This window comes from Glandiceps talaboti, chromosome 7, assembly GCF_964340395.1.
Source record: "Glandiceps talaboti chromosome 7, keGlaTala1.1, whole genome shotgun sequence".
Taxonomy (NCBI): Eukaryota; Metazoa; Hemichordata; class Enteropneusta; family Spengelidae; genus Glandiceps; species Glandiceps talaboti.
This window is the reverse complement of record NC_135555.1, coordinates 2,017,135-2,089,223: the sequence shown is the minus strand read 5'-3', so window position 1 is coordinate 2,089,223 and position 72,089 is coordinate 2,017,135. Positions and strand designations below refer to the sequence as shown.

Here is a 72,089-nt window from a genome sequence, read left to right as displayed (position 1 = left end):
AATAATGCACTCACAGCGAGACTGTCTTGTCACAAATCTGAATTATGTGTACAAAGTAAATCAATATCTGATCAACATCTTAAGCTGCCATAGCGTATACACATACACATTACAAACGATCCCAAGTTTCTACATAAATATAATTTCACTGATGTCGTATTGTGTATACTCTGTAGACAAACGAGTTTTTTGACAGCCCTTTTTCATTCACTGTATCTTACAATGCATGTTTTGGAATTAAGTGGTGGCTTTACATGGACTGAGGTCGATACTAACATTAGGAGAACGTCATATATGAAATTACATTATTTTTAAACAATTTTTATTATTAAAAAAATCAACACTCAAACTAGAATTAACAGCTCTTTGTGGTGTATATTCTCTGACAAGTCACGCTTTTCTTGAAATCTTAGAATTAGTGACAGTCAAGATTGTATTAATAGATGCCGTGCTACAGATATACATGCACTGCATTAGTAATGTTCATCTAACAGATATACATGTTCATCTAACAGATATTATTATGTCACTTGCTACAACATGATTAAATTCGTACTATTGTATTGGTGCTTAATTTTGGCTGGATTTTACTTTCATTGATTGTTCAAATGAAATTGATTAGACAAAAGAAAGATTTACTGCTCCATAAAAGTATTGGTGAAACTTACTTTTAGTAAATATACGAAACTGTGACCATCATATCTATGACGTAATACGAAACAGTGACATCATACCTATGACGTAATACGAAACTGTGACTATCATACCTATGACGTAATACGAAACAGTGACATCATACCTTTGACGGATGTAACTGTCAAAAGAAATCCAATTTCTCTAAAAACGGATGTCGTAGGAACGGCTTGAAATATCGGAAAGAAAGTTTTAGCGCCCACAAAATAAAGGACTGTAAATAAATCGGACTTTTTAAAATTAGACACATACATACTCCGAACTTAAAACACCTTGACGATCGACAATATGAGTAGACCACCCCTTTAAAATATAATGGTATGGCCCGTATGGTATACATATCTCTGATAGACGTTCACAACATATCGTTGACATTCAAGTTCAGCTGTATTGACGGAATGTTAAAACACACACCTTGTGTGTACATTCAAACTAAATATATTTGATACAATGATTTACTACATAATTCACCATGATGCTATAACTATACGATTGCACTGACAGCAGATAGAATTGTTTTATGAGATACAATAAGTACATTTTGTAGTTATAGCCCCTCATACAGTGTGGTAGTTTGAAGGACACGGAGGAAATGATGGATGACTAATAGGTATTTGTTTTGATTCATTATCATTGCATCATTCCGTGTCATCATAGTGTACTGTGTCGATGACAATAATGTATCGTTATCTTTGGAAGATTAAAATAACACAAGTTGAATGTATAAGTGTGTGAATCTACTTTCATAAACCTATTCTAGTATAACCAATGTCAATCTGATTAAAATCCGATGTAGATGTCGGCTAATCGTTCATTGCTATTTTAGTACGTAGAGGAGGCGATCAGGCTAAACAATGTAAACATGTACCAAGAAGGTCAATTCAGGCAAAATAACGAAGGTAAAATAGCAATGAACGATTAGCCGACGTCTACATCGGATTTTAATCAGATTGAACCAATGTATAAGTGTGTGAATCTACTTTCATAAACCTATTCTAGTATAACCAATAATGTTCATCAGCTTGATAGACCAAAGGATGCATGGTTAGCTGTGACAATGGAATATGTCATTCTGATGAGGATCGTCGACCAAGACAGATCGAAAGTTCAATGCTAAAAAAACCGTTGAACTGCTTGTGCGTTAAAACCCGTGTAAATCATTCCAGTATAATATTGCTTTCGGTAAATACCCCTGATGACATTAAAATCTTCTTATGTAGTTAGTACATTTAATGGCATGATAGCAACAAACAAACAAACAAACATACATACATACATACATGCATACATACATACATACATACATACATACATACATACATACATACATACATAAATACATACATACATACATACATACATACATACATACATACATACATACAAATAAATAAATAAATAAATAAATAAATAAATAAATAAATAAATATAAACAAACTAACTAACAAATAAACATTCTTTAGAGAGACACGCTCTGCAACTGTATTTTGTTGTTGTTGATATTATTTTACATTGCGATATACTAAAAATAACAAGTTGAACCATATGTGCAGCAACTGATACTGTAATCATCAGAAACTCATACATATTTATACACTGCATATAAATATGACTTATGACATTGATTTCAAATGTCAATATATTAAAATAATATCACATTCTCTGGTATAAAGCCTCATATTTAACCACTGCGTCGCTTTAGATTTGTTTCTAAAAGTGTTTTATTTTGTGTTTCATAGCAGTCATTTATAACAGATGGCAGAGCTGCAATTGGAAGGTTTTTTGAAAACTGTTCTGTTAGATGTTACAATGACTTATTCATAATATTGTACACCCTGCACAGTATTGAATCACCTGTGGGTAAATGTGTATGCGTAGCTGTACACATAGTATGGTGCAATATATCAAATCAGCTTGATTTTTGGGTCCGCACACAAAAATCAGAGCCCTCAATGAATCATGAATTCAGCTTATTACTCTTAGTACTACTTATAGACAAAACAGACCAATTGACATATATGGTGTCTAAATATTGGCATTTTAACGACTTTTTCAGTGAATATTGTTGATTGTCTAATCGAAAAAATAAATACCCCAGTTACAGCTAATGCAGCTTGAAATCGTCTTGGTATGTTTAGAGGTTCATGATCTGTAAATATTTGTTTATTTGTACTGTTTAGAGTGCACTATGTATCACATTTGTGCATTTTGTTGTTGACAATGACACGTCCATTACAGACTGGCATTTTAATGTCTCTGTATCAGCTGAGTTAGTGATGTATAATAAAGTACTAATCAATTAACGTAGATGTATATTCCCTTAGCACTTGATGGTAATCAATTAAGTTATTTAGTCTGTAATCAAAGGTAGTTTATCACTTTTCTTATAGATTGTCATGGTATTCATTTGAGGCCTGCTGAAAGGACATTACACGACGATCTATTTTCAAATTACGATAAACATCTCCGTCCTGTTGGAAACTACACAGACGTTGTTGAGGTTAAAATCAACCTATCTCTCACTCAGATTCTAGACGTGGTGAGTAGTAACCTGGCCTTCAATAAAATAATACACGTTCTCTCGCCCCAAATATGTCATGTTAAATAATATTATAGAAATAATAATTTTGATAATAATAATCAAGTTTATTTGCATATAATCCTCCCTACCTGGAGTACTTTGTTATGCTGAGTTCAAAAAGTAGTCGTTTGAGGAAGATCCGTTGCCATGGTAAATCACGATATTATGTGGATTATTTTCCAAAATTTGACATAAAATGTAAACAAAATAAATTGGCAAAATCTTTCCTAATTTTTAACATATATGAGTCGATGCTATCCGTTGGAGCATAAATTATGCACAAAAAGATATAAGTGTGTACATCGATGAGCGTTTGTTTGATGTGATAATCTTCAAGAAGATAAGAGATAAAGCAATTGTCGCTGTAACTGGTCCCCTGGTAATTATAAGATTAGGGTTGTTTTATTTAGATAAGATGTTTTTATTTAGTCAATAGAGAGATAATTATATACAGCTGAAAGTTGTATGTTTCATTTCACCCAAAAATTAATCATTCAACCAAATAATCAACCAATCTATCGATCAATCAATTGATGACATTCTCGCTGTCCCCTGTGCGCTATCCTACCAGGTCCCTAAATATACAGCTGGGTTGACTGAGGCACAGTCGTGGTTCAAATCTTGCCCCGTATAGACTTTAGCCATTCTGAAACAAATGGCAGCGACGGGCGGGGGCTCAAACCTGCAACCTGTATACAGTATTTCAAACCGGCCATGCAGGCACGCTAACCATTCGACCACCATAACTCCATTTAAACCCATTGAATTGTCACACACACACACCAATTATTATACCGATAAATTATTCAATCAGTACTGGGATTTAATTTTCTCTTTTTTGCAATTTACTGAGTCAGAGTTACAAACATGGATTTGATATATATTGTTTAACGTTCTTTTTCCAAGTAGGAAAACATAGTAAAGTTATTTTATGAATAAACAAAATCTAAAATAAATACTTATACCCATTTGTCATTCATATGGTTACTTTTTAACCAAACATCCTGTTCTTGCATAACCGACTAAATCATTGAAGATAAATACATTTATTCGAATATGCAGAAACTAGACATAGTTTGAATTTGAGTGAAAGTCAGTTCAGGTCACATCCATCCGTTCATAGAAGTTTGTAAATAATTGCTTGTGTGCTATGACGTCATTATTTTATTTCAGGATGAAAAGAATCAAATTATGACGACAAGTTGTTGGGTTCAACAGGTAAGTTCAAATGCTGACGTCATCATCCACCTTCTGTCGTTTATGACTCGCCGAAACATGTTTTTTTTTTCGAATTGTCTTCAATTTTGAGAATTGGATTCTTGTATGTAAAGAATGTAGAATTTTCAATCGTAACATAATTTTGAAATAAATTTGTAGTTTTAGCCGAAAGCTTCAGTACAGTGTTTCATCAAAAGACAAACTCCCTAAAATGAATTAAAGTAAATAATAATATGTACCATTTACTGCAAACAGACATTTTGTCGTCGGTACATTGTCATAACAACACGCAATTTCTCTTTTTGTCTGATGTATGTCATTATTTGAAATAAAGTGTTGTTTTGAAAACGTTAAAGAAACACGGGTACAACATATATACGTATTATATAAATATAACTATGTTTCTCAAGATATTGTCCAACCTGATGAAACTATTCACGCATATACGTACATATACAAATATACACATTCTTTGTAGTGAATTGAAACTATGCTACTTGACTGGTTTTTGATGGTACGTACTAGCAGTGTTCAACAATGAAGAGTAAATATAGCATTGTGAGGCATAGGCGAGTAGAATACAAAGGACAGTTCATGGAAATGATATTTCACAAACAGAGTCAATGAATAGATAAACAACGCATTTACAAATGTTGATCACTGAGAGCATTAATTCTGACATAATGCCCAACCATAGTTACCACATAATTATTCATCTAATCATTCATCAGAACTTCATCCTGTGTTTTATTAGAATTTATGATTTTAGTCTAAAGAACGACATCGAGCAATAACACAATTGTTTTTCATTATGGAAATACAGCAAAAATAGATTGAATGATTCAGATCAGTAACGTGTGCATTGTACAGAAACTGTCCAACCACGATTTTGATGTCTGCGTCCAATTGTCTAACCTATCAGTGAAGTCGACAAACATATACTGGTGCGAAAAAAACATCACCACAGTGACTGTCAGACAATCTTTTGAGGTTATGTTGTTTGTTTGTTTGTTTGTTTGTTTGTTTGTTCGTTCGTTTGAAAAGTAATGACGTCATCACGACATTTCCTGACGGTCGAATATACACAGTATATGGCAGCCATCTTGGTTTCTAACTAGGGTTTATTGATATCATTTTGTCCTCAATTTAAAGTTTTTGCAGGATGACATCAAATCAACTGAAAATGGGTTGGAGTCTTCTTGAATTAAGTCACATGGTTTTTACCCCAATAATTTGTTCCCTTGATAGTAAAGTTGTAGTATTCACAATGGAGGTTGTTTTTTTACCTAAATTGGAGCTTTACGATATAATTATTGTTACCATACAAGTAAAAGAAGGTATGAATTAGAAAGCGGTAAAGCAAGGGAAGAATCATTCATTTCCCCCTTTTTTTCTGCAGATATGTATCTACGATTGCATTTTGGAGGATAATATATTAATTTTGTTTTGTCAAGCAATATTGCATTTTCAAGAAACCCATGCCTGTAAGAAAGAATGAGACATTTTTTACCACCATAACTCTCCAGATTGCCAATTATATAGAGTTGTAAGATTAGATATATTTAAATGATTTAACCGACATTTCATTTCTATTAACATGGACATTTGAAGTCCAAGTATGCTTTTAACGATCATGGCCAACTGAAGTCCAAGTATGCTTTTAAAGATCATGTTAGATTAGGATTAAAATTTTGGTGACAGGAATAGTTGTTTTACGAAGCTAGAGAAAAAAAGTTGGTCCTGAACAAAAGAATGATCCATATCGAATCATTAATGTTCCACTGACTTAGGGATGAATCTTGGGCCGCCAATCTTTCTATCTTTCTATTTTTTCATAGGATACCCTCATTAACATTAAGTTATATCTGTTTCAGGCATGGCAGGACTACCAACTAATGTGGGATCCCGCTGATTATTTTAATATTTCTTATGTGATAGTGCCTTACGACTGGGTTTGGAGACCAGATGTAGTTGTAGACAACAGGTAGGTCATCACATGGTAGTCACGTGATATCATAGAGCCTTACGACTGGGTTTGGAGACCAGATATAGTTGTAGATAACAGGTAGGTCATCACATGGTAGTCACGTGATATCATAGAGCCTTACGACTAGGTTTGGAGACCAGATATAGTTGTAGATAACAGGTAGGTCATCACATGGTAGTCACGTGATATAGAGCCTTACGACTGGGTTTGGAGACCAGATATAGTTGTAGATAACAGGTAGGTCATCACATGGTAGTCACGTGATATAGAGCCTTACGACTGGGTTTGGAGACCAGATATAGTTGTAGATAACAGGAAGGTCATCACATGGTAGTCACGTGATATCATAGATCCTTACGACTGGGTTTGGAGACCAGATATAGTTGTAGATAACAGGTAGGTCATCACATGGTAGTCACGTGATATCATAGATCCTTACGACTGGTTGTAGATAACACGTGATATCATTGTCGTTTGGCAGTACAACACTGTAATTACAGTATACTTTGATATACCATGGAGGTATATGGTCTCCCCTTATATCTCTATGGATGGATATACCAAGTTACCAACTATATATCGTTATAAACTTGGAGATACTCTCATTTGGATTAGTGGAGTAAGTTAAAGCCGGATGAGACTAGATGTCTCTATTTACCCGGTGTACCATTTGGAATTTATTTTCACGATAGTGATTTTCCGTTAAAATAAAGTCCCCCCCCTTGAAAATACTGTTTACTCATAGTAACTAAGCATACCTTCCGAAATAAGTGAAAATTAGGTCCAGGGAGAACAGCCAATTTATTTTTTCAGTTAAAATTGAATAGTATTTGACAAGTAATAATATTTCTAATTTGAATATTATGTGTAACTTTAAGCATTGCAAGTCACACATTTCTATGTTTACATGCCTAAATGTTCACATTTTAATTCAATTTCTATTTTTCAGTGCCAATGGCAAATACCAAATTCCGCCATCGCAGTACCTGACAGTGGAATTTGATGGGTGGGTATATTATACACCACCTGCTATTATAGTTACTCCATGTACTATGGATATTGAGTATTTTCCCTCGGACGTTCAGCATTGTGAGATAACATTTGGACCCTGGGAGTACACCGATGAACAAGTTATTCTACTGGCTGGTAACCATAAAATCAACAAGGAGAAGTACACAAACAATACAGAATGGGATTTTATTTATTCTAATGTATTTATGGATCAAGAAAGTTCGGAATGTTGTCCTGGTGAAATTTATAGTCTTCTCCGATGTGAAGTCACAATCAAAAGGCGCCCTCTATACTACACGGTTAACATCATTGTTCCTTGCTGTATGATGTCGGCTTTAACTTTACTTGTTTTCTGCTTGCCGCCAGATTCTGGGGAGAAAATATCATTCAGTATGTCATTGTTGATTGCGTCATCTGTGTTTAATCTAATGGTGGCAGACATCATGCCGGCTACCTCGGACACCGTACCGATGTTGATCCGTTATCTTCTTTTCAATACATCCCTTGTAGCTTTATCTATTCTTGTCAGTGTTGTTGTTCTACGATTGCACCATCGACCACCTTACAATAGACGCCTGAGTGGCTGGAAAAGAAAGTTTTTCCTCAAAATTTTACCTAAAATATTGTATATGAAAGAAAGAAAAATTCTCGAGCACGAACCACTACCTGAGAGTGCATTCGACGAGGACTCACCGAAGGAAAACGGTACTCATTGCAATTTTACGTATGCCAAAGATGGGGATATTATTCTACAGAAAAGGAAACATCTTTATAGAAAGAGGACTGAATCAGACGGATATATAGGCCGATCTCGGTCGTATTCATCAAATTTGAACAGCAGCCAAGTTGGACTTTCAGAAACTACTAAACATATGCAAGAGTTATCAAAGAGTTTCCGATATTTTATAAAGAAACTTGCCAGAGAACGGTTTGAAAAAAATGTAAGTATTCATTACAGTGTTTGTTTGTTTGTTTGTTTGTTTTACATTTTACAAAACAGTTTTAAATACTTTTAGGATCACGTTTTACAGACTCGAAACGAGGTTTATATAATTCCAAAGTTTTGTCTTTTGAAATTTACATTTTGTCTTTGTTCAGCTGGCTACATTGTGAAAACCAAAGTTATTATCTATTTATCACGAAATAGCATCATTTTTCTGCACCTTGACAATTTGTGTTGTTTTAATGCTTTCAGTGACTAGACGATATAAGAGGCCTTGAAACTAGACTAAAACTAACTGTAACCATTAAATGCTTAGTCTGTCATATAATAGAGTTTGCAACAGCTGAAGGCCTTTGATGACATAAACGTGTAATACAACTATACTGTCATAAATGATCTCATTCTTGCCCGAACAACTCAGCAGATATCGTCTTGTTAACAGTCTGAGTAGTCTCGCTCAACTCAACAGGCATCCTCCTGGTAATTATAACATATAGCAACTTGAAGACAGCAAAACAAAAACGAATATGTGATAGACAATGAATACATGCCGTATACAATACTGTACATTTGGTATTATAATGTTCATACCACCTGTTGTGTGACCTTTGACATCCAGACTATCAATATTGAGTGCATTAACTATTTACGTAGGATTATTTGCTATGAATTATTGTATTTAATGGATGTAATCGAGTAATGACGTTCTATATCAAATAACGCTGTGTCCGGGACTTTAACAAAGGCATAATGCGACCTAAATTTGTATCCGGTATTATAACGTTATTTGATATGATATGATATGATATGATATATATTTTATTACCCGATCAAAAATAAGTACAATACAAACGTTCGGATAACAGGAGTCAGAAAATAGCTATGCTAATCGTGTCTGACTCCTGTCCAAAGTAAATAATGGTACAAGTTTAGAGTGCAAATAAATATACAAAAAGTAGCTCTACCCTTAACCCTCTCCCCTCACCACCCCCCTATATATACGAGTGTCACAATGAAAAGAAGTCATATATTACATTAGAACTATACAATGTTATATTACATACTCTTTTAGTAAATCTTTACATAGTGATGACTTGAATCGCTGCCTTCGTGGTTCATTTCTTGTGCTGTGTTGTATTGAATTCCATGTAACTGCACCTGTGTATGTCATTGACTGTTTATTGTGTGGAACGGAACCGTAATATGTGAATCATTTATCATTATCATTAACAAATGTATCACTAGATTCATATGGAATTGGGCCAGGTGTGATGATCTGTCAGCAATGCCCCTTCAGAGAACCATAGACAGTGGAGTTCCCCCTCCACTGTCTCTTATAGAACTGAGTGAAACAAAAAACATGAACATCTATAAAGGATGTTGTCTTATGTGTCCGGGACTTTAACGAAAGCATAATACGAGCTAAAGTTTTGTATAGGGTATAGCACTATTGTGAATAGAACTATACTGTAAGTTCTAAATGAAGATAGAGTTCTTTTTGGTGCGAGTGTCTTTTAGATCTTTCCTCGCCTATTTTACCTTTTATAAGAACTTGTGTGACGTTCTACTCCGTAAAATTTAGTCAGGTGATGACCTACTATATCTTGCCTTGATATCCTATGAGGAAGAATAATTATAGATTCGAAACGTACGTCAGGATTTAATTCAATTATCAGGACTGTCATTACGTTTGCACTCCGACGGTTCGTATATATATATATATATATATATATATATATATATATATATATATATATATATATATATATATATATATATATATATATATATATATATATATATATATATATATATATATATATATGGGTGAGTGTGTGTGTGTGTGTGTGTGTGTGTGTGTATGTGTGTGTGTGTGTGTGTGTGTGTGTGTGTGTGCGCACGCACTGGTGTAACGTTATCATAACTGTGACTTTCCATAAATGATTTTTGTACTATAAGCTTGAAGTCTTGGTTTTACCCATGCGATGCGATGTACACTTTAAAAAAAGTAATTTAGTTGGGTTCATCCACCGAAAAGTTGTATAATTAGCTGAAATTGTTGGTATCCACGACAATACTAGTACTGTATTATTTTTGTTAATTTTGACGCTTGACTTTACAAATACAGATGTTTTACTTTCAGCATACGTACTTATATAATTCTATCTTTTTCCCTCTTCAGTTTATAGAGGAATGGAAGTACTTCGCCACAGTGGTTGATAGAATATTCGTGTGGTTAGCTTTGATAGCATTTGTTGTTGCAGCTTCCACCTTCTTGACTCAAACAGACCCACACTTAAACATGTGATCTGCAGATGCCGCGGGACTCATCGTGAGGCTGTTAAAAATTTAAATAGACAAATACCCACCTATATGGAATGTCAGAGTTATTGTGACAAACGTTGATGTCCGATAATGATAAAGTTCTACTCATTTTGAACCTTTTTCAATGACAACAAAATACAATGCATTCTACTACAAGTATTACTATGTCAAGAACAAGGGTGCGTAGACTGTTATATTATTGGAGAAGGTTTTCATCGTTATTTAGTAGCTTACAACGTTGGTGGCGCTAGTCAAGTCACTAAGAATTACTATGGTAAGTTGTTTGGGGTTGACGGCACCGTATACAGTTCCTGAAGTTCAAGTTATTACTGACCGGGAATCTGTGTGTCAAAGATGAACAAATATAACACTATTGTGCATATGTGCATCCGTCTACAGAAAACATGGTCATAAAAAATGGAAGAATGTGTGGTGTACTATATACACGAATCTTGAAGTGTCAAAACTGTTTATTATCCTGTATGGTATTTTGGGTAATTGTTAGTACAAAATATTACAAATACGGGCTTTACTCACCCAAAGTAAATAAACGAGATGACGGGTGCGTAAACATTTACAAAAAAAGTCATTTCTCCAAAGAATATTGACTGTTTAAATACCTCATAGTACAGGATAAATTTGATAAAGTTCACTTACAAATCAGATTATTTGGATCATTAGGTTATCAAACCATTGAACTTTGAACTTTGACATTGATATTTGACCTACAGCGATCCTGAAGTCCAGATTAGCACAAACCGAATGTTTTATTACGCTTATTTCGCATTCCCTTGATTTTACCACATATTTTCAAATAAAACAGAAAGTAGATCTAATAAAATAATCAATGTATTTAAAGAAAAGTGATGAAATCTCTGACATAAATATTAACTAGCACACAATCCAAACACGAAAATACTTCCTTTGGAAATGTGTAGATTTATTTTCAAACCCGTGATTTTAGATGAATTTATAAGTCTAAGGGAGAAAAAGATGAGAAAGGTGTACAATACCGGGGTCGTCCTTATCATGAGAAGAGTGTCCTAACGACATATCTTTCACTCTAGAATCTATACCAAGGTGTCTTTGTATGTATTATTTATTCGCTATAGAGAAGTACTTAAGCTTGTTGACAAATGAAGTAAAATAATCCGTGACATGATATACTGCGTCGATCCCATTGACTACTATGAAATGACGTCACAATAGTCGAAAGGGTGGGCGCAATATATCACGAAGTAATGGAACTGCCAACATTCAATATATACCCGTGACAAAAAAAATTGTTTTGGTGAAGTGGGTATCACATGGAATCGTTAGTCATTAGGCCTAAACAAACAAAAATAGTTTGGTTCCGGTTACCTGACCCCCATCTAGTTTTTCACGCCGATCCTAAACTTTTTTTTACGTACATGTATTCGAGGAAAAAATGATAAAATCGCGAAAATTGTGAAGTCCCGCAAGAAATCGTGGATGAAGAAACTGACATCAACTTTAAAAAGACAATATTATACAACTGTTCTGGCAATCTCTACTGGCTGTACGTACATCTGATGGGAAGAAACCAATGACACAGAGACCAAATGGAAAACAACGGAAAACATAACCATTTAAACTAGACACTCACATATGAAAAATATGCAATGCATATATAAAAAATAAAAAATAAACTTACCCCACCTATTCTAAAATTGAGGCGTAATCGGAACCACACAATTTTTTTGTTAGACCTTATGACGTATTTAAGACTTTGTTCTTTATACAATAAAAACCTTAAAACTACTTAATACTTTGCATTAAAATGGCCAAGATGTGACATTTCCTTACTATAACTACGTAAGTAATGTAAGAAGTATTTTCGTAGACGGCAAAATGATTAGTCGGTGTGCTTTCGATGTCTAACAACTTTATTTTAACTCTTATCGCCATGCAATGACAGTGTTACCACTTTCTTCTACTTTGTTTATTTCTCTCTCTCTCTCTCTCTCTATCTATCTATCTATCTATCTATCTATCTATCTATCTATCTATCTATCTATCTATCTATCTATCTATCTATCTATCTATCTATCCATCCATCCATCCATCCATCCATCCATCCATCCATCCATCCATCCATCCATCCATGGCCATCCATCCATCCATCCATCCATCCATCCATCCATCCATCCATCCAGATGTGCAAGCTCGCTCACACGTACACGTGTATAAACACTCACATGATGCTCGCACAATACTCACGCCTCCCCAAGCACGCGTACGCACGCGCGCGCGCGCACACACACACACACACACACACACACAAACAAACGTACACACAGACGCGCGTGCATACATCACACACATACTTTGGATCGTATATACACGCATGCACACACACTCATACACTCATACACACAGACACGTTCGTATATACTAGTATATACACATGTAAAGACATGCACACTACAATTTCATCTTAGCTATTTTTATTATTATAGGATTTCCAACAATCCTGCATAGCACGACCTTTCTAAAACACAGTTATCAACATTAACAAACTTAGCATAGAAGGTTCCTCCTGTACACTTGTGTCACGGTGAGTTGAATAAGTTAGGAACTTCCCTCAGTACGGACCCAAAAATCAGTACATCCATATCAATCAATAGAACACTATGAATTTGCCCCACCATACGTAATCATTTTACGAAACACTGAAATAATACATGATGATCACTATAACAATTTGTGCGACCTATAGCTACCATGTGTCTTGATATTGAATATTTGATTAGCATTGCCATACATGTATATAGGTATTTTGAGGCAAGTCAAACTAACAAGGAGCCGGATTTAAAGCTTTCGCTCAAGATAGGCTAGTGTCGATACAATACCTAGGGATAAAATTGACTGCTAATTAACATGTATAATGTCTTTTTATAAGTAATTGACCACTGTTTAGCTAATACTATTTTGGACACTGTCCTTGTTACAGCTACTACAAATAGTAATATGCTATAATGTGTGTTATCAAATGTAGTGGGGCATAACCCATATGAAAACATGCATTCAGGTAACTCCATCAAACAAATTAGCAGAAGTAGTCGCCTTGCATGGTATACCATAAATTTTATGATATTGGCTAGATAGCAGGAACTAATTATAACCATAAATATAAAGTGATTAAATTTCTAAAATAACAAGTATCCATCGATAAATGGCGGTATCCATATCTATGGTCTGGGGATGGTCATCTAGTAATCAATTAAAGTATGAAAAATATGGCGATTGATTGCTTTGTAAAAGAGAATACCAATTATCGTTTATACCAGCATATATTCCACCCCTACCAATTATAATACATCGGGTTTTGGCGAACGTGGAAACATCGTTGCGTGTTCCTCCCTGATAGCGTGTTTTAAAAAAAATAAAGTAGTACATACTAGTATTTTGTCGGTACTTAAACAGTCCATGAAATATTTCAATACGTGTTCATTACATCAACAGATACAGTTAAACAAGACACCACAATTTGTGGTAATTTGTAAATACATTGAACCATGACGTCATGTATTTTCTTATGGTCTCTATGGCAACAGATTGGGAGGAGCTTGTTTAATAGATCAACCCAACACAGTAGAAATTTACTAGAATAATGAATAACTGATCTTATTCGACGAGTATCGCCTACTATCTCCATAATTTGCTGTACCCATCTGAATTGTGGCATAGTTGACTTTATTGTCTTTCGGAAAAGATTGCATACACACCGTATATGTACGAAGACTTGTGTAAATACTGTATTGCTGTGTTTTACCGGGTGGTGTGACTGCTTCAGGCGAATACTGGTACTAGAAATGTAAATATTGATTGTATCGAATGTACAAAAGAGATCAGCTCCATATCTGTTTGACATCCTTGAGTTGGACAAACACAACTTTAAAAGCGAAATACTTGCCATGAATACCAGGATATGAATAGTTTACCATACGACGTGCGTATCTCTAAATACATGTAGGATACCCCTGGCGTTTCACTTTTATCATATATTATATGGTATGTTGGAAAAGCTGCAAATGCTGAAAATGTGGATAACCTTTCTATTACTATCAACGTGTTTAATAATTTCAAGGAACTTCGTTGGTGAGTGATTTCGCTTTTGTTGATTACACTCTAACATTTGATATTGTTATAATTATGAACTGGCGTGGACCATTTTGTTTATCTCATGGACTTGATGGTTTGATTTCATGTTAGCTTGACCAACCGTCTTACAACGACATTTACATTTGACCAGGGTGTATACACATTGCGATATTATGTCGAAATACTATCATGTCACGATTAACAGTGATAAAAGGTTTTATCATGGACAACCTTTTATACACATGAACTATAGCGCTCAAAGTTACCGGAGAGATGAGACTCTGTTCATTTGGGTTCTAAACAATGCTTTGCACGATGACAATTTCAGATAACTCTGATAATAGGCTCGTAAAAATTCTTTACCTATAGGAGTGAATGGTAGTGACGCAGAGAAGCGGTTGTTTAGGTATCTCTTTGATGACAACACCTACCAAAAAGAAGTACGACCTGTTGAAAATGTTACTGATACATTACACTTGGACTTTGCATTAGTAGTTCTACAAATACTGGACGTGGTGAGTAACAGTCGCAAAGTCAGAATTTTGTTTGAATTTACTTTTTCACAAATACGTCATTACCATGATGGATCAGCCATTTTTGTTGACAATCCCATATGGAGTACTCCTGAGTTTAGTTATATGATTAGTATACCATGTACATAATGTAAATGGATATCAATACACCATGTAAGCAATCAATATCCAGTATATTTCATGCTTCCATTTCACCCGGTTTTATAGAGTACAAATAGATACATATTTTACCTGGCAGCTTGAGTTAACATGTACCGTATGTAATGACCATAATCTGTCTCTAGCTATAAGTGACACAAGCTGAGGTTATAAGCGTTTCCACCCTCCTGGAAATATGTACGTAAAACACGAAATAAGCATAATATCATACATAAAAATGTATATACATACATACATACATACATACATACATACATACATACATACATACATACATACATACATACATACATACATACATACATACATACATACATACATACATACATGCATGCATGCATACATACATACATACATACATACATACATACATACATACATACATACATACATACATACATACATACATACATACATACATACATATATACATATGTCACCAAATCGTTTATGTATTGTACCTACATATCAGGTTTGGATTCTCCTAACCGTTATATATATATATATATATATATATATATATATATATATATATATATATATATATATATATATATATATATATATATATATATATATATATATATATATATATATATATAAGTGATGGTTAAGTATTCTTCAGCAAGTAGCATAGCCATAGGTAGATTTTGATAGAAATACGTTCTGTCGATCAAGCATATATACCCCTTTAATGTCCACAAGCTATTTCTTGACATATATGCCATGTCTTATCAATTTCTATGACGGCCAAGGTCATCGTGATGTCATAATTTTAATTCCTTATAATACTTAATCACTATCAAAACCCTATCGACAATCTCTTTATATTGTATATTTTAAAATATCTCGACAAGTTTAGAAGCTTTGTGACTTCTACCATTCCTAAGGGGATTTTTTTAGCACTATGCATTGGCCTTTTATAACATATTGGATATTAATGTTATTTCTACGTTTTTTTTTCTTAGGATGAGAAGCAACAAACCCTCAAACTTGCTTCGTGGGCAGAACATGTACGTGAATTTACATATTGTCTACACAGTACTAGTACAATAGTATAACTATTTATGATTTGACATTTAAATATCGTCCGTTTGCTCTATCACACCCTAACGTCCTGTATCAATCTCTCTCGTTTAAAGTATCGACAGATGCAAATTCAGTAAGTCAGTAATCTCAATGTACTTAGCCAAATTCATGCATACAAAGTTATATTAGTTATAGAGACCTACCATTTGCTAATAGAATTCACATTTACACTTTCTTTAATTTGTAGGTATGGGTTGATATCTACCTGCGATGGGACCCAGCAAACTTCAGCGGCATTGAGTCTATAGTGGCTCCATATACCAAAGTTTGGAAACCAGATATAATTCTTGACAACAGGTAGGTAGGTTGTATATATATATATGTCTGTCTGTCTGTCTGTCTGTCTGTCTGTCTGTCTGTCTGTCTGTCTGTCTGTCTGTCTGTCTGTCTGTCTGTCTGTCTGTCTGTCTGTCTGTCTGTCTGTCTGTCTGTCTGTCTGTCTGTCTGTCTGTCTGTCTATCTATCTATCTATCTATCTATCTATCTATCTATCTATCTATCTATCTATCTATCTCCATCCGTTTGTGTCGTGAGCCCCCCCCCCCCCTCCAACCAAACACACATTCAATTCTCTTTCTAGGAAAAGACGAGTGTCACACTATTTTCCTATGTTAATTATTCATCTTTATAGATATGAAAATTGCAGCCCTACTTTAATTGACCCTTTTAATTAATGTCAAACCTATGATCGATAGCAGTTCTACACTGGCTAAAACTTATTTGCAATACCCCTGTTAATATGTTAATCATATTTTTAATATCCTATTGTTCAAAACTCACTTAGTAGTTTTACCATTGTACATGTACAAGTACTTCGGATCCATCAAACCAATCATCCAACTCAATTTAATAATAGGATTAATGTTCTATTTAAGTAATTAAAACCCGTCACGGTTGAATAATATACCATCGATAATGCATACAGCAATCATAGTCACATGTTCTCATGGTGATTTATAAACGAGTAAATACCAGGACTCCTTCAACACCATATATGTGATATTATTGTCGGATGTATAGTAGATGTGAAGGAAACTTATTTCGACGAGTTAGCTATGTCTTACTTAAATATAATCACGTTTTAATCAAAAAAGAAACAAGAATAGAATCAGTGTATTCAATTTGAACTTTTGTTCCAAACACAACTTGAAAATTTACCTGAAATTTTCGACTGCACACTCCAGTCTTTGTCAACAGATTGACCCGCTATTCAGTACACGTGACGTTGCGGACAGCCGGACACGTGAGCCTATAAGGGGTCATAGGTGGCTGGAAGTTTATATCGCCGTCCGTCTCAAGAATAGCATCAGTGATTTATCTCACTTAAAATAAAACCTAGGCAGAAAAATAATACGTTAAATTGAGAGAAATACATGATTTTTGCTGGGGCTTCTTTACCTCTATAGATTTAGTGTTTTATCAATGGTCAAACCTTGTTGATACTTGGTTCAATCTAATACGATTTCTTTTGTTGTCATTATTTTTAGCATAAGTGGTAGCTACAGAATCCCAACTCTTGACACCGTTACAATCGAGTACGATGGAACTGTCTATTACACGCCACCCGCCGTATTCAAAACGCCATGCACAATGAATATACGATACTTTCCCTTTGATATCCAGAGATGTAAATTGAACTTCGGACCATGGGAGTTGACGACAGACAAACTCCTCATGCATGCCATATATGATGATGTTAAGCAAGAAAAATACACAGATAATACGGAATGGCGTTTTCTCAACTCATCTGTCGGGGTAGAAGGAGAAGAATTCTCTTCGTATCCCGATGAAGAATACAGTCTACTTGTTTATACGTTGGTTCTTAAACGGAGACCCCTGTATTACCTGATTAACATTCTTTTGCCATGTTTAATACTGGCTGTGTTAACACTAATGGTACTGAGTCTGCCCCCTGAATCTGGGGAGAAAATGTCGTTTGGAGTATCGTTATTGATCGCGCTCTCTGTATTCAACCTCATGGTGGCGGAAATCATCCCTCCGAGTTCAGACAGCGTGCCAATGTTGGTACAATTTCTCATATTTAATTTAGCACTGGTGCAATCATCAATCATTGTTAGTGTAGTGGTCCTACGACTCCATCATCGACAACCATATCACCTTAAAATGTCGTCATGCATTCGGGTTTTATTCATGAAGATTCTACCTAAACTTTTGTTCATGTTTCCCTTTAAAGGACAACAAGCCGTACCGTCAAATAAAGTGGAAACCGTTGTGTCTGAGAGTCACATAAATAAGGCCTTTGAGCCGATAAACGGATTACGGAGGAGCACGCGTGAGCTCGCTAACGGCCATGGAGTACGGTCAGCATCAGGTAGAATGCAAAACGTTGATGCTAGTTATAACGCAAGAACTTTGAGGTCCATCGAGAATATTTTAGAAGAGTTGAGACATCTGAGGAAAAATGTGGATTCAAAGGAGGAAGAGGAATTTGTAAGTTAAATTAGTCATTTCATTTCTTTGAAGTAACGGTTGTTCTTGGAAATCATGAAGAATCTTTTTTTTACTGACGGCAACCGCTTATAATTTCAGGATCAGCGAAAACTGTTCCTGAAAGGAATGTAACAATATTAGAAATACATAGAATTGAAGTAAATTTCAATTTGCTTGTCACCTTTAAAAAGCCAGTTTCCATGGGAATAAGATTGTTGATTGACGGCTTCACAGACGTCATTATATGAATAATTTAGTAGTTACCATGGCAATCATGGCATAGCTCATTAAACATTTTTTAAATCATGATGATGTTATACGTCCTCCTATGTTATTTCCCAGGGGTACTTCTCTGTCAACTGTTTTATTAAATATATGTGTATGTACCTTCATCACACTTTCTTCTTTCTTATAGATGCTGGCACAGTGGCATTACGTTGCCAAGGTAGTGGATCGTTTGTCTATGCACTTGGCCATAATTGCCTATGTTATTGGAGGTGTGTTTCTATACACCGATCCCGAACTTAGGTTTGACCTCTGAAGATGCATTTCTATAATTATGGATCATGGCCTTATATTTGGATTCTGGAACTGTATATTATATGGATCCCCACTTAGATTTGACCTTTGAAAGTGTATTTCTATAAGTGTGGATCCTGGCCTAAGAATTCACCTTCAGTTTGGAGGCGTATTTCTATATATGGATCCCCATTTTAGATTTGACCTTTGAAAGCGTACTATGTCTATATATGAGTCATGACCTTTAGATTTGGTACATTTGACATTGGCACTCAACGTCCCTGGATTTAATATTTATAAGTGATACCAGTGACAGCAAACCAAACGTTCCAACGACAAACTAGTACGTACCTTAATTACAAAATTAGTCTTTATAATTTAGTTAAATGACACATTGTAATTTTGCTCTTCAAAATTACGACTTTCCAATCACATTGGTCGAAGTCATACGTTGGTTATTCAGTAATCACTCCCTCTAATAATTTACGGCTTTTAACACATTCGGACACGTATGACCCACGTAATATCTCAAAGGGACTGCCATATTATTATTCTTTATTTTATCAATAATATCCCAAGCCTTAAAAAGCATAATACATTTAAGATGATGCACCAAAGATAACCCACTTCATTTTTTACTGCACCAAAGAAGGCTATCAGAAATATTAATTTTACCATTAATACCATATTACTTTGTGTATGAGGTAGATTTCTCCGTCGAAAGTGATAATTTTATTGTCTATAATATAGTCGTGAACTATGTGAGATATGTATGTATGTATGTATGTATGTATGTATGTATGTATGTATGTATGTATGTATGTATGTATGTATGTATGTAATAATTATGTATTTGATATCAATTATTCGAACATTTATCAATTAAATAATCCTGTATATACATTATCTTTTTTGAGAACTTGGTACAATATATCTTTAAAAAACGTTTACGGAAATACAGTGAAGTGTTTGGTTGGCTGAATTAATCAATTTATAAAAGTCGAGTATTACGTTGTAAACCCTAGATCTGACAGAGGTGAATTTAAACGTTGCGCGGCAAACTAAACTGTTTACGTTGTTTTGAGTTTAACAAAGTTTGAATGAAATATGTTCATTCTGTGAAATGTTAAGCCCACTTTTTGCTATTTGAAATAAATGTCTAAGTGTTTGATGTGTTATAGTCTAAGTTTGGGAATTAATGTTGCGTTGCTAGGAGACCGCTAACGATTTGTGCAATGTGTCATTCAACTCTCATAGGACATCAGTTGTGATTAAATAATCCCAATAGTGCGATCGTTTTAGTGATAAATGTAAAAACATAATGAATACCAAATAATTGCAGACAATGAGTACAAAAACCACATAATATATTTATATTATTATTGAACAACACAAAGATTAGCTCCCATCTCTCTACATAATCAACGTTCAGTAAATGATGGTTAAAAAATACATTAAAGTTCTGCCTTTGAAGTTCCAGAATGTTGGTATTTGACGCAGAATTTGAATCGTGATCTCATTCTCATTTAAAACATTTTTAACAACCAATAGTGGAACGAAATGATTACCCAGCTCTATTTTGAATGAAGAACAGACTATAGTGCACAGAAATTCATTATAATACAAACACCATCGAAGTATGGTATTACATGATTAGCTGAAGAGAACCTTTGAAGATGAACCAAACTATATATATTTTAAATGAAGGAAAATAAAAAGACTTCTAGGAACATTTTCACTCGCTTGGCTAATTCGAGGTACAGAGATCGAAAGCTGTGGCGTTATTTCTACAACAGTACTTGTTTTCTATTGTTAGAGTATAGAAAAAAAAACTTTTCCTGGTGAGAATACGCCTGAACAAGGACATAATAATTTAGAGTCTAAAGACAAATCGGGGTAAAATGACACTGGAATGGAAAAGATAGATTGATGACAATATCAGGAAAGTCATTTAGAGATTGCCATCACGTAAATCCATTTGACAAATATCGGACCAATAAAAAGTAGTTTTAACCAATGTGCACTCCAAATTGAATGTTTATTATTTCATTAAATTAGATTAATCTTATCCACTTTATCAAATTACATACATAGATACGCTTTTCAATACATTAACTATTTAAAAAATAAGACATACTAACAACCGACAAAAACATTCAAATACTAACACAGTATAGATATGCTTACGAACGAACGCACTTGTAAATTTGTAGTCGTGTAGTGTAGTGTAGTCTGTGTGTCAACAAACACTAACATGGCTATACGGATGTATGTATGTATGTTTTAGCAATAGCATGGTTACTGTAGCTGACAACCTAAAAGTATAAAAAATACACCCATGAAAGATTTCTAAGTAAATTCACTGAAGTACTGTACCGATTGTATTATACGAGATTTTAAAAGGAGAAAAATTGTTTCAATTAGTTAAATAAAGTAGAGAACGGAAAAAAGTTATGTCAAAGTTCAACTCAGAGTCTAAGTTCATCATTAGTGCCATATACATTACTTCTGATCATCTTAGTAACGAGTAGTAATGACTAGGTTCGGTCTTTACTTTGCTCAGATCACGGACTGCATGAAATGTCACAGTCATCGTAAATGAACCCCCACCCCTCCCTCCGCTACATGACATTGTCCATCCTAAATGTCCAAGCCCACTAAATGAAGCCCACCCAACCCCTCCCCTACATAACATATAGTCCATCCTAAATGTCCAAGCCCACTAAATGAAGCCCACCCAACCCCTCCCCTATATAACATAGTCCATCCTAAATGTCCAAGCCCACTAAATGAAGCCCACCCAACCCTTCCACTACATAACATAGTCCATCCTAAGCGTCCAAGCCCACTAAATGAAGCCCACCCAACCCCTCCCCTACATAACATAGTCCATCCTAAGCGTCCAAGCCCACTAAATGAAGCCCACCCAACCCTTCCACTACATAACATAGTCCATCCTAAGCGTCCAAGCCCACTAAATGAAGCCCACCCAACCCTTCCACTACATAACATAGTCCATCCTAAGCGTCCAAGCCCACTGACATGGTAATTTGTAAAATGGAATATTCGACATATTGATCGTCAAACCCTGTGGTTCTTCTGGTTTCCAAGACAATGGCGTTTCATACCCTAACATGCTTATTGTCGTCTCAGTGGAAGTTTTAGGTGTCTCAAGGTACAGCATGCCATCGACTGGCCAATCAATAATAATTGCATAAACCACTAGGATGCTACCAGTCTGTTTACTTGTGTACCTACGGATATATAACAGAACAGAGAATGTGTTGGCATATATATCACAGTATTGTGTTAGCATGTGTTGGAGTACTTTTCCCATGACAAATTCATGTACATCATAAGCGTACATGCATGTTTATATATGTTTTAACTTTCCAAAAAGTAATGAAAATGTTATCACGTTAAATTATTCTCTACGCCCAAACGATTTACGTTCTCAAAACAACCACAATGACAATAAAAGAACAAATAAAATTGTATATGCGACGATGACTAAATGGAATGCAGTTGATGAAAGCATTACAGAACTAGTGAAGTCGACACTTGTAGCAATATATATATATCAAGCAAGATACTAAGGGGTCGCAATCTGATCAAAATCTGAAGTGGTAAAAGCGGCCTTTATTTACCTCTATATGTACATCGTTTTGTGTTGTTTGTCTTGTTCCAAGTAAAGTGATCGCTGCCATCCCAAGAAGGACGTTCGTGGGAAGGCGGCGATCACTCGGACAAAACAAACGACACAAAACGATGGAAATAGAGGTAAATAAAGGCATCTAGCCGCTTTCACCACATCAGATTTTATTCAGATTGTAAGGGGTCGTTACACAATGTTTCACGCGCCAGTGCGATCATCAGACGACTGACGGTATTTTTCTGTGAAGTTCCAAATTCAAAGTTCAAAAATTCCATATCACGTGATATCGTTGCCAAAGTGGAAATACATTTATAAATGTAAAAAATAAAAACATTATCAAACGGCAAACAATCACGTATACTACAATATTAGTTTTTTTTTTACATTGTTGTACGTACCAAATATTTAGGTTAGTCTTTTCCCGCCTTAACCGCCATGGTTTACTACCGTAGATGGCGTCTCCGTTCACCTTCAGCCAATTGCCCATTTGTCTTAATCTCTCCTCGTATATCAGTGGAATCATACCGTCGGCACTTGGACCAATATTCATAAGTAAATTACCACCGCCACTGGTAAATTAATCACAAAAATAAAATAATCCCTAAGACTCACAATCTATGAATTGACATTTTGTTCAAGAGCTTCAAACATTATCAATTGAAGACTGGAAATGTATAATAGGAAACCATGGTAACCATATGTTTTGATTTAATAGGACGTATTCCACTTTTAGTCACAAATTATGATAAAGTAATTTTCATCAGCTGATATTACAAATCAGTTACATAAATTTCATAGAATGAAACAACAGAAACGTTTTGAAACAAAACTTTGCTGGAATAAAAAGTGCCATTGAACTAGATCGTGTTCAACATCATACTTCACAAAATAGAGGGCGTGCGATAGCGGGAATGAATGCCTTCATCAACGCTCGATAGTTCTCCCAATGAACCAGTTATTCTTTGCCTTCATCATAAACAAAACACATGTGTTCTCAAAGGTTAGAGCTCAAATGTTGATGCGAATAATGGCATGCCTTTATTAAAATGTCCACCAAAATCTAAAGATTGTTCGTTGTAAATCTGTCCGCAGAGTTTCATCTACATCCATAGATACCCTGCTAACAGTCAAATCATAGACCCTAAATGAGTGTAGGGTATGTGGTCAGAGAGACTAAGCAGACACACAGACATTAAATCACAGATGTTTCCTAACTGATAATAGTGTACGTAGATGACACCATTGTGGCATGATATTATAATACGTGTACATCCATGTAATGATAGCACAACCTTACCTGACGGTTTCTACCAATATTCGTATCAATTCATCAATATTCATGTAATCTTCGAGATTAGCTTGTCGTCGGTAACCCCAAGATTTTCTATCAATGGTCATACAATTTTCCCATTTATGATTCGGTAAGACGTCTGAAACCAAAGTTATTTTTTTAATGATTATTATAAATTTGGATCATTCTGTCAGATCCAGTTAGACACTGAAGGACAAGTGATTTGTTTGAAACATGTCTGTTTTTCAATCAAAATTGGCAGACGAGAACTTGTGTATGAAAGTCATTGTACATTACTCCGAGTGATAACGGTTTTGTTGGTGTAATTCGATGAACTCGTGTGTTTCCATATAACTGTATTTTTATATTGTTACTATTTACTTAGGCTATCTCGTGGTAACAGATGCTACGGCTTAACCGTAAAGGAGAGGTAATCCATACCAAATGCATTCATACCTGGAATAGATCTGGTTTTGCCTGTATAGAAATCCCCATGCACATTACGGGCATCTTTTCCCCATCGATCATTGACGACGACCGTATCCTTTACTGGGCTACAAAATGATGAAAAAAATCAAACTTATTTTATTGTATGCACACTGGACGTTTTAATAAAAATGTAGTTCAAATTTCAAGTATTTTCACTAATCATTCATTGATAATTCTCGGCAGTTCGTGTATGATAAGTATCGCCTAAGGTTAAAGGGTAAATAACGTAGGTGTATATCTGAATATGTTATTTATATATTTGAAAATGATCAACAGTAAAGATTGAAAACTCTATTCACTTACATCATACAATTTAAAATTTTCTATAAAAATAGTACTAATATTATTTTAGAATGTAAAGTATCCTGGCACCAGCTGTCTCTCCAGTCTAACCGAAATCTGATGTGGTACGGCTCGATTTCTTTTCATACTTACCCATATTTCCGTTTGTTTTCGATATTGTTGTTCTGGAAGGAGGGGATCACTCCCAGAACAACAAAATCGAAAGCAAGCGACACTAAACGAAGAAAATAGGTAAATAAAGAAATCGAGTCGTACCACATCAGATTTTACTCCCTCGGGAGATTTTTTTACAGTCTCATAGTCTTCACATTTTTGAGATTCTCAATTTTTAGTTTAAATGTCCAACTCCCCCCCCCCCCGGTCACTAGTAGTCTCCCAGGGCTTAGTGTTCACCTAAATGTTTGCAATGACTCACTCAGGTCACTATTTCACGTGTCACAAAGAACACCTGTAAAAAATATTCAAGTAAGGAATGGAAAAAGGTCTAGAGACTTGAGCAAGTCAAAATGTAAAGCTAACCTTTTCTTACATATTTGAATCACATGACGTAATAACATTAAAAAACCAACAATAAGCCTTACCTTTCGTTGTATAGCCATGCCAAGAAATCTGTACTATTCCAGTAACTGGACGATGCATCCCAATCACCGTCACCCCATAGTATTTCTGGTTCATAAGTCGTTATTAAGTCTAACAGTTCTGGCATCATTTTCCTCTACATAGTTTATGGGTGAAGTAAACTTTGTTAGACTTACTAAATATTTTTGTTAAGTGTTAGACAACTAATCGTAGACTAAATTAGTTTACGTTTGCGTAGAATAAGAACATGATCAAGTGTTTTGAATTAATTAATCAAATTAATGCCAGTTAGTATATTTTGAAGCAAATATGAAAGAAAGTCGTAAGTTATTTCTACACATATCGTTACATTTTTGTCAGCGAAAGAAACTGCTGTTTGTTCTGTCGAGAACTTATTACTACATGCACTACAGAGGTGAATAACATGTCGAACATAAGACAATATAAACGAAGTGTTGTTTTAATTGGAAACTAGTCTTAGTACGTAATGTCTGTAAACTTACCCATATGTAGGACTGACTTTGAAAGTCATCCATTTTATCGTCTATGTACAGTGGGTTGAACCATTCATACAAAGAATAATACAGACCAAACTTTATATCTGTCGAACGAACTTCTCTTGCCAATTCTCCTGTCGGCAAATTACAATTATATACCTTTAATGTTACCTAGGCTAACAATCCTGTCTTAAGTGTTCATTCGACTATTTGCTCCAAAGCAAAAAACCAAACTATAGTTTTAAAGATTCTGTAATGGCCCTACGCGTACAGGGATTAAGATGGAATTCATGGATGTGGGATTAACACTCACGGATATGATTGCCGTAAAAGGGTCAGCGATACCGGGAGACAGTACAGCTTGGTACCTATAACCTCATTTAGTTGGTTATATTTCTATTTAGTAATGGTTATAGAATGTAAAGGATTGATTCTGCAAAACAAAGTTAAAATGATGTCGATTACAAGAATGTGGTGACAGTCTGTTTACAATACACTGAACTACATGTTGATTTAACGACCTCCATGATACACCACTTTTTGCGTCAGTCGAGTCATTTGACTGTCAGAGTGCAGGACATAATTCTCATACATATAGTCGTATAGGACTAAATGACTGACATACCAACTAGATCTCTGTGTGGTCCAGCGTCCACCGAGTTCCAGTTCCAGGAATATTTTGAAGGCCAATTGGTCCAGCCCTCGTGGTGTTTACTAGTCAACACTACATATCTATAAACCAGATTTTTATAATTTAGGTATATAACCCGTCAACAGGCTGACAATAAAGAGTCGATAAAACAACTCAGAATTCAGTTAAACAAATACCCAGCACCAAAAGAAAACAAAGAACATGACTAAATTGTACCACTTTTCAAAACCGGTTATTTTGTTACACAATACTTTAACTTTTACACAATACTATAAGTTATATAACTTATAGTATATAACTTACGTCAGTATTTTATTTTAGTAACTTATGTCTTATGGCATATAGATGCTCTATTATGTGACAATTTGGCAACAGTCTTGGAATCATTAAAAAACTGCACAGACTCATTAGCCCACCCCACCCCCTCCCAAGATCTCTTTACAAACGGTCAGCTGTCATCAGTTCAAACCCATCCATGCTTACCTTGCACCAGAAGCTTGAAAAAGATCCGTCCAAGAGTGTGGATCAAAGAATTCTGCCGTAAACTGGTTGGCGAAATCCTGATATCGGAAACCTTTCTTAAAATGTTGATTCATAAATGTCACACTTTCAGGGTCATTTTGTCCTTGCCATTTCCACCAAAACCACTCTTGACTGAAGGCTGGTACAGTAAAAAGACCCCAGTGTATAAAGATGCCAAATTTGGCTTCATCATACCACGACGGAAGGGGACGTGCATCCAGGGATTCCCATGTATAATTGTATCTATAGATAAATTCAGATTATGTTACACCACAATAAAACACAGGCCACTAATTTACAGTTGTCTGACAACAAACGTATAGTAAGCTTAATATGTAATCCCAATCGAACTTTATTCATGTGTAGTTGTGGTATATTGTATCATCACTATTTCCGACATAAATTGCATATTTGTTTTGGCCGATCTTACCCATCGTCGCAAAAACACACGGCCCCAATCAACCAACCAATCAACCAACCAACCAATCAATCAATCAATCAATCAATCAATCAATCAATCAATCAATCAATCAATCAATCAATCAATCAATCAATCAATCAATCAATCAATCAATCAATCAATCAATCAATCAATCAATCAATCAATCAATCAATCAATCAATCAATCAATCAATCAATCAATCAATCAATCAATCAGCCAGCCAGCCAGCCAGCCAGCCAGCCAGTCAGTCAGTCAGTCAGTCAGTCAGTCAGTCAGTCAGACAGTCAGCCAATCAGTCAACCAACCAACCAACCAACCAACCAACCAACAAACCAACCAAACAATGTAAATAATATGTAATGCGTCGTGTTTCCAGCTTCTTTTATGACCAGAGGGAGAGATTGCAAAAATTTGGGAGAACAGGCGCGACCGCCATATGCATTGTCCCAGTATGTTGTGGAAAAAAGTAGACTCAGGCTCTTGTTAGCTTTAATAACAAAGAAAACGCCGTGGTGTGTAAATCTTGAGAAAGTTAAAGTGGGCAGAGCTTTGTCATTGAGAGGCGTGCATGTAAAATGGATATCCTTGTCATGAATTTGAAATTTGACAGGCGTAAGCAACAGGACTCCGAGGTGTAGGTTTCGAGGGATTTTTATATGTGAGTGAATTTGATTGGACAAGGTGTTATACCATAAGTTAATGCAAGACTGACATATAATTACATGATATGATACCCAAATCATAGCTTTCCCATTATTAGACCCCTCGTTCAATAAACTTACTTATATAGTTGTTGTTGTTGTTGTTGTCCTTCATTTGCCCCTTGTATGTTGAATACATTTTGTTTGACGTTCTTGTCGCCTAACAGTTTGCTCCGTGTAGGCAATGGTACAAATCCCGATTGTATTGACTGGATGTACCAAAATAGCGTAACGTTTGTTGCAAGTGACAATGCTAGAAATGCCAATATCAAGTCACGCACAGTTCTCCGTGATCGCATTGTTATTAACAACTCCATCACTATATGACTTCCTCTGTACGTGCGTTCAACTTAGGTATTACGTTATCCTTGGTAAACACACATTAAAATCAACAGGTCGCCAGTCACAGCAAACAAACTTCTCTCAGCCCAGACAGACTCATCAAAAGAGAGCTTCCGTGCATATAAGATACCCTAATGGGATATTATGCTTGAAACAGTCGAGCATTTGCATCGTTAAATATGTATTACGTACAATATATAAGAATTGCTTAACCTTTTACCTTTGACCACTATGACAGTTGATTGGTGGCGCTGTTTATTGTGAATTTACAGACGTGCAAAGACCAAATGTGAGTTAGGACTGCTTTCTTTATAGATAGGTGATATCATATGAATTGGGTATCATACCGAATGTTATCAAGCACTGACGAAAGTTAGTCTTACTCTGTTAATCCTGTTATTGGCCCGGGTAGAATGTGCTCGGGGATCAATTTTCCTGAAAATCATCCAAGGTCTTAGAATCTTTCGAAACTTTGCCATGTGAAAGAATCGTGGTCATTTTGAAAAAAATTGTTACCACAGTATTCGACGGCATATTGGATTCTAGTGTACATACATACATACATACATACATACATACATACATACATACATACATACATACATACATACATACATACATGCATGCATGCATGCATGCATGCATGCATGCTTGCATGTATGCATGCACGCGCACGCACGCACGCACGCACACACACACACGCATACACACACACACACACATCACCCTAACTGGATCATTGTCCAGTGACGTCATGATAAATGAAAAATATGTAGTTGTGCAATACATCTCATTACCTATGTTCACTGACAACTTGTCATCAATGCGAAAAAAAAAACCCGATAGAGTAACATTTTTGGATAAATTAATGTTTTATTTTACTCATCTTCACAGAACAATAAACAATGTACACAGAAAAAGTACGAAAATAATGAACGACACATGTATATTTCTCACGTATTTATTCAACCGATGACGCGCACGTGGCTAGCGCTGATCCAAATGTTAAGGCCACGATTTATAACAATGTTGGTGTAGGGGTGGCTTCTATAACGCCAACACAAGCCAAACATTCATCAGCACATTCTGGAGGAAAATGACATTGGAAATATAGTCAACACACAATACAAATTCAACAGACATGTTTACCACCAAACAAACTAACCATCTGTCAATTATAATATGCTAATTCACTGTTAAATGATTTACATATACTACATACTACGTACATATACTAACCGTAATAAACAGCCACTGATTTACATACAATGTAAACACATTTGACCATTGGTCAACCTAAAGACAATATCCATTTTAGTATACTTTACTATAAAACATTTGTGACAATCAATACTGGTATTCAAAATATCGGGAAGAGCTGGCATTCCTCAGTTTTGACAGCAAAACAATCATTGTGCGGAATATTAGGACTTTGAGACAGAGATATTGACAAAGTTGATGTGATTTGTATTTACTTACCGATGAACTCACAGATGTAACCTTTTGGACGGTAGGAACAATAATCATCATCCCACATGTAATTCCTCTTTTTCCTGTGGAATAGATTAAATGAAGTGATAAAAGAATAGCGCCCTCTACGTATATTTTTTATAGTGCTAATACGATGAGGTTTCGTATCTCTTAGACTAAATGAACCAATCCACCGCTAATCAGAAAGAAAGGAAATAACCACTGAGTGCAGCTTAAACTAAACGCGAACTGTAATCTCGATTCATTAATTAACAATGACAGGAAATATACATATGACAATATATATGTATATATATATATGTATATCAAAATATTTTTTTTTCAATTTAATACTCTGTGCTGTTATCGAATTCCGAAATCATAAACGGTCTTGAGCTTGTTAAAATGCAAACTTGTGGAAGTTAGAGATAGGTCTGGTTTGAGTTAGATAGTTACAGTGAAAATAAAGCAGAATGTATATGTTGACCAACAATACCGTGATATGCATAATATCAAAGCCAGAGTCCAATTTATTGACAGCATGGTGCTGAGTTCCGGTAAAATCCATCTTGGAGAACACTGCTGATTCAACATGGGAGAGATAATGAAGGACGAGTGAGTGATGCTTACCAGAGTTGAACACAATCTTGTCCAGATGCCGATTTCTTTATGTTGTTGTTGGGCTCTCCAGGCTTCCAGTTGGAGTAACTACCACATTCCAATAGTTTCTCCTCGTCTGGCCATTTAAACGTATCCTCTGTGTGGCTGTCGTGTAAACCAATCCAAAACCCTGTCTTTACTTCATCACCAATATTGAAATCTTTAAGGTAATCTCGGATCAGTTCATCTGTTTCTCTGTCAGCAATCTTTGCCAGTTCTCCTAACATCGACTGACACGACGCCTGTGCCTCGTCCCAGAACAATTCATCGGTGAAAACTCTGTAATGTTTACAACTACATAGTGGACCATACTCTGTTGAAACAACAACGATTTGTGAGAAAAAACATCAGCTGACCTAAATTTGATCACAAATACATCAGACGACAAAAACCAATAGTTCGCTAAATAAGGTAGGCTCGGAATATTTTGCAAAGTCCTTTCGTCGTTTTCATAACACGACCAGACAAAGCTTTACTAATATTAGGAGAGGGGAAATTTTTCTCTCTTAAAAACATTTTTTTTTATTTTAGTAATCTGGGGTTGTATTTTTCTAAGGAACGCTGACTGCGACCCAGCGATAGTCTTCTGTTATACAGTATTTCAACGCAAGAGTGAGACATACGGTGGAGTGTATTCCTGTCATTTCCTACCTACTTTGATTCGACGTTTCCGTTAAATGTCCTACGAGGAGAAAACGCTAGTCTATCTGCTAGACCTCGGATGTTCTAAGAAAGAAAAAAGAAAATGCAAGATGGCATAGTAGCCCCTAGTCTTGCTGCTAGACGCTCGGGCTATCTTTCGATACTATAAGCGAACGAAGTTCGCAGTGAGGGCTTGCCCGATGTTCCATCCTCGATAGCGATGTTCGGTCGTGTGTCGTATTCTATCGGAAGAACATCCGAGGTCTAACAGATAGACTAAGTAGCCCCGAGAGAACTTAAAGAACTTAAAACTACATTGACAACTAGCTATGTGAAAAACTACACGGACAAATTAAAATATTGGAAATGAATTCTAATTGTATCAAAAGAAATAAGTTGAAGACATTCATGGCGCTACATTCCAGAAAGGTTATTATGTCAACTTACCAGTACTTTCAACGACGACCATGAGAGATAATGCAACCAAAGCAGCAATCATCTTGATAAAGGATGTCTTGAGTATGCTACTGAAAACCAAAAAGTCAAAAGTAAGATTGCGAGAACAGTAAAGGGAAGACTCGTATACACAAAAGGGGGTGAACTAGCCAGCTCGACACAGACACTCATAAAGCAACACACAGACCAACGAAAGGGGGAGGAAGGAAAACAAGCAGCAAATAAAACTATCAGAAACAACACGAAAAGGAAGGACGAAATGGCTCATTACTTGTACAAATCGAAGTGAAAATCTCCACGTTTAGTGTGACCAACCGCCGAGAGGAAATGTAATAAAGTACTGAAGACGGCATTTTATAGGGCCAGATATTAATCATCAATACTAACATATGTTTTCACTTTTTGATAATTACACGTAATTATTAAGCGGATTATCAAAATAATTAATTACCATATGCGTACTAGTATTGGTAAGATGACAATTTCATTCAAAACTCTAGCTCTTTGCCATACGTTTCTAGTATTTAACGACAGAGTTACAGCAACAGTAAAATAGAGAACAGAAACAAGTTGAATATTGAGAATATTCGTATTACGTCTGAATAATCCTTCTATATCCATCTATACGTAATTCTTCTTTATCTATATAGTCCACTTTATGACTCTAAAAAAGAAATTTGGGAGTCCGTATGTGGAAGACAACTTTTGAATGTTATGCTATAATTATGCTATAATAACAACGTTCAAGCAGGCTTTTTAATTTGTGCGTACGTATGTATACGTTTGTTTGTTGTTGTTGTTGTTGTTGTTATTATCATTACTGTTGTGTGTGTCTGCGTGCGTGTGTGTATGTGTGTGTGTGTGTGTGTGTGTGTGTGCGCGCGCGTGCGAGTGCGCGCGTGTATGTGTGTCTATCTGGTTGTCATCCAGAAGGACGGAAGTTTTCAACCTCGGAGAGAGAGTGACAGACAGACAGACAGACAGACAGACAGACAGACAGACAGGCAGACAGACAGACAAACAGGCAGGCAGACAGACAGACAGACAAACAGGCATGCAGACAGACAGACAGACAGACAGACAGACAGACAGACAGACAGACAGACAGAGACAGAGGGACGTAGAGCAAAGGCAGCGACCTATCAAGAGATACAGTACAGAGACAGAGAGATGACAGTGAGGGGGTGTACAGTATGTACATATGTGTGCGTGCGTTTTTGTCAGTTAACTAAAATACCATGTACTACGTAAATGTAGATGGACGTACAATATTCTATTTCACACGTAAATAAGTATAACATGTGATCATATCCATGGCACGTATTGAGAAATGTCTACGCCCATACTAGTACTGTTAGTTAAGAATCACGATAAGGCTGTCATGTTTAATTCATTATATTAAAGGGGTACAGTACTACTCCGAATGTTTTTCTGTATTATTTTTTTTCATGTGAAGAATTAGTTACATTATTGTACATGTACTTACCGATAACCATATGTAGCCTTCACTAGAAACCGGGGGATTTGTAGAATCGAATTTGACAAACTACGAGTAATTCGAAAACATAGTTTGAGGTGTACCAAATTGTCTGTGACAACAGAACGATATTGAAATTGTACATGTATAACCCTGTCATCAACAGAATACTACAGGGTCGACTTTTACATATTTTGCACGGCATTTATTGTGTGCAGTATTCAATTATAAGTCCACATAGTAAATAAACAAGGCCATATCATATCAAACAAATATACAAACATCAAAGTACAAACAAAATGAAGACCAGGCAGATGAAAATTAATTATCTGTTCGTATTGTTCAACTAATAAATTGTTTTCTATTCTGACTGCCTGTAATGATCGTGTGATTTTTCACGTGTCTTTATAGAAAGGAAACTGAACATACGTGTCTTATTGAAAAGCCCATACCATATGTTAGTTTTAGGCCCGTGTGGTAGATGACGAGTGATTGCCAACACCCATTTTTGTTTATCAATGTGTAACGATCTTGTTTCACGAAGCATTAATCAAATGATAAAGTAATAGAGCCATACGTTGTATTACAAGTACAGAACGATAACAAGTATTGAATAAAACAACACATTTTGTCTTAATTCGAAATAGCGAAAGTAATTAGCGACAATATGGAACCTAACGAGAAACTATGAATATGACGTCACTGTCCAATATGGCGTTATTCTATCCAATATGGCGTTATTCTATCCAATATGGCGTTATTCTATCTAGCCAATATGGTCCAAAATTATGAAGGTGTTACGGCAAGGTATAAATACTCGTTTCATAAACATTCCTTGCCAGATCTCAAGAGGAGCTTGAGTACCATTACTGGCACTTATTGTTGGTGACTTTGGAGGTAAGTATATTATTCTATCACCTTTTTGATTAAGAAATGTCATAGAACTTGTTGGTAGTGGCTCAGCACATCAGTGTCGTCAACTTGAATACACACCATTGTCGTCAACTTGAATACACACCATTGTCGTCAACTTGAATACACACCATTGTCGTCAACTTGAATACACACCATTGTCGTCAACTTGAATACACACCATTGTCGTCAACTTGAATACACACCATTGTCGTCAACTTGAATACACACATTGGTATTATCAATTTTAGTATTGAGATTTACAAATTACAAAAAAATATTATGCAAGTCTGTTTTGTCGATGAACTCGCAGCCTCCGATATTATTGATCAGTTGATGCTTATAAAAGTTTTATATGTGCACGTCGTTTTGACTTTGGGGTAACTTGATTCAGCAGTGTTGCTTCGTCAAATGAGTTTACTCCACGGTACATTTGTGAATTGCATTAGAGTGGTTTTTGTTAATTTCAATTTGTTTACTATAATAATAGTTATCATGTTTCATTTAAAATTGTTTTTAGCAGAAACTGTGTACCAAACTTTGGCATTTGACATATTTTCATGTAAATCAACTTGAATTCACGTTAGATTAGATTAGATTAGATTAGATTAGATTAGATTAGATTAGATATAACTTTATTACAACCGTATAGAAAATTGACAATTCTGTTTGGGTACAAAAGTGTAATAAAGATATTAAAGAACACAACAATTTTCATGATTAAATATTTTTACATGAGTTTCGATACAGAGAGCAATTATAATCTCTTGTTGTTTTGATTGCATAAGAAATTCAAATTGCTCTTTCTTTTCTATCCTATTGAAATCTGAATTGATATTATTATTATTAATTGATATTATGGTATATACAGAACATGATGTTTTCATTTGTGTAGACCTATGAAAGTTAAACTCTGTACATGTAAAAACCAATGTCACGTCTCTGCCTTAGCGCCTGAAATTCACAAAAAACGTCTTTTTAAAGCCATGTTTAAACGTCTCTATTTTTGCAGGGTGCTAAATGAAAATTTTATGACGTCAGAAGATGTTGATTCCGGTAATTCTAGTAGTCCACGTGACTCTCTTGTCTTTGAGCCAAGCAGCAGGTAAGTTGTGGTGTCATAAATTAGAACCCTGGTAGTAATAAATGAACCATTTTTCACATTATTGTTGTTCTTAATTTTGAATTATTGATATAACGTACTGTATGCTCACATAGTTATTAAACATTTACGCTTTGTTGACAAACGATTACATTGTCTGAACGGTTCTTAGTTTTGTTTACACACGGACATCAGTTTACGTAGCGCCTTCAACGGCTATTATTGGCATGTTTAAACTCAACCCATATAAAGATTAAATAGTTTCCAAAAAATCTGTTAATAACGGAAAAGAGTAAAATGTTTCAGCTCGGGGACTTCAAATTAGATCAAGTTTAGCTCAGCAGCCTAACCTGGCCTATAGTTTAGTTTCGCTTAGTTTATAGCTCAGTTCACTTCACTTCGGTTCACTTCAGTTTAGTTCAGTTTAGTGCACTGTCATCTTCCTCACATGATGATTACAAATCAATTAAACTTTCGACCACAGAATTTGCTTGAATCATCATTATTCGTTTCTAAATTATCGTCAAGAATTCATCTAACCTCCATTTTATGTCGTGATAACTTACGATAACTTGAAGGATGACGATATTGTGATATACAACACATTATCTAAGAGAGTCGCATATCAGAAATCTATATTCGTACCCTAGGTATTAAATGTTACATTCTCGAATAACAAATGTTACATTATCAAGTGTCAAAGGTCACACATATGAAATATAAACTTTGCAGAGTATGGGCCTCTCTGTAACTGTCGACGCTTTAAAGTGTACACCGATCAAGTGATGTGGCCGGAGGCGGACCAAATATGTAAGGACAAGGGAGGACGACTTGCCAAGTTGGCGAACAAAGAACACGACGGATTAATACATCACTACATTATTGATTTTGGTATTGGAGATGAGGTCTCCTCTGGATTCTGGATAGGGCTGAGTGATATTGATACTGAGGACACATTCCGATGGCTTGATGGTGATAGGCTTGGTGTTTGTAATATGTATTCCAACTGGGCACCAAGGGAACCCAATAACAATCTGAAGAGAAATCCTAACGGACAAGATTGTGTTCAGTTGAGGTAAGTGACTTTCTCAAGTTTTATTGTAATAATTTCGTACGATCTTTGTCATCACTTTGATCCATGCATGTACGTAATATTTACTTGTTAGTCGATTTGTGAAGTAATTTAAGGGGAGGGGAGGAGGGAGGAGGGGAGGGGGAGAGAGTGGAGGGGAAAGAGATAGAGTGTGTGTGACACTACGCGCATAGACTGTGTGTGACACTGTGTACGTGCATAGAGTGTGTGTGACACTGTGTACGCGCACAGTGTGTGTGACAAAAAGACTTTATGTACAACCACTTGTCAGTAACGTCAACCATTTACACCCTCTCCAGTAAGGCATCTCAATCTATTTTCCATTGACACCCTTTCCAGTAAGGCATCTGAAATCTATTTTCAATCTATACCCTTTCCAGCAAGGCAACCCACATCTATTTTCCATTGACACCCTCTCCAGTATGCCTATAGCATCTCACATTTATTTTCAATCTATATCCTTTCAAGTAAGACATATAATTTCAAGTTCAATCTCATGATTTCTTAACAGTAAGAGAAAGTGGTATCGCTGGGATGATGAATATTGTGACTTTCGCCCAAAAGGATACGTCTGTGAATTCTTAGGTAAGTTTACAGTGTTAATTGTTATATTCTAGCTTAATATACAAGCAAATCGTCTGTACAAAGTGATTTCTATATTGTTTTAAAGTTATACCTAGGTATGGGGTACGTGTAGAACAGTTTCAACTAATTATATGGAGGAAAACCATGGGCAACATGCCAAAGAAAGGATCAAGTTCAATCAACCATGAACGGGGTGGGGGTAGGTGGCTGTGGGCCGGGGGGGGGGGTGCGATAGATGGTTACCGATCATTTCCAATCTATACTAGTCTGTTTTCACTCAGACCACTGGTCTGAGGTTTTCGTTATAATTAAGTTTGTATTCAGTCGAGATGTTTATATCACATTTCCTTCTTTATACGATATTCTATGCTTATGTTTTGTTGTTGTAACTGAATAAACACACACGCAAATTACTTTTTATTTGTCAATATATTATATAAAATCGTGTAATATTGCAGAGTTGGTGTTATGCTTTTTAAAGATACATGAATAACAATGTTATATGAACTGTTCATACTAGTATTTTTTTTTTCGCTTATAATTTCTAAAATATCGAACAAGCTCTTGAGATATAAAGTTTTCATCCGTATCAGTTCAAAGTCAAAAAAGGTGTAACTTTGATTATTTAAGAGTACAATTCCCATCTTGATCAGAACTACTTCAAATAATTTCAAACCTTTACCTCCTCTCTCATCTTACATCTCTTCCATTTGTAGACCATGAAGGATGTTGCCAGCGACATGCATCGCATACTCTATTTGGAGATGAGGTGGAAGAGGAGCTGCGCAAATAGTGTAACCATGACAACGTGCAACATGGACAAAGCCGGTAGTGACTGAATATGGACATTTCCTATGACAATTTTATACAATGTACACAGGAAAAGAATTTTATATGGACGACACACCTCTCACGTTTAAATATTAATTCAATTTTAAATGTTAATTAAATACATTCTTAAAAGCTAATCTTTAGTCTACGTATGTTTTCATTATTTTAGTGTTATCCGTACTCGCTATAGGTCAGTGGATGTCATTGTACAATAATGAGTGTATCCTGCATATCAGCTCAGACAATTCGCACTGCTTTAGTTTAGTGGTATGGAATATCACACTTCTAAGGGTGATCACATTAATTTGTCTCACGTGGTCTGGATATGGTCTTCGTTATTTGCTTCGAACAAGAAAATAGCAAAGTAATAGTGTTCGACCCATCGATAACAAAGTAATAGTGTTCGACCCATCGATAACAGAACAAGACAATAGCAAAGTAATAGTGTTTCACCCATCGATAACAGAATTAGAAAAAAAGGCGAAGTGTTTAAAGCTACGGGGGAGAGCGGTCTTAAATTGCGACTAAAATAACGTTTAATATTATCATGGTTTTTACCAAGTTCTATCTGGATTCCAGATACTGGGGGTAAATAACTTTTTTGCATTCCCATCTCTAGAAAACTCATAGCTCTATCCTCCTCTGCTCTGGACATCTCTCTCATCAAAATGAAAGGTAACTGAAGTGATGTCATATCAAGTTCGCATTCGAACGAAGTTTAAGGCAATACGTCAGCGGGACAAAAATATGAAAGACCTGTTTCCCTGTATGGTAAAAATGACAAACATATTTATATGTTGTGAAAGAAGACACACACTCAGTGCAATTGGTGTATAATTATCAATTATTTCATTCGTACAATTACCGTCCAAGTGATCCAAACCAAAAGAATGATCTTATAATGAGCATTATGCTCGCATTAGCTTCCGTATTACATCTTTACATTTATTTTCTTGATTTCGTTTATTTTTCGATTCTTTGTCTATGTGATACGACGAACAGGATTTAGATGTTACATCTGATATGTATTTGAAGCTACGTCCCAAGCCCAGTGAACAGCTCTTTTAGTTCTTCCACCTGAATTTTTCTCCCCGAGATTCTTATCAGATGACGTTTTCTTTCGTGCACCTTGACTCATTGAGCTGCTCTTCTTATCCATCATCTTCTTCAAAGCTGGACGTGGTTTAACAGAAGGAGAATGGCAGTGATACATATCAACCTCCGTGTACATCTTCTGGTCTTCAGGAAGATACTCTCCCATTCCAAGAAGCGTCTTCAACAATTCCTTCTTAGCTGCTTTCTCAGCAGCAGCAGCTGCAGCATCGGCATCATTAGAATCCATGGAAACATATGCCGTGTCGTCACAGCGTTTGTCATCACACTCCAACTTCATTACGTCATTCTGATCATTTTTATCGGCTGTGGCGAATTCATCTGGATGTCCCTCTCTGTATGCATCTAACAGTTCCCTTAGTAACAGTCTCTTTCTCTGTGGTGGTTTCTTTTCATCAGTCACCCCCTTTGATTCAGATTCAGAATCAGCTTTGGAATCTCTGTTGACTTTGGTCTCAACTCTGTCTGAACATTGTTGTGTCATCAGATCATTTTCACCAACTTCCGAGTTCTTTGGTTCAAAGTTATTTTTCCTGGCATAGTCATTGAGGACATCCCTCAAAAGCATCCGAGGTTTTGGCCTGTTGCCATCCTGACTTGTAAGTTCTTGGTAACTTTGAGCCTTATTGGAGGAAATTTCATGGCCTTGCAATTTGGGTGATCTTTGTATCTTATTTGTGTCCACCTCAGGGTGTCGAGCATAGGGATAGGGGAGTTTCCCTGGCAGGACAGCACTGACGGATCTCTTTCCTATGGCTGTAGTGTTGTCTTTCACAGGGATTACCTTTCCTGATTCTTGTATGTTTTTGTACTCAGTAAATTTACCAATACAGTCTTGTGTGTGTTCCTCTCCACTCTCTGCACCTGTGTTATAACTCAATCCAAACGGTATAGACATGTTTGGTTTATGATCATTTGCATATCGACTGTCTTTGTATCCGATGGTCTTGGGTTTGAAAGGCTTCTTTGCTGGCATCCTATCATGACAGTCATTCATTAAATGAGGCGTGATATTCTTAGACAACAAGGCATACACTGGTTTATTTCTGATACCTTGGTTAGACAAGATGTCGTCACTGTGATCAAGTGTGTCATGGTCATCCTCATTTAATTCAGCATCCATTACCTTTTTATTTGTCTTCTCTGGAATATACTGAGAAAACTGTTTTCTATCTGTATTTTTCATCCTGGTATCTTCAGTTTTACTGTGGGGAGGAGTCATTCCCCAGTTTTCATCTCCACTTGCATGATATGCAAAGATTTCCTGGTTGACATTGCACTGGCCTAATCCAAAATGATCTACCGTATTATTTCCAAAGTTGTCCAAAGTGTGACTATATGCATAAGGTACATCATATCTAGTTTTAAGTCGTGGTTTTACGCTGGCTTGCTGTTTTGTGTTGTCATCCATGTTTGGGCTTGGCTTTTTCATTTGCACATCAGAGAATCCTTCGACATCCTTGATATTGTTGACTCTGGTTTCAGTAACTGTGACTGGTTTATCTCGGCCAAAGGTCCCATCCCCTTTGATTTTAGACATCGCATCACCATCATTTGGATCTGTAATCATGGATTTAACAGCCAAAGATCTTGAAGGATCCTTAACCTCTTTATCCTCTGTTCCCTTGATTACAGAGAAGTGTGTGTTATCCATACAATCCTGGCTGTCATTATCAGGGATTGATGATGTTACAAGTTTCTTCACAACGAACCTGTCCTTGTATTTGTCACTTGTTGTTATCTTGTCGATGGCCATAAAGTTACCTGGATAGTACCCATTATCATTCTCATAATCATTCATTCCATTAGCCTCTATACAATCATTTTCCTCACCGTGGACATCATTGGCACCTAAGGTTTGATCGACCTGTTTGGTTTTCATTTCAAAATCACTACCACGCAATCCAATCTTGGAAGATACCTTGTATCTGAGCCCAAATACACTTGGTCGAACGGCAATTATGACGGGGCAGGCTTCATCGGAATCATCTATGATTGGTAATGTCTTGACCATCTTTCGTTTCTCAGATTCCCTACGTCTTGGCATGCCTATGTCTGATTCTGACTCTTCTCCTTTCTCTTCCTCGTCACTTTCCTTTCCTTTGTCAACCTCAGTCAGATCTAGAGAAGTATCATCACCATCAGTGGGGACAACTCTGTCAGCATTCCCAACAACAAAGTTCAGTCCCAAAGTGTCTATCTTGACATCCTTCTTCCAATCATCATTGTGTTTGAATGTTTCAGGAGAGATTTGCTTTCCATCCATATTGTGGTTTTTGTCGTCAGCGACATCATCAGGAGACTTGTTATTATCAGAGGGCGCACTTGAAGGCTCTAGGTCTGTGTTATTTACATATAAGTCATCGGAGTTTGACTTTTTCAGTTCGACACTAGACTTACGTTTCAATCGTCCTGGGATCTTACTGGGAACTAATATGCTTTTCTGAAAAATGACATCTTCTTCATCATCATCAACCGTGAATTTCATAACAGTAGAAGGCATGTCAGTAAGTTTATTTCTAATATTGTCCGTCTTCATCTCAATATCAATTATTTCAATTTCTCCACTTAGAGCATTTGTAGGAGACATAAGAGTGATGGAGATGTTGTCAGTATTTTCTTCATTCCCGGACTGTTTTCCGATTATCTTGGCATCTTCCTCTTTGGTATTGTTTCCAGATTTTGCATTTAACATTTTTAGGTCATAAAATTTAGGTTTGCATTTCATAACACGTGGTGTCAATTCTGTATAAATATCATTACCATCATCTTTGGGGTCAGAGTCTTCTGTGATATTTTCAAAGCTTTCATTATCCAGTACCCTTCCTACAGCTATCCCGCATCGCGAAATGATGTCATCAATAGAAGATCCGTCAGTGGTGATGGAACTATATGTTCCACTTATCATTACGTCACTGTTTAAAGGGCTATTTTTAGTTTCGCGATCAGAGATGACAAAATTTCTTTTGCGGACATTCAGAATGCAACTCTTTTTCGTTGTTAAGTCGCTTGGTTTGGTGCACATTTTATCACGATCAAAGCGGGTTGGTGTCACCTTATCAAAGTCCATCATATTGTCAGAATCTCCATTATCAAGAACTCGTCCAACCACTACGACAGATTTCACACTGATGGATTCAAGAGAAACGTCTCTGCTAGTGAAAGGAGTTTGCTGTCCATTCATTCTGACGTCATCATTTAAAGATTTTACCTTGGTCGGTACGACAAAGTTTTTCATTCGGTAATTCAAAAAACTGCTCTTTTTTGAAGCTAAATCACTTGGTTTGGTGCAGACCTTGGTGTCGATGCTGGGACCACTATGAACAACAGACGGGTACTTCTTTACCATTGCAGGAACTGTGAAAAGAATATATTTCATAATTATATATAAATAAATTCAAAGTCTTTCCGACATTATTGGATTTATTGAAGTTGCTTTTAGCGAAATTAAGTCAAAACTATTGAATCACTACTGCATACAATCGAATACAATAAGAAAAATCAGGTTGGTATCAAAATGTACGCAGTGAACCCCCTTAACCCGGTATAATGATAACACCAAGTTGTATGACCAAGTTGATATTTTTCCATTGTGCTTTGAATACCAATATGTAACTAGAAGGCTATGATAGGCAATTAGTACAATAGTTTATTGATCAAATAAATGAACAAGAGACCAAAAAACCAATGTAACAGTTCCTTTTATCCCCACTAGTTACAACTTTGAATATTTTTTCAAAAGTTTTAAAAATTATAGTTTCTTATTTTTATGTTGACGTGTACTTCTGAGGTACGTAAGATCACTTTGTTTTAATACACACACACACGAACGCCAAATCAAAGTACATTACAACATAGTGCATCAACGACGATCCAAACCATTTCAGCCGCCTCACACATATTTCACATATTGTGCAGACTTGTATATGTTCGTACTGTTTACACACGCACACATATAGCCATTCTACATGACATCAATAAGTTGACAGATATCACAGATATCACAGCTGATCAGGACCAACAATAGCAGGTTGGTGAATTTGTCGAGCCATGGTAAAATAACAAGGCGAAACATGGCAAAGGGGATACATAATTTCTCCTTGAATGTAAGACTCAAAGTTGGGGGCGCTCATCATTCTAATTTCACCAAAACGCAGTTGTAATGCCGATCGTCAACATTCCATTGGTGATTGATAACATCACCTACTGCGCGTAAACGTTCCAATTGATGACGTCATAGCCATCGTAAGAAATGATCCGTGTATATTTGCATATGCAAATATAAGATACAGTGAACTATCAAATAAATGATGAAATAGTAATCTTAATAATATGAAGTATTATTTTTGCAAAACGTCAGTGTTAAAGTTATAAAATGAAAAAAACTTTTGTCGTAGATTATCCTATGGTACATATCATTAGATTTCAATTGCTAAAACTCTAACATATGTAAATGATTCATGAATAACTTACCTCTTTGTTTTGGGTCTGACTCGGACTTTTGTATTGACACCTGCAATGTAATGTAAACATGAATGATGACGGAATTGTTATTATCAATCCAAACTTACAAAACCTTTCATTTTGAGTTCAATGTTTTCAAATCAATAATACTATCATTATTTAATCAATATACTGGGTCAGACATTTGAAAAGAAACCATTGGTGTCCTCTTACACATACACATACACATACACATACACATACACATACACATACACATACACATACAGACATTGACATACACATACACACGCACGCACGCGCACGCACACACACACACACACACACACACACACACACACACACACACAGGGTCGGATGGACGGGTACGGACACACATTAAAATTAAGAAATACTTATATATTTTTTTCAAGTTAATGCTTACCTTACGATTTGGAATACGGCTAATACAACCAGGACTTAACATTTCCTTCATGGCGATGTTTCCACGGGTTAGGAACGATTTCTGAGATGATATCTGCAACAAATAAATATTAACTGAATGAAATCTTAGCGGATAATACTTTGCTATGTTCATACAGAACTCACAAATCGTAATATAACTGTATCAGTTCTTGCTATTGACTATGGGTGATTTTCGTTTCCGTGTCAAGTACGCATCGGAAATGAAAAGTTAACACACAAGTTGTCGACATGCTAAATGAATCCCCTATTGTTAACGAAAACAGCAAATGGTGAAATATGTATACAACAATGAAGATATTATAATAATACAGGTGACAATGGCGATATTCGGAGGTCACTGAAGGTAAACATGATAATAACTTAGTCCCTAAGTTTCTTGAAATTGATAGTTTGTCTTAACGATAGATATGAGAGTTTTAAGCATGAGTACGATGTAGAACGTGAAGAGACTGAGAGAAACTATTCCTTTGAAACATTGTCCTACCTGTCGAGGCCGAATCACTTTGCTTCTACTTGGCTTGGAAGTTATAAACGATCTAGTAACAGGTCTACCCATTCCTTTACGAGTAGGATAGGTGGAAGAATTCTGCCACGACTCACTGGCCGGGACAGAACGCAAATCCTACAAGAAACGAATAAGCAGTGAAAAGGTCGAGTGGTGTAAGCTTGTGAAAAGGTCGAGTGGTGTAAGCTTATATACATACCACAATGATGTTGCTCTTACTTTAAAATCACGTATATACTATACTCCTTTGAATATCTTACTCTTGTTTTGAATTTTGGAGTTGTTGGAGAACATCTAAAAGTGACTAAGAAAGTAGATTCAATATAAAATTTCCCCTACGCGTAGCCAGTCTTTCACCTTTTCGTTAACATCTTCAACATATAACTCGCTCGTACTACGCACTTCAAAGTTCACACTATCTGTATCAGTACTTGACAATGTCTCAATTACTGCGATATGAAGCTTCAACAAATATTGGAACTCACCTGTTTTAGTCTATACATCTTACGAATCTTACTAGATCATGTTGTTGTTGTTTTTGCATAAGAATACAAATAGACACCGACTGGTTATTTCACAAAGCGACTGATCCAAGAAGTTACATGCTAGTGATTTTCTTGCATAGGGCCGAACAATCGCTTATTGGAACGTGAAACCGACGATGGTCGATGAGGGCGCAATAACATGCGCCATTTCATTCGAACGCGCATTCGATCCAGGCTTTCACGTATTGTTGCAATTTTGTTGTTACTGTAGGGTTGTCTCAGAGTAGCTGTACCGATCATATTGTGATTTTTCGTTCTTTCTAAATCATTTTATATGTTTAGTGTTTGTTACAATTTCAATTGTAAATGTATGTACTATCTTAGAACTTAGTACTACAATCTGTACGTCTATATTGATACATGTACCTGTATTAACCAATCATCTGGCCGACAAGGTATAGTGTTAGTCAAGAAAAAATCATTTACTTCAGTATCTTGACCATCGAAATTTTTAATAAGAAGTCTACATGAGCAATATTTATTTTCTTTTGACCAATAGTGTATTCTAGGTCAGTGAAGAGTACATTTGAGTTATTTTTCTCCATGTCTCATCTTTGAAGCTACAATTACAAACTGCACACAGTTTTACGCCACATTCACCTGGGCCAAATCATTTGCTCTAGCTAAAATCTCCCCATACTCAGGTAACAGCAATAGATTTCCACATATTGAGAATAAATGTATTTATAGTACACATTTTACAATGACAGTCTTGTCGTATACTACTTGGCATGAGCCCTAATATAGCTTGTTGAGTACTGTACTGACACATGACAACACGTCGCACTTTGAATAACTTATTTTTAACCTCCCCATAATGGGAGGTTATGTTATGCTTTTGTTTGTTTGTTTGTTTGTTTGTGTGTGTGTGTGTGTGTGTGTGTGTGTGTGTCTGTCTGTTTGTCTGTCTGTCTACGGACACAATATCTAAAAAATAGCGCAAATATTGCGTTGCCGCACAACTTCATGTTCAGGGCAATGATAGATACATAATTTTTTGAAGATTTAAAGTTGTAACCAAAACAAAATTTTCATACCTAATTTCCATCATCATAATCCAGCCATCCTATGTTGGAAGTGTACAAGACAAGTATAGCAACATCCTAATCAAACTTTAAAGGGATGTGTCTACAAGGTTTTGTACTTCTTTATTTTTTAAAATCAATTTGGAACCAAGTCATACCAATGTAACAGGTTTATCTTTCTTGGTTGTCTTATTGTAATATTGTAAAAGCCAGCTACATTCAGTTTATATGGGTAGGTGATGAAACAGCTGTCTTACAATATATTACATAATCCAGTCATAAACCAAACTGGCCATGCTACAGGCTTTACCACCAGAGGAAATAGTAAAGTAAACATTATAGTTAATTAACAATGTACTGTTCTCACTGTGTCAGCTATTAATGAGGACAAATCTACACATTCTCAACAAAGTTAAGCTCAATCTACTGGGTAATTTCAGAGTTGAAGATTTTTGAGGAAAAGCAATGACAAAGAATAACACTTCTAGAAACATCTCACCAAGTTTCAAACTCATTCACTTAGTATTTTTTGAGATATAAGTTTTTGACCAAAATTCACATGTTTACACCTTAATTCCATATCACTCATGGAATCATGGTATGCTTAACATATCTTCGTCCATACATCCCTAAATGCATTTCCATTAAATTTCAGCCCAATCTGCTAAGTAGTTTTGGAATTATAGATTTTTAACCAAAAAGACACATTTTCAGCCCTAATTTGCATATCACTGATGGAATCATCATGTCATGAACAAATCTTACTTTACACCCCCTAAAGAATGTTCCCACCAAATTTCGCACTAATTTGCCCAGTAGTTTCTGAGTTTAAGTTTTTTGACCAAAAATCACATTTTTTGACCCAAATCACACACCTGTGATGCGATCATTTTGATTTGAACAATTTCCCAACTAGACACCCAAGGTAATGGCCCCACCAAATATCATGGCAATCGGTTCAGCAGTTTTTGACTTTAAGTTGTTTACACACATACACACACACACACACACACACAGACAGACAGACACTTTGCCATGCCTATAGCACTACTGAACCTTCAGTTCAGTTGTGCTAAAAATTACTGCGATTCTACTGATACTTGCTACACATCTTCCATATGGTAATGATAAGAACTGATTAGATTTAGCTACTCTACTCTACTCTACTCTTCTTTACATCTACATTCAGCTTGTTGACGTGGCTTATAATCATAATGGTTAATTTGCATAATTAATGATTTTTTGATAACTGGGCAATATGTTAATGATGCAAGCTCCAAATTTCAGAGTTTCATATAATTAATTTTCCAATTAAGGGGTACATGTATAATATCTACAGTTCAGAATTTTGCATTCCAACAATGTGTGTAGGACTAAAACATTATGTTTAAATCTGGTTTTATTTCAAATACATGTACATGCATCCTTTTAAAAAAACTTGAAACAATGTCCATGTGGTATGCATAACATTGTAAAATACAGACTCAACATAACAAAAGCATGACAAATGTTAGCTACATATCCACACTATGGGTGTGAAGAAATAAGTTGATAATTATCATACTAAAAGTGTACATGGCACTATAGCACACACAAACAGGCAAGAATGTACAGATACAATATCTGAACACGAGAGGGCGCTATTCAAACTCTAAAATACAACTTAGACTGCAGACAAAGCAAGTTAGGAAGAGAATGTGAAAAACTACAAATGTTCATCTATATTAACTATGCTGTGATACTTGTTATAATTTATTAATGAAATACAAGTCTAAACGGAATAAATTCTACTTTATGTACACAATATCTAGTTTTTATTTTCTATATTAGACTACAGTAAAGAGAGTATACGTTTCATATTCTTGACACACAGAGAGAAAAATACAACACATGTATATCTAGATAACAAAGAGACAACACTGGTATTAACAATCACCATATTTGATGTAGAATGCATGACTGGTTATCCTTTGAGCTGCAGTGCTTCAAAATAACAACATGATTTACATTTGTACTTTGACTTGTAATTCTAAAGCTAGATCGTTGCAGTATTTGTGTTAAAAGTTCACATGAATTTCTAGTCCACCTAACTAAATGTTCTGAATAATGTGATAAGACAGTACAAACTGATGTGTAGCTTTTCAAAGAAACAATTTGGTCCTACAGCAGTTCAGAATTTCCTAAAAGTCATAACAAATGTATATAAAATTTGACAGCAAAATTTTGGCACAAAATATTTTTGGAATGAAATGGCAGAAAAAATGAAGTATATACCACAGAATAATATCATGGGAAGTGCTCATTGTAATATTTTGGTTAAATCTTCTAATTTTTCTACTTAGTACATTTTTCATGATTGTGTTAATTTCTTTCATGATATCCGTAGTATAGTTATGACCATATTTCAAAATGGTGTCCTTAGTATACGCTAACTCTAAGCTTTATAGTTCATGCTCCTCCTTAAGGTATTTTTATAGTTCATACACATCTTTAAGATAGTATAAATATGCAGGATTTTGACTCAAATTTCTATCATCTTTTGCAACCATGACAACTGATATCCTACAGTAATTCAGAAAATTTCATGTAATGTTTGTTTTGATTAAAATTGCATAAACGTTGTGTAGCATTTCTCATATATTTGCTTTACATGTAAAGTGGCCATATGGATGAGGATTAGGTATTGATTTTGAATTTTTTTATGCAATTTTACTTGAAAATTCAATGTGAACCAACATTGACCAAGTCTGTGTTTGTAACTCTGTACACTTCAAAAAAGGTATTTAAAATAAAATGTTTATTATTGTATGTACAATAATAATATTTTACACATTTATTGATCTTCTGCAATTTAGTGAGTTTAACAGGGACTTGGCATATGTGGTTTCACATTGATTTTTCAAGTAGGAAGCCATGATAAAATTGTTTTACAAATTAAAAAATCCAAAATAAATACCCAATCCTCATCCATATGACCACGTCAATACAAGCCAAAATGGACTTCAGACTAAATTTCTGGAAGACATTTGTTGTCCTTTCTGGCTAAATATATTGGTTAATGATAACTCTTGGATACAGTGTGTAATTGTACCATAGTTTTCATATCAAGTTCAAAATAATTTTAGGTATATACCTAATATTCACCTTTGTTATATGACAATGGTACTGACTGCATTCAAGGCAGGAACACATATTTTTGTTGCCATTATAATGTATCAATGAATCAAAGTCACATTTCTGCTGAAAAGAACAAATTTTAAATAAGTGTTTTGATTGACTTTCACATGCAAATATTACTGCTACAGTGGATGTAATCACTGTTTACAATTCAGTGGAAATCATAGTAGAAATCAAAGTTGTCAGGTTCTGGTGGAATTGGAGGTGGACTGGCAGGAATGGGAACGTTTTCTGTGTCTAGTAGTCGAAGTCGGATCTCCATCCCTAGCAGTGTTTCCATGTCATTCTTGGCATCTTCACTTGTCATTGGTTGCCCTAGCAATGCATTGATACCATCGGTCCAAATATTGAACTGCAAGAGATAAGAGTAATGTATGAATACACAGAGTAACACAGTATTTTGGTATAAGCTTTTTACCGTACATTAAAACAAAGAATGTTTGCTTACTGAAACAGTATTTTACAGAGTACTAAGGGGTTAAAATCATAGAATATTGAACATCACCATGGGTAAATGTTGACAAGTTTACAGTTCGCATATTATATCCGGCAGCCATAGTTACTTACTATCAGAATCACAGATTATATTTTGGTTCAGAATTGAAGCTTTCTGGAAATATAATCATACTATTTTTCCTCTGTATATTTTGAAAATCTGACAAATTATATAAATATTCACAAAACTGAACATACTATTACCCTAAATAGTTGTCTATATTATCTTCTGCCACCTAGTCAACTGCAAGTGTCCAGGACAGGTGTGATTTTTATCACTCAACTAGGTAGTCCATGTATATTTCAGTTACAAAGAATTGTAGGGGTTTATATTGAATTTGATATAGGTTGTATTACATGTACAATACTCACCACATGAGTGGTGATTTTTATCACTCAACTAGGTAGTCCATGTATATTTCAGTTACAAAGAATTGTGGGGGTTTATATTGAATTTGATATAGGTTGTATTACATGTATAATACTCACCACATGAGTGTCACGTGCAACAAAATTTAATGCTTCTAAATCTGATACTGGATCATGCATGATGGAGAAAGCAAGAGCTACACCCTGGCCCTACAAACAAATCAGAATTTTAGTGAGTGATAATTCAGAATTTTCATGGCAATAGCTTTGTATTTGACATTATTTGTAAATCATCTATAAAATACAAGACAGCTGTCTTTTTTTTCGTTCTCGTCACTGAGCCTTGCAAAAATCATATCATTTCAAGTTATCAAAATTCTTATCAAAGAAAATTATGAACTCAATGGATTTACAATCAGTATCTGAAAACATCTGAGTGGTTGGTGGGTTGTGGGGTGGAGAGGCTGGGTTGTGGGGTGGAGGGGCTGGGTTGTGGGGTGGAGGTGGGTTGTGGGTGGGTTGTGGGGTGGAGGTGGGTTGTGGGGTGGAAGGGGTGGGTTGTGGGGTGCAAGAAGTTAAGCCTTGGATTGGAGTATAATAGTACAGGAGTGATAGTTACATAGAGATTCTTCTTACCCTTTTAGAATCCTTCATGTGAGGGCAGTCTTTGCCAGTCACCAATGACCTAATGTCAGACACTTGCACTGGAGGAGAAGAAGTGTAAGACAACATACAGGATAGTTAATTTGGTCACATGTAGCACATATTATGAACAAGCCATTGAGAATGACATAGTCCCCGCTATGATTGGGTTTTAAGGAATTAGCACTACTCTGATCACGCAACAACACTTGTGAACCTAAATCAAACAGACTTAGATATGTTGTGTCTGCTTGTCGGACATGGAACATGCCTACAACAATAAAGGATTGGTCGGGTATGGGGGATCATATCAATATGAAAATGGATATGTAAATGTATGTCATAGAACACTGTCCTAATACCAACTCTGAATGAGATCTGTTCAAGCATGTCTGAGTTATGGCTTTGGACATGGAAAATTCACAAACAAAATGGCTGCCAGGCAGCCATATTGGATCGTATCATGACGAAAATGGATATGCACATGTATGTCATAGAACACTGTCCTAATACCAACTTCGAATGAGATCTGTTCAAGCATGTCTGAGTTATGGCTTTGGACATGGAAAATTTGCAAACAAAATGGCTGCCAGGCAGCCATATTGGATCGTATCACAATGAAAATGGATATGCACATGTATGTCATAGAACACTGTCCTAATGCCAACTTTGAATGAGATCTGTTCAAGCATGTCTGAGTTATGGCTTTGGACATGGAAAATTTGCAAACAAAATGGCTGCCAGGCAGCCATATTGGATCGTATCACAATGAAAATGGATATGCACATGTATGTCATAGAACACTGTCCTAATACCAACTTTGAATGAGATCTGTTCAAGCATGTCTAAGTTATGGCTTTGGACATGAAAATTCACAAACAAAATGGCTGCCAGGCGGCCATATTGGATCGTATCATGACAACAATGAATATGCACATATATGCCATAGAACACTGTCCTAATACCAACTCTGAATGAGATCTGTGTGGCATGTCTGAGTTATGGCTTTAGACAGGGAAAATTCGCAAACAAAATGGCTGCTAGGCGGCCATATTGGATCGTATCATAAAACAAATTGACGTGCATATGTATGCCATAGCATGTTGCCCCTGTACCAAGTTTGAAAAAAATCGGTACAGGCATCTCCAAGAAATGGCTGCGGGCGGACGGACGGACGGACGGACGCAAGGATGCACGGACGCACGGACAGACGGAACCTAATCCATAAGTCCCCGTTCCGGACTTCGTCCGCGGGGACTAACAACATTACTAGCATTCTCATTACCATATTGAGTGAATAATGCATATTGATGAAATGTTTATATATGTGTGTATATGTATATGATGCATTGCATTGGTACAGTCCATCTAAATCTATACTAATTCCAATATAAGAAATATATTAGTAGAACACAACATATAAAACTTGGAAGAAATGATCATTGGTTGTAAGGATGAGTGTCAGTTTTTTTCTAAATTATAGCTGACTTACGTTTATTTGGCAGTGCCTCTATCGGTGGTTGTTGGTTGCCTTCTATATCCCCATAGTGTAAAAGTTTATGATTTGGTGCTAATCTGCAATACCAGTATTTGTCTGAAATATGAATACAAACCAGAATGATGAGTTTACGTACAGCCTACAAACACAATCAAATACAAGTGTGGTTTACCTACCCTGACTAAACTTACTTTTTCCATGGAAAACCTGAACAGCATTATGCATGTATTATTTGAACATTTTTGTTTTGGACACAAAAGTAAAATGTTACATCATCATGTAGGAATTCATGTCATGACAACAATTCCTGCTCAAAAACTAATGATAAATAGCAAATAGTGACAAGATCTTTAATTATTATTAGACTGGTTCAGTAATGGTGTTCAAACATGGCATCTCCCTCACCCATTTTAAGGAGGTTATTATAAGTTGATATTTGAATGGTATGTACATACATACATATTTGTATCTATGGATATATATATACAACAGGGATGAAGACATCGGTCGGTAAACGGTAAAAACAACTGGCTATTCTGCAATGTTTTGTCAACTACTTTGAAGGAATTTGTGTTTAGAATTCATTGCTTCAACCACTACATATTCATTGGTATCCATCATAGGTATTACTACTACCTATTTTTCCAAACTGACCTGCTACTCTTAAATTAGCCACACCCCTGTATGGTGTGAACAAAGCACACATGTTGATTTACCTTTGACTCGGCCTTTGACACCAAATTTATTAAATTGTGTTCCATCAACAAGGCAGGCCAACCTATGTTGTTTTATTAAATCTATAATGGATGGCTTGAGTTGCTCTCTGAGTTCTCTGTGAAAATGAAATAATAATAGTATGAAACACGATAAAACAAGTCTTTATAGAAGACACATAACCCCTCAAACACTTTACCTCTGTGTAACGTATAAAAGAATGAATAAATGAATGAAAGAATGAATGAAATGCATATGTGTATTTCCCTTGTTCTGTATTTAACGTCACCTCTGTGCCAGGTTTGAATGAAATTTGGTATTGTTGTTCAGAGAAATGATCTATTACCAATGGACAGACGGACAGACTTAGCCCATTGTAAAGGGCTACAAAAAAACCCACATTATGTTTCAAGCAATATTAATATCAAGGTGTGTGTGTGTGTGTGTACTATGTATGTATGTATGTATGTATGTATGTATGTATGTGTATGTGTGTGTACTATGTATGTATGTATGTATGTATGTATGTATGTATGTATGTATGTATGTATGTATGTGTATGTGTGTGTACTATGTATGTATGTATGTATGTATGTATGTATGTATGTATGTATGTATGTATGTATGTATGTATGTATGTATGTATGTATGTATGTATGTATGTATGTGTGTATGTATGAATGTATGCATGTATGTATGTGTATTCCTTAAAAATATTTCTCACCAAACCATTGTTTCTATATTCTATATACTTACAAAACTGGGGTTGCCTGTGAGTCCCATTCTGCCTTCTCACTTCTCTCTTGTTCACGTAGTTGCACAATTTTATTGTAACTGAGGCTGAAAATTTTATTTCTAAATCCATCTAAATTTGTAGGTCTTTCATTTAGAGTTCTTGTTATTTGTTCCTTCACTGTAGTCATCACCTGTACACAAACAATTATATGAAAATTATTCCTATCTTAATTTATGACGTGCAAATAATGTATTTCTGATATGATACTGCACAATCTAAGGCATGACTGACATGTAGAGGGGGGGGGGGGTTGAAATTGTTATAATGATCATATAACTGAAGTTCCCTACCGATGCCTGTTTAATTTCTCATCAATGACAGCTCTGTGAAGTGAATAAAACAATTTCTTAATACTCAATTCATCTTGTTTAGTATCCCAAATTTTGATGAAATTAGTGAATTCACAATTGCAAGGTATCCCTTCTCTTTCATAGGACTGACCTTTTTTTGGGGAGTTGAAATGTAATTGTGCTGTAGAGGGGGGTCTATGAAATGAGTTTTAACATATAAAGCATGTATCCTAAATGAGATTAGACTTACCAAAAGAAAATCTTCTGACGTAGCCCTTGCTCTCATTTCTTTCCATGTTTTATTGAGTAGTTGTACACAGCAACAGAAAAACTCTTCAAAAGCATTGTCAATAGCAAAGAACATTGGATAGAAATCTTGACCAGTCTCTGTGGCTACAATCAAGTTTGGTGAAGAAATAAACACAAATTGAAACAAAGTAGCAGGTTATGATTTATGATATTTAAACCAGTACATGACGAGAAAATAGCCTTTGTGTTTCATTTGGTGTTCTAAGTAGAGTGGAATACTCTTGATATTGGCACCATAAGTGTTTTCTTTATTTCATCTGTAGAGATGCATTTCACTTTTGACATACGAAAGAAATTTTTGGGAAAAGAAATTTGACCTTTGACATTGTGTGTGGGAAATCCAAAATGGCTGCCACGTTGTTCACTACATGTCCTCACAGACATACACTTTGTTATTTTGGTGTACTTACGTTGTTCTCCTACTTTTAGAATCTCACACAACATTTTGGTTAGTTCAATACAGGTTTTCACAAATGGACAAGCGTGTTCATCAGCCCGACATGAGTTTTCCAAAACTGTCTGCAGATGTAAAAATAAACAGATCATGAGATACGATAGAAATGCTGAACCTACTTGTTAGACAATAATCAAATAATACTTTATACTAATACAATGGTAAACATCATAGCTTTGCCACGTGATACAATGAACAAAACAAAATATAAATATATCTGGCCCTACTTTCATGGAATTTTGCAGTTTTGATTTTTGTGTGGCTGTATCTACTGTTTGTAAATTTGTGGTCTTACCTTTGTATAGTTCTCTGTATGATTCCTGGCAAAGTATATCATATTATCTAAGACTGACATACCAGGAGGTAACTCTCTAAAATCATTACAAGGATTACTGGTGTCCTGTAAATAACAACAATAATAAATAAATATCAAATCTTGGATAATATTTCTAGTATCAGCAAAAAAGACAGTGTCTGTGAATATTACAGAAAAGTAACAACTTTACTAAGAAGATGTAAAATTGACCATTTGTTGTTGTTGAGAAAGTGACTGACTTTTGTGGAAATTTACAGTTTTGATGTGTTGAACTCTTTGTTTGTTGTTTTCTAAATCTGACTCTGCTTCAAAAAGAATTAGAAATTGATAACTAATTGTTGACTTACAGTAAATCCTAATTTTTTGTAGTCTTCAGAATACTTCTCTGCAGGTCGTCCTTTAGCTGGTTGTACATCATACTCATCAAATGCTAACTTTCGTAAATCACTCACACAGTTTATTACTTGGTTTCTATTCTGTAACAACATAAAAATATAGATATAAAATTTCATTTTTGTTTGGTTTTGGTTAGAAAAAATTACAATGAAAAGAAAAAATTACAACGACATCTTTGATACAAGTCATGGAAAGGTTCAATCAAAGATAAGTTATTTTTGGTAAAGAGTAAAAATTACAGAATATTTTGAATAAAAGAGAAACTTGTTACCGAATCATCCATTTTTGTCATCAATCTTGCTTCCAAAAGGTTAAAGGTCAATTGCTGGAAGACATACAGTTGATGTGCCATCTCACTGCCAATATTGCGAGCCCTCACCACTTTCTGTAAAGTAATGACTTTAAAATTGAATATTCACTGAATATACTCATGTGTGTTAAAATTTACATAGACAGTATGATGTTTATTTCACAACATTTTAGCTGATTGAAATATAATTGACCTAAGGGGTCTTGACCTTACCTTGACATTCATGTCATAGGTCAAAATTAAGATGACAAGTATTGGCATGATGTTGTGGGTTAAAAATTTCATAATGTATAAAGAACAAAATATCTAGAACTAATAGGTTAGGTGTTAATTATGAAGGCTAAATTGAAATTTGAGGAAACCGTAAAGAAATTATCCATCACATAGTTTTAACACTGACAACATAGATGTGTTGTACATATAGCAAATCATAACTCTCTGGCACTCATAACAGAGAAAGAATACCCTTTGCCACGTGTTACAAATAAAGAATACTTTTTTCTTACCTCCAAAAGAACAACTCGGACTTCCCTTGAGGATAACTGCTCATTCAGTTTCTGTGAGAAAAAAGTTTTTGCAAGTCATGGACTGGAATAACACACACCATCATTTAAATCATGTATATGCAGGTGCGAAACTATGGAATAAAATACCAGTGCATATTAGGACTATACAATGCAGGTCAGATTTTAAGCGGGAATTTAAAAAATGTCTACAGTCTGGTTGTTTCGGGATCTAGAGCTCATGTTTAATTTATTTTGTAATTTCAGTGTATTTCCATGTATCATCTACCACGTTAAATAGTCTTGATTGAAACAGGGCAAAATTAAATGATGAGTGTCATATGTTTTGTGAGGGGAGGACTCGATTAGTTGTGTAACAACTACTTCCACACCCTTTTCCCGAATAACATGTTTATGTATATACATAAGGATATTTAGTTCTGTTCTGTATCACATTTTTTTTTGTACGTGGGAATAAAATTATTATTATTATTATTATATGCACAGTAGAACATTTAGTTACATACACGGAAGGTTTCAGTGTTTTTTGCATTTTACATTTCTATTCCCCCCTCCCCCCCCCCCCAGCCATCGTAAGTGCCATGATCCTGTTGTTGATTTACTGATGATACAGCGCATCAATTTGCTATATGAAAGTAGTCTTTGACAGTGAATATATTATATGGTGTTCAAAGCAATGATTGCAAGAAAGAAAGAACACAAGCTGGTTACCTTTTTTCTGTCTTCAGGTGCCCTCAAACACAATGCATTCATCAATGCAATACAATTCTGCTGCACTTCAGCATTATTTCTAAGCAGATCAGAAAATAAAAAATACCATCACTAAATATATATATATATAATTATATATATATATATATATATATATATATATATATATATATATATATATATATATATATATATATATATATATATATATATATTATAATATTTTCAACACAATCTGTTTTAGATAAATAGAAAATACTGTCACTAAAAATATATACATGTACATATATATATATACATTATATTTTCAACACTATCTGTTATAGACATTCTCATGTATTTGCTAATTTGCTCTGTTTTTGTGCTGTTATTGTCTTCCCTTTTCTGCATACTTTTAAAATGACTACATGTAAGTAGTTTTGTACACAGTGCTGAGACACAGATGTACTGTGTTTGTATATGACATAAATAATAATAATAATGTATTCACAACAGAACTAAGCACTGCTGATTCTTATGAAGATTGTCTTCAATATTTACAACACAACATCAACTCTAATTTCTACTCAACAATAAACTCTTTTCACACCACATAGTACAAGCTTTAAGTTGTACATCTTCAAACAGAAAATCTGGATTTAATACCCACGTTGTCCTATGTCATGATAATGGTGTTTACATCATTGGTTGTGTTATGTTATGTTATGTTCTGTTGTGTTGTTTTGTGCTGCATTGTGTTGTGTTAATTAAACCTTTCTCTTTTTTGAAATCTTTAAACTGAAAACTTACATTTTTAAGTGTGGAATGAGGTTAGTAAAAGTTGTTTCTTGTGCCACATTGTGATACAGCTCAGTACTGAAACAAAAACGGTACACATTTAGAATCACTCACAGCTTTTTTATTCCTTGAAGAATAATACAACTTCCATTGAAAACACAACAGACTTCAGATGAAGCAAATATCACTGTACAATGTAAGCAATACTCAACTAATCAGAGAGGTAGAAGTTTGTGCCAATTGGCCATTCCCATGTTAAGATAACAAGGCTGAAATTTGAGGCTTTCATTGAAGGTAACAACTCTAAGAGAAATTATGTTTCTTAGGAAATCTGTACCTAAGTATTATATAATCTTACTCAAATATATACACACTGTGATAAGAATCTAATTGTTGGTTTTGACTTGTTAAATGTAATCTTATAATATTTTAGTTTTTTTCAATTAAAGTGTACAGAACTAAGACGCAAACATGTAGCAAGAATCTGTATCCTAAAGTAAAACCATCAAATAAATGATTAATTTAATTAATGATTAATTAATTAATTGATTTCAATGTCCATGTAGTTTGAAAATTGACACAGTATGAATGCCTACCAAAAACATTAAGGTCTAAAGGTCGTAGGTCAAATGTCACAGCTAAGATAAAGATCATAGGGCAAACATCACTGTGCAATGGTTAAGTATATCATTACTTGTACTTACCTATTGAGTGTAATAGATTCCAATATGGCTAGTGATTTTTGTAAGACAGTAGCATCCGTGTGCATACTTTTGTTAACATATCCAGCCACCTGTGAGAATTCAAATAGTAATTAAATATGATTAAGTTAAGTGGGCTTTCATGGAAATAGTCAATATCAGAACATGATTTCACCTGAGTCAGGGGGTGGTTTATCGCTATTATATTATACCAGTATATTGAAAATATCGGAAACAAGATAAGACGCAACATTTTCTGGTTTCATTTGCACCCCATCCCTGCACGGACTACAACATTCTAGACAAACAGTGAACATCAAAATTTGGACGTGTGCCAACTGTGCATTATCGCTCATTTTAGACGCGCTAGTTCGATGTCTAGACCAATCAGATCTAACGATTTGCGCCATCAATATACTGGTATAATATAATTAGAAATTATCTCAAATAATTTTTATGTGGTTATGGTAAAAGTTCAAATCAAGTATATTTGGTAATTTTATCATACAAGGTAAAATCTTTGGTAAAGTAAAAGTTAAAATTTAATATATGAACATTGCCCAGCAACCAGAAAGTTGGATATTGTCTGCTATTTTTTAAATCAAATTAGAATTGTTACTAACCCTTTTGACAAAATTTCCTGACAAGATATCCCATGATACAATTCCATGGTCCATCAATTCTAGGAAAGCTGTTAGGGTGTAGGCTAGATTTTCACCAGTCCTGTCAATACAAGAAGTTATCATTTTTTCATAATTTTGTTTTGTAGGTTTGTACACAGATGATCATGTATCAATCTGACCAGGTGCAACTGTTAACAGAATTGAGTAGGTGGCAGTCAGTCAAAAATAAACCTGACAATTTCTGGCAGTAATTCAAAAGTGACATTGTTTTATCCGTAGATAAGACACTTTGTTAAAAATAGTTCTAAAATAGAGCATGAGACAGACAGACAGCCATACATACAAGACATTAATTCATTGACAACAGTCATAGACAGAGAGACAGAAAAGAAAGTTGAACTCATATTGATACATGCATACACACACACACACACACACACACACACACACACACACACACACACACACACACACACACACATACACACACATACACACACACACATACACACACATACACACACATACACACACACATACACATACACATACACATACACACACATACACACACACAGAGAGAGAAATGAAATACAATGATATGGACAAGACTCGAGACAGAGACAGTGATAGAGTGAGTCACAGACAGTCAAATGTACAGACACTGGCAGACAGACAGCCTTGTAGACAAAATCTTACCATGAAAAGCATAAAGTCTGATTCATTGCCAGCAAATTTGACATGTAAATATTTTTTCAATACAAAGATTATCGGTACTTGTGTAAGACAACTTCTGTTTTTTTTAAAAAGTACTTTACAAATGTGAAATTGATAGTCTATCAATATGTACTATGAGGAAATTAATATACCTGTGTAAGTATGTTGAATGCAGAAGTATATTCTACACTGTATATATTTGCGATAACTGCAATGTTATGTCAAAGTACAACTTACTCTGTGTTGTTTTCAACCCTCTGTACCAGTAACTCTACACCTTTCCTTGATATAAATTCACCAGCAAATGTTACATCAGCTGAGTGGCGGGCAAGTTTCTGTAAGGCTTCTTTTTTGTGATCTGCTTTGCCAACTGAAATTTTATCAAAGACGTCTTGCGCTGCTCTACCCTGAAATTGAAAGGCAAACAGAAACATCCACATTGGTGTTTTCAAAGCATTCAACTTGGACATGATGACAAAGAAAGTCAAACTCAATAGTGATAAATTATGTTCATAACATACATGTAAGAGTTTTCTTAAAGAATAGTCCTAAATATTTTTCAAACTCAGAATGTGCTTTTTGTTTAATCCTGATAATATCAATTATACAACGCCAAGTTGAACAAAAAATATGGAATTTATACCCTGGTCATTCTATGTCATGACAATACACATCTATGTCATGACAACATGTGTCTACATCACTGGTTCTGCTGCATTTGAAATTTGAGTCAAACATTCAAAATTACCATTACTTTTCCCAATTTCTCTTTCATATCACTGGCACTGGTAAAATTATGTTATTCTCCAATATCTTTCTTCATTCAGCCAGAAAATACTTGTGACCTAATGTTGTCACTACTCGGTCTAGTGACTCGTAGTGACAAAGGCCCCTTAAGGTACTCATATTTTCCTTGGCTGAATGAAGAAAAATACATTTAAACTCTTGGTGAAAAACCTACATGAGTATAACTTCAGGTCAAATTCACTTAAAATGTTTCCTTAGGTTCTTTCTAACCCTAGAATTCTACTTGGAGTTTGTACCATTCAGACATTTTATGTTCATGTGACCCTAAATACTCCACATGTAGGCATAAATCTCAGCAGCAAACTTTACTTTTTGAAAATAAAGGATTCAATTTCTATAAAAAGTTGTTATCTGAGTATGAAACTTGTAACACCAGGATATTAACTAGTTTCATGTCTTCCTGGTCAATGATACAGTATTGTATACTAGTATGTCTGACTCTGAGTGTTGACCTGTTTATAGTATGTCTGACCTCAAAGTGTTGAGGTCATGGAATGACAGCATATCGTTGATGTCCCTCGTGTAACACACAATAGGACCACAACCATTTCAATTTTATCATATTCATTATAATTTAATATAAACAGTATAGGATTTCTAGATTGACAGCTAAATAAGAACTAATTAAAATCTCAAATTTCTTGACTGTACAAACTGTTTGCTTTTACTATTTGTATAACATGACTTATCATGTAAAATATAAAACTAATTGCAACCTGTAAATTCAAAGTCAAATTTTGATACTTCACAATGTTTGGAAATAAAGTTGGACTATTTCATCAAAAACCAAAGACAGTATATGTATATTTACTTTGTCAGGGTCTGTATATAAACTCTGTTAAAGTTTCTGTTTTAGTTTTAACCTCCTAACTTAGACTGTTTCGAGAAAACATTCCAATTTCACCAGATTCTCTGCTCTTTGTTATCTGGTGTCTTAACACCTTAGCAAACACTAAGTTCTCACCACTACATAAAGCATATTTATGTATATCATTTGATTCATCTATTTACTCATAATTCAGAATTTAATTTGAAGTGGTGGTGGTGGGAGCAACAGTTACCCAAGTTCACTCAACACACCAGTAATATTCCATTTTAGCTGATAATCACCAGAGTACATGTAGTGACAAAAATTCACATTTGCTCACTGACAGGCAATCTTCCTTTTACACATCCAAATGCTATCTTTATACACATGGCCTTGACAGAGATTGTTCATATGATTGCAATCTCTCAAACATACATAGATATAGTCCACTATCAACCATCAACTGATTGGATGCACGCTATTTCACCTCTTGTCTGGTCACTTTAAACTTGGTTTTTGACAAATGACACTTGAAATTATTGAAAGATGCCTACATCACCTAGAGACCAATACAAGAACACAATTAATATATTCATTGCATGTACTTACATTTCGAAAAGTTTTGAGTCGTTGCATTTTGTTACTCCATATAGCTAGTGTTAAGCAGCCACTGAAATCATCCAGGAAATATCAGCTTTTCATACAAGCGAAACTCATCACACAAAGACATGTACAATATGCAGTCATATCCACTTGATATACAGCACATACAATGACAGATAATAGTCATGAGCTACAGCTACACGTGTTTGTCCATCAACAGGAAGTCTCTATCTCCCAATCTCCTATACACCTCTTTTGTTCACTCACTTCCTGACTGCCTTTTTTGTGTGTATGGTGGATGGATAAATATGCAAACTATAACCAAACAGATTAAGCTGACTTTACTAGTTGTCAACTCAACAAACACTGCATCTGGAATGCCATTGAACTGTCACAAACCTGTCTTATTCACAAATCAAATATATTCCAAAGTATGTACACCACAGAAGTTGTCAAATCTAAATTGAAACATGTGGATCACTTTTTAATGATTATTTTACAACAAAAGTCAGGGTTGGGAAGGGAGGTGTGTTCATGAAACTAAAACTGAAACATTAGGCATGTTAAGTGTACAATGAAATCTCATTTTATGAGTGAACATTTTGAATTTCCTAAATATTTGCTTTCAATATTTCCTTATTATATGACTTATTATGTCAACATTTTCTCTGTCAATTATTAACAACATGAACAAACACTAACATAATTGATATTACAAAAGGACTCATTTCCCAATAAATCGTGACATTCACGACTATGTAGAATTCATGTAGTAGTGTCCTGTTTTACAGTAAATATATGGAAGGGAATGAAATGTTCACAAAGATATGATTGTAACTTGTAAGAATTCTTTCTCAGCTATTTGTTATTGATTTCTTATGTAGAATTATTCTATTGAAATCTAATTTGATTCAGTCTTGTATTTTACTTTCAAATGATGTGTTTCATTCATATGACCTGGTATATATATATATATATATATATATATATATATATATATATATATATATATATATATATATATATATATATGTGTGTGTGTGTGTGTGTGTGTGTGTGTGTGTGTGTGTGTGTGTGTGTGTGTGTGTGTGTGTGTGTGTGTGTGTGTGTGTGTGTGTGTGTGTACATGTATGTATGTATGTATGTGTATGTGTACATGTATGTGTGTGTGTGTGTGCGTGCGTGTGTGTGTGTGTATGTGTGTGTGTGTGTGTATGTGTATGTGTACATGTATGTGTGTGTGTGTGTGTGCGTGCGTGCGTGCGTGCGCGCGTGCGTGCGTGCGTGCGTGCGTGCGTGCGTGCGTGCGTGCGTGCGTGCGTGCGTGCGTGCGTGTGTGTGTGTGTGTGTGTGTGTGTGTAACATTACTTATTACTTAACATGGATTACCAACCATCAATTTATTTGGGACTGAGAGAGAAATGATCACAACAGAAGTATTGCTGATAAACTTCCATTTCAAGTGAAAACAATATGGTGTTGCAAGATAGGTAAATGTAACAAGGTTATCAGAATGAATGTTAAATGATGACTGATGAAATGGACGTGTAGGAAAAAAATAAAAAAATACTGAGGCAAGATATTTTCTGTCTTTTCCACTACACAAGAACTAATTTTTTTGACATGTGATTAGAGAAAATCTGTATTGCTCTGTTATCACTTGATGCACCTTATCAATATTTGAAGTTGATTAGTAGGTCAAAGTTCAAAATGTTTTTAAAATGAACCACTAGATGGCAGTATTACATTGATACTTGAAACACTGGTGATTGTAATACCTTTTATATGGCTCTCTATATTGCTATTCTATACCACTGTATCAACAAATTTTGCCAAGATATTCATCAAAGTTGTTATTTTAAATTATTTTTTGACACCTAGCTAGATATCCAAGGTCCTAAATTACAGTTCACATACATAAGCCGTGAATTTATTTCAAACCAAGAATCAGTCTAAAAGATTACTTGACACAAAGCTTGTATCTGACAAAGTACAAAATACATTAAAATCTAATTACGATGTAGTCAATTACTGATGCCATCACTTGCCTGTGTGGCTCAGTCATTTCTAAATAATCTGAAATTTTGCACAGGATCATATTATACAAACCACATTTATTGTGTCTTTAACACGAAAAGGGATGATGAAAAGAATTAATCCATTTAAAGACAAGTGGTGCCTGTGAATGATTTGAAATAATATGCGTATATGATGTACCTCTCATGTGTTGACAGAAAGAGGGTAGTATACTAATACTCTAGGCAAATACTCCATTATTTGTCAATTTCTTGTCTTACAACACATTGGTACCATTGTCGTGAATTACATTTATTGATTCATATTTTGTGTTATACGTTGTTGTTAACATTGTTGCCCTTTCTGATGAACTCATTATATAGTCATACGTCATACATAATCAACCAATCAGCACACAGCCCGATGATAAGGCAGACGATCAAATCAAAATTTCTTGTGTGATGTAAGTTTCAGTTACAAGTTGGAGTGTGCGTGCACATAAAGAACAGAGTTCCCAGTGTTATTCTACTACTTGCTTGTATTGTCATTTCTATTACTGCTGTTTTCCGAACCCCCTTTCTATTGCGAGTCAACCACAACCATATTGCAATTCAGTATGAAATGCCTCAAGTTTGTCATTTTTCAACAAGTTGTTCATATCAAAATAGGGTCATGTCACTGTGCAAACTCTTCACACAAACAGAACACAGAGGGCAGTAAACCTGATTGTGATTACCATGGAAGAGTCACAGTCAATAACACTGCACATGCTCAAACATCACCCAGAATCTGCAGAAACACTACGGCAATATCTCCAAGGCAAAATGACAAATCAAAACGAAATCCAAACAAACTTCAGATTGTGGGATGTAACAGGGAAACGTGTCATATTTGTACAAGTATTAGGTTTGCAAATTTGAATCTATCAGTTTTACATGATTGCAATAAACTGGATGTCTATTTTTCATAATATGTCATCTTCTTTTCACATAATTAATCCTCTTTCTCCCAAGGGGTATTTGTTTATACAAATGTACAAGTTGGGAGAGAGAGGATTAAATTGTTTTACTTACTGAAGCATGCCTGGTCAGCTAGTGATTAGAATCTTATAAATATACACACTGTTTATATACAATAGTCTGTACTGTTTACTCACACTGTTTACATAAGGATATCAAGCTGGTGTTAAAAGCACCATCAATGACTAGTACAGAGGTGATTCAGCTAATGAGAAGAATGGAACTATTTTTAAGTAATCATAGACCCTCCACCCACATAGGTGGAGGATCTATGAAGTAATTAAAGATTGGTGTATTCTTTTCAAAGCAAAAATGACACCAAATTGCCAATTTTTCCAGCTACTGTAGTAAACTATTCATGACAGGTCAAGTTGAAGAATTCCAGAGAAAAGAAATGAGGAAGTCAACTTACAGGTGATATGGTCAAGACAAGTACTTTGCCATTACTGATTTCATGTCTGTTTTTCTCTGTGATGTATACTTCAGCACCTTCTGTTTGTTGGAGTGCATACTTTTCAGGATCTGACAGTGTCCATGCATCACACAAACCAGCAATAATGGCTGACACTGGCTTTTTCTGCAAGAATGAAGAAAGAAAGATGAAGTTGACAAAACACAACTACAATGTACACTGAACATGAATGTTTTATTTCTTAAAATAAATAAATATATTTCAAAATTTTAGTTTTTTAAATTACATAACAATTACAAGATATGCATGAATTTTGTGGTCGTGTAAACATATTTTCATTAGCTCCCCCTTCCCCATCCATTCTGTCTTATTGCAATTTATGTATACTTGACACCAAACTCATTGCTTCTATAGGCAGTATCATGAAGTTGTATATATGGGTGACATTACGGATCATCTTGTCTCATTTCACTTGCCCCATTCAACTTGCCCCATTGTCAACTTGCCCTAATTTCAACTTGCCCCAATGTCAGTGCATTGGATTTCTAGGCTGATTGTTTTGTTATATTTTTCAGTATCTGTTAACAATAACAATTTTCCTGCCAAAATAAGGGAGGGACGAAACGGTTTTTACGTCTTTGAAGACGTATTATCGTAATATCTTTTATAACTAAAATGCATGCACACATAAATCATATTGCAAAGATCTGTAAATTACTTTCCTATGTGATTTTTGAAAATGGGGAAAGAGTTGAAATTGGGGAAAGAGTTGAAAATGGGACGAGTTGAAAATGGGGTGAGTTCAAATGGGAAGAGTTGAAATTGGGACGATGTGAATCACAATCATATATATGCAAATGTCTGATGGTTGCAATGATTCAATGCAATACTAACAATTTATCAATCTAATAGTTAGCATTTTATGAATATATGGTTTGGGGGTGGTGGGAAATGTGACACTACCATGAAACTGTGTGACATCATGATTGATATTAAATCATCATCATCATCTTCCATAGGGTCTGCACAATTCATTGCAAACATACAGTGAACTGTTCCTCCATAGCTTTATAAATCAATCAATCAATCAATCAATCAATCAATCAATCAATCGATGCAATTTATATAGCGCCAATTCCACTATGACAAGAGTACATATGAAACATGAAAGCAATAATAATAAATCACTGGCTGCTATGCTAAAATGTTTTTAGATTTTCAGGCAGAATTCCCCTTGTGTAAACCACAATAATAACAAAGCAGTATTGTTTTCATACCAGTGTTAGTGACAAAGTCTTAGTAGAGTTTAGTTTGTGGGTTTGGGTACATTGTATTTACAACAATATGTGCCTCGGTTCACGATTGTTACAATTTTTATGTAATAAAAGTATAGTATGCTAGTAGTCATAGTTACGGATTCAATTTCTCTATGTGACGGATATAGCGACTATAGAAAGAACTCATTGATCAGTTCTAAATGGGGTTACAACTGAAACTCTGCCAGAATTGAATACTCACACTTTTGAATCAACACAAAGAACAAAATCTTAATTATTCTATTGCTGAGTGAGGTTGTATGTAAATAATAAACAAGATTTTTTCTAAACTTTAATAACAGCTACATGTAACAGAATCATCCAATAAACAATAGTCTAAGAAGCTATCCATGGTGTTGATGGTCTTTGATCTCTTTCATGTAGTCAAATGGAGGTATGGAAAACAACATTCTGTGCTACATTTTAGATTACCTACCAACAGCTGTATATAATTCAATTGGCACCAGATCAGATGATGTTATCACATCCACATTCAAACTTGATGGTGGTGTTATGATGTACACATAATTTACATATCAAATTATTTTTTCCTTGAATAAATTACCCAATTAAAAGCACCTGTCAATGTGTGATGGAATAATTAGACTTTTGTAAGTATGTGGTCAGGCTAGATTTTCATTTGATTAGATACATTTTACTAGACATGGGAATGAGATTGAAGAGGATCAAAGCAAAGAGGGATAGTTCTACATTAAAAAAATGTCAATTGAAAGTTTTAGAAATCTAACACCTCACTTTTGAAGTTTTAACAACTTACAACTTAACCCTCTCTTTCACTAATACAGTGCATAACTCACCTTGTCTATTTGTAAAAGTTGTGGTGCCTCCCCGGGCATGGTAACGGCCAATCGAACGACATCATCGGGAATGGCCTTCTTTACGATAAAATCAATGCCTGCAGACATGACGAAGAATAAGTACTGTTACCCCTTCAACCCGGAAGTTCAGTGAAATTAAAACAAGCTTGAACAGTTTAGTTTCCGTCTACGGAAAACTCAGTATTTTGTGCAATGTTTAAAACTTATCGATTATTGGATCACTGCACAGACGTATTTGCACTTCTGTAATTGGCAATTACTCCATCCCGACACAATTACGCCAGCTCAAAAAGTGAAATTGAAAGAATAATAAGGCCGAAGTATCAACTTGTGATCATGGCGGAAGTACAGTATTTGCCATGCGCAAGCTTTACTATGCAAATAAATGATGACATGACGTGACACAGGGCTTGAAGATACAATTTCCTTCATCATGTACATGCATGCTACAACAATAATTTACAAAAAAATGTGTCAACTTTGTATTTATTAACACGAAGTACATATTGTTATGATGTACACGTTATATTCATGGGCAAAAGAGGAAGAAATAGCAATACTTCCTTGCGTTTGAGGTGACATAGTGTACAACATACTAACTACTTGTACGCCATTACATGACACACAATAGCTAACACCACCAATGCTGATCAATCAATGAATTGTGTTAATCGTCTCGAAGGAAAAAATATAATGTACATAACACTGAAGTTCGGGTCATTATCTCACCAGTCAGCTTGTTCAATACAACCACATGTACACGAATTAGATCAATTAAATTCCTTAATAAAAATACACCTACCTGGATTCAGATTGTCCATGTTTGTGTTCCAGAAATTCTACAAGATATCTAAAATTCGATCAATGTCCAACCATCCTTGCGTCAGAAAGTAACATCTAGATATAGGTAGTTGAAGTGTAACACTAGTTTTGTCGTAAATAGTGGTTTATAACGATATAACTTTAGACGACGTACGACTACTTCAGGTGGTAGAAGGCAAGTATGAGGATGGGTCTTCTGAACTCCCGTACTGGTGTGCGCATGCGTCATCATGTTCTATGAATGAACTACGAAAAGTTGACGTTTCCGGTTCGTTTCCATAGACATCCACAAGAACTCTACCAAAGTGATTTTTTTTAAAACCATGCATAGTGTTTTCGAGTAACAACAAACATCACCGCATATCTTTTGATAAACTTATGATATGGTTCATTATTAATGTATATCATGTGATTCAGATATCCTTGATCTAATCATTTGATTCGAAATCTTCAAATCAGATGCAATATTACATCCTCACTAATACTGTGATCTTCGACCTACCTAAACATATCTAGCTGAGGAAATAACCCAATTGTGCAATAATTAGTTTAATTGTACTAAAAAAGAATGATTGTAAATCTCATGCAATGTTTTTTTAATATGAGAACTGTCATTAAATAATCTTACCAGTATTATATTTCTAGTGGGTCAAAATTTGAAATCATAATACTTATATATAATCTCGCAGTATTTCGAATAAGTGCTATGTCATCAATGACGAACAGTTCCCGTCGTGTTGATAGCCGAGGAGGGATACAGACATTAGGGGAAGCATGAGTCTAAGATGGTGTTTAGCATGAATGAGGAATACTGGTGAGATTATATTCAATTCAATTTATTGCATTAAGTCTCTTGACTAATGAACACACCGTTAAATAACAATACAAATAACGTAACAATGGAGCAAATGTACGACAGCATGTTTAAGTGCTGATACAATATATAAGTATTATATATATATATATACCTGGACATTCCCAGGGTCATAGCCCTTCCTTGGGACCCACACAACCACATTGCCTTCCTGCACAATATCTACTTTCACTCATGCACACATCAGATCACATATACCACACATCATATTTCAAAGATACTAAGGATGGACACTCATTTAAATCCAAACTTTCTGAATTTATTTCATCAATTAACTCAAAAAATATACAAACATGTGAGAACCTGGATAAATAACATCCCTGTCAATTCAACTCAGCATCAACCAGGATAAATAACATCCCTGTCAATTCAATTCTGCATCATTAATGTAATGAATAATATCCATAAACTATTAGCTCTGAATACATCTCACAATTTTCATAATTTTCTATGTTGAGAGACTTCCTGTAGGCAAATTCAGGACACATGGGATACATTTAAAGAGCTAATAAATGCTGCCCTCTGGAGGTGAAAGAAATGAGGAACCCAGTGCCCAACTCTATCTGCCCTTTGATCTGGACTATAGTGCCTCCTTGTTACATCTTGATTCTAGTTCAAGGTCATGACACTCTTGAGTAATACATTCTGGAGAGGAAGGGGCACATGACATTTTAGATTAATCTATGCTGGGGGATGGGGGAGGGTGCAAAATATTTTAGAGTAATCTATGCTGGAGACGAAGGGGAGGCACACACAGTCAAATTTATTTAATAGGTTGATCATAAATTGAGTTAAGGAGGGGGTGTCTAACTCTATTGGTATCCAGTATGTCAACCAATCTTAATAATAAACTCTGTAGTTTGAATATACCGATAGTGACATTTGATAGCACCATGGTTGGTTTATGATTTATCCCAAGTATACTTTATTTTTCATGGTTTGATAACTGTATAGTCATATAGTATAGGTATGCCATACGTAAAAACAATGACAGGTAAAATAATATGCCATCTTTGTGTGATTAAAATCCATAGTAGATGGATCAAAACTTTGCAATCATTCCAAAGTAACAGTATTTTAGTGTCTGCAATCAGGTTACACACACTGAAAATAAAGTCAAAAGTTGATTTGTTTTGGCTGGTAGTTGAAAACCTGAGATAAAAGGGTTTATTATATTGTGTTAACTCTGTACAAAAACAACACTTTTTACTCTGTAAATTCTCTGAAATACTTCATTTTCATCTCAAAGTTCATTCAAACTGATAGCTAATATAACATATGCATTATTCATTTAAATAATTTCCCTTCGTTTTCTGTGCACATAAGTGCAAATATACACTGAACAATCCCTCATTGTTGGCACTCCATCCAGGTGACAGCAATATGGAGCAACTAGAAGGTTAAATCTTTCAGTCTAGTACAAATACAATTCAAGGAAAACAGTTAAATTCTTTTCAGGAAATGTGTGACTTTAAAAAATATATGATCAGTGTACAGAAGTATGCCATAAGCATCAGGGATACACAATGTAACCGATATAAATATCAATAGATTAGGTTCAAAATATCTTTTAAAAAATGAATACACAAATATGAACAACAACATCACACATATTGAATGTTACTGTAAAATGTTTCAATTTTGGCAGTACAATTTTTCAACAAGACATGCATAACACTTGAACTTGAAGGCAAAACTCCAATAACAGCTGTTTTCTTCCTTCACTGTGCAGAAGGTTTACAACTACTTGCAAATTAAAATTTAGATGACCCTTTGAATTTTGTAGACACATTTGTGTGGTTGATACTCTTAATTGTAAACATGTCATTTTATAAAATTTAAGTTGCACAGCAAATTCATCAACATGCACTGCAATATTAAGCTAATCAAGAGTTGCGTTTGTACACGATAAGAACAGAAGTTAAATGTGTAACAGAATGTTAGCTAGTTTTCAGCTTTTTCACCAGGGGATTCTTGTTTGTATACAAATAACTACAAACTGAGTAGAGCAGGATTCAAGACTAATCTCATACCATGCTTATTGCATACATATATAGTTTGTGTCTTTAAAAGTCCTTGTACATACATGTCGTTATAACAGGAACTTGAAAAAAATTCATTCTTATTTCTGAATAAATTACACTTGTATTTGCTGAAGCAATCACAACTTATCAACACCCTATAAATTTATAACTTGCTGATAAATGGTACAATCTCAATCATATATTTGTACTCTACATGTATTAGACACTCATGAATATCCAATGTATTAGCTGTGATACACACCAAGTGGTTTGCTTCC

The 72,089-nt window shown here is 35.1% G+C and overlaps 6 protein-coding genes across 9 annotated transcripts in view; 3 read left to right on the top strand and 3 right to left on the bottom strand.

Annotated features, from left to right (window-relative positions):
* Positions 1-11,578, top strand: part of LOC144437793 (neuronal acetylcholine receptor subunit alpha-6-like) — a 17,446-nt gene extending 5,868 nt beyond the window's left edge. For both annotated transcript variants that reach the window (XM_078126815.1, XM_078126817.1), the window contains 5 exons: positions 3,084-3,232; positions 4,448-4,492; positions 6,367-6,476; positions 7,429-8,431; positions 10,616-11,578. In XM_078126815.1, the coding sequence (XP_077982941.1) occupies positions 3,084-3,232; positions 4,448-4,492; positions 6,367-6,476; positions 7,429-8,431; positions 10,616-10,741 (1,433 nt within the window). In that variant the 3' untranslated portion in view covers positions 10,742-11,578. The remainder of the gene's footprint in view (positions 1-3,083; positions 3,233-4,447; positions 4,493-6,366; positions 6,477-7,428; positions 8,432-10,615) is intronic.
* Positions 11,579-14,756: 3,178 nt separating this feature from the next.
* On the top strand, positions 14,757-19,699 carry LOC144438284 (neuronal acetylcholine receptor subunit alpha-6-like). Its single transcript, XM_078127338.1, has 6 exons — positions 14,757-14,880; positions 15,253-15,398; positions 16,544-16,588; positions 16,852-16,961; positions 18,152-19,115; positions 19,531-19,699. The coding sequence occupies exons 1-6, from the start codon at positions 14,796-14,798 to the stop codon at positions 19,654-19,656; spliced, it is 1,476 nt and encodes a 491-aa protein (XP_077983464.1). The 5' UTR covers positions 14,757-14,795; the 3' UTR covers positions 19,657-19,699.
* A 2,891-nt stretch (positions 19,700-22,590) lies between these two features.
* On the bottom strand, positions 22,591-29,265 carry LOC144437825 (alpha-L-fucosidase-like). The gene is made up of 9 exons (XM_078126852.1): positions 28,847-29,265; positions 27,584-27,865; positions 27,074-27,180; positions 26,455-26,582; positions 25,954-26,087; positions 25,037-25,134; positions 24,587-24,719; positions 23,688-23,858; positions 22,591-22,888 (listed from the first exon to the last, which is right to left on the bottom strand). Exons 1-9 carry the CDS (start codon positions 29,080-29,082, stop codon positions 22,636-22,638), a joined length of 1,542 nt encoding a protein of 513 aa, XP_077982978.1. The 5' UTR covers positions 29,083-29,265; the 3' UTR covers positions 22,591-22,635.
* An 860-nt stretch (positions 29,266-30,125) lies between these two features.
* Positions 30,126-32,378, bottom strand: LOC144437360 (perlucin-like protein). The gene is made up of 4 exons (XM_078126285.1): positions 32,327-32,378; positions 31,208-31,550; positions 30,587-30,660; positions 30,126-30,193 (listed from the first exon to the last, which is right to left on the bottom strand). The coding sequence occupies exons 1-4, from the start codon at positions 32,376-32,378 to the stop codon at positions 30,126-30,128; spliced, it is 537 nt and encodes a 178-aa protein (XP_077982411.1).
* Positions 32,379-36,611: 4,233 nt separating this feature from the next.
* On the top strand, positions 36,612-38,297 carry LOC144437359 (low affinity immunoglobulin epsilon Fc receptor-like). Its single transcript, XM_078126284.1, has 3 exons — positions 36,612-36,901; positions 37,431-37,504; positions 38,221-38,297. Exons 1-3 carry the CDS (start codon positions 36,612-36,614, stop codon positions 38,295-38,297), a joined length of 441 nt encoding a protein of 146 aa, XP_077982410.1.
* Positions 38,298-47,854: 9,557 nt separating this feature from the next.
* LOC144438321 (engulfment and cell motility protein 1-like) lies at positions 47,855-69,113 on the bottom strand. 3 transcript variants are annotated; one of them, XM_078127386.1, is made up of 20 exons: positions 68,894-69,113; positions 68,071-68,168; positions 65,937-66,101; positions 60,509-60,678; positions 59,555-59,654; positions 58,935-59,023; positions 58,243-58,308; positions 57,454-57,532; positions 56,725-56,775; positions 56,180-56,293; positions 55,860-55,988; positions 55,492-55,596; positions 55,153-55,261; positions 54,684-54,826; positions 54,104-54,273; positions 53,350-53,465; positions 52,628-52,729; positions 51,130-51,197; positions 50,614-50,703; positions 47,855-49,981 (listed from the first exon to the last, which is right to left on the bottom strand). In XM_078127386.1, exons 1-20 carry the CDS (start codon positions 68,910-68,912, stop codon positions 49,781-49,783), a joined length of 2,184 nt encoding a protein of 727 aa, XP_077983512.1. In that variant the 5' UTR covers positions 68,913-69,113; the 3' UTR covers positions 47,855-49,780. The 3 variants fall into 3 exon arrangements, with proteins under 3 accessions (XP_077983512.1, XP_077983513.1, XP_077983514.1); XM_078127387.1 differs by lacking the exons at positions 65,937-66,101; positions 68,071-68,168; positions 68,894-69,113 and adding an exon at positions 62,496-62,630; XM_078127388.1 differs by lacking the exons at positions 65,937-66,101; positions 68,071-68,168; positions 68,894-69,113 and adding an exon at positions 61,026-61,064.
* Positions 69,114-72,089: the final 2,976 nt, after the last annotated feature.

Bases quoted from the DNA above. Each gene is read 5' to 3' on its own strand.
- LOC144438284 (XM_078127338.1), top strand. From the start codon at position 14,796: ATGTTGGAAAAGCTGCAAATGCTGAAAATGTGGATAACCTTTCTATTA. The intron at 14,881-15,252 runs GTGAGTGATTTC...CTTTACCTATAG, and splicing joins AATTTCAAGGAACTTCGTTG to GAGTGAATGGTAGTGACGCA. The intron at 15,399-16,543 runs GTGAGTAACAGT...TTTTTTTCTTAG, and splicing joins TTCTACAAATACTGGACGTG to GATGAGAAGCAACAAACCCT.
- LOC144437825 (XM_078126852.1), bottom strand. From the start codon at position 29,082: ATGGAGTTGTTAATAACAATGCGATCACGGAGAACTGTGCGTGACTTG. The intron at 26,583-27,073 runs GTATGTCAGTCA...ATTTGCCGACAG, and splicing joins ACCACACAGAGATCTAGTTG to GAGAATTGGCAAGAGAAGTT. The intron at 23,859-24,586 runs GTAAGGTTGTGC...TTAATTTACCAG, and splicing joins ATATTGGTAGAAACCGTCAG to TGGCGGTGGTAATTTACTTA.
- LOC144437360 (XM_078126285.1), bottom strand. From the start codon at position 32,378: ATGATTGCTGCTTTGGTTGCATTATCTCTCATGGTCGTCGTTGAAAGT. The intron at 30,661-31,207 runs GTAAGCATCACT...TCTATTCCACAG, and splicing joins CAAGATTGTGTTCAACTCTG to GAAAAAGAGGAATTACATGT. The intron at 30,194-30,586 runs GTAAGTAAATAC...ATTTTCCTCCAG, and splicing joins TTACATCTGTGAGTTCATCG to AATGTGCTGATGAATGTTTG.
- LOC144437359 (XM_078126284.1), top strand. From the start codon at position 36,612: ATGTGGCCGGAGGCGGACCAAATATGTAAGGACAAGGGAGGACGACTT. The intron at 36,902-37,430 runs GTAAGTGACTTT...ATTTCTTAACAG, and splicing joins CAAGATTGTGTTCAGTTGAG to TAAGAGAAAGTGGTATCGCT. The intron at 37,505-38,220 runs GTAAGTTTACAG...TTCCATTTGTAG, and splicing joins ATACGTCTGTGAATTCTTAG to ACCATGAAGGATGTTGCCAG.
- LOC144438321 (XM_078127386.1), bottom strand. The intron at 58,309-58,934 runs GTAAGTACAAGT...TTTTTGTTTCAG, and splicing joins GAATCTATTACACTCAATAG to TACTGAGCTGTATCACAATG. The intron at 55,597-55,859 runs GTAAGTCAACAA...TGTTATTTACAG, and splicing joins ACAAAAAATTAGGATTTACT to GACACCAGTAATCCTTGTAA.